The sequence below is a fragment of the Cibotium barometz genome, chromosome 29, assembly GCF_041138505.1.
Source record: "Cibotium barometz isolate CiBa-2024 chromosome 29, ASM4113850v1, whole genome shotgun sequence".
Classification (NCBI taxonomy): domain Eukaryota; kingdom Viridiplantae; phylum Streptophyta; class Polypodiopsida; order Cyatheales; family Cibotiaceae; genus Cibotium; species Cibotium barometz.
In genome coordinates this window covers 48,874,289-48,946,377 of record NC_141074.1, presented here as the reverse complement: position 1 = coordinate 48,946,377, position 72,089 = coordinate 48,874,289, and the positions used below count along the sequence as shown (strand labels likewise).

The 72,089-nt window shown below is 42.9% G+C and overlaps 2 protein-coding genes across 2 annotated transcripts; one reads left to right on the top strand and one right to left on the bottom strand.

The window, feature by feature from the left end:
* The first annotated feature begins 15,419 nt into the window (after nucleotides 1-15,419).
* Nucleotides 15,420-58,171, top strand: LOC147622294 (cell division protein FtsZ homolog 2-2, chloroplastic-like). The gene is made up of 7 exons (XM_086823394.1): nucleotides 15,420-16,148; nucleotides 17,114-17,413; nucleotides 17,505-17,595; nucleotides 56,220-56,344; nucleotides 56,458-56,550; nucleotides 57,462-57,515; nucleotides 57,620-58,171. Exons 1-7 carry the CDS (start codon nucleotides 15,492-15,494, stop codon nucleotides 57,719-57,721), a joined length of 1,422 nt encoding a protein of 473 aa, XP_086679520.1. The 5' UTR covers nucleotides 15,420-15,491; the 3' UTR covers nucleotides 57,722-58,171.
* Nucleotides 21,428-37,397, bottom strand: LOC147622295 (uncharacterized). Its single transcript, XM_086822734.1, has 3 exons — nucleotides 37,016-37,397; nucleotides 36,513-36,893; nucleotides 21,428-21,562 (listed from the first exon to the last, which is right to left on the bottom strand). Exons 1-3 carry the CDS (start codon nucleotides 37,151-37,153, stop codon nucleotides 21,428-21,430), a joined length of 654 nt encoding a protein of 217 aa, XP_086678860.1. The 5' UTR covers nucleotides 37,154-37,397.
* Nucleotides 58,172-72,089: the final 13,918 nt, after the last annotated feature.

Genomic DNA, 72,089 nt, shown 5'->3' with positions numbered 1-72,089 from the left:
ATTGATTTACTCAAGAAATATTTATTGCTAGTCAAACTTTTCTTTGTAGCCCTTACTCTATCTTTTGGATTTTGAAATTGCAATTCTGTAATAGAATAAGTGCTTTATCTTGTGACTACCTTGTATGATCTCAATGTGCTTTCCCCTAAAAAAAATTTCACTTTGCATAAGAGAGCTAACTTACTTCATAAGTTACCCATTATTTCATAATAGCTAACTCACTCCTTCTCCCCTCTACCAAGTGCTATTCTTCAATTTCTCGATGACCCTATTGTTAAATTATATCTACCCAAGTCTCTTCTAGATCGTGTGTCTATTCTTGAGGTTTTTGTTGTGCAGTAGAATTTCTTTCTTTTATTAGCAAGTGAATTGATATGTATGAGAAGTTTAACCTTTTAAAATACTTCTTCCTGTCACCATCTACAATAGGGTCTCTAGGCCTATCTTTGAGAAGTTCAACCTTTCAAAATACTTCTTCTTGTCACCATCCACATCAAGGTCTCCATGCCTATCTTTGAGAATTTCTTCATCCTTTCCTCTAATATCACAATATCATCATCCTCCACAATTACATAGTTAATATGATTATAAGAGAAAGTACTTGAGCATATGCCTTATAGAACTTCTAGATAAGAATGAATTATGTGAAGAGATTCCAAATACTAATGGGCTGATAGATCTCACTTTGGCTAGCCTTAAGATAAATAAGACAATCGCTAGCATCATATCTCCCATATATGGTCATCCATTCTAAGCTATTGATAAGATATTCTAGTGTACATGGATATCCATATTCATCCCTAGCCTTATACCTCCCATATATGGTCATCCATTCTAAGATATTCTAAGCTATTGCTAAGATATTCTAGTGTACATAGATAATCCATATTCAAATTCTATGATAGGTTCAAAATGAAAGGCTCCTCATCCTCTAGAAAGACTTGAGATTGCATGAGTACTCTCACCCAGCCCTAAATTTTAACACTATGGGATGTAAAAAAAATAGAAAAATGTCATTAATATTTTGGAGTTCAAAATCCTCATGGAAGATGGTCATGGTAAGGGTAGAAGTGGCAAGCTTTCTTACCATCCATTCCATATCCTTATGGCTTATTATTATTTCAAAGTTTATATCCCTATGACTCATGACAAGAGCAATGTGAAAGTGCATAAAGATTAAGTTTGTTCAGGTTACCTTAGAGTAGATGCAAGAGTGGCAAGATAAGAGGCATGTGATTGCCCAGTGTTTCTATAAGTGAACCTCTTTTTATGAATCATTTTGCTCCAAGCCTACCTGTAAAGTTGCATACCCCTGCCTAAGCTAGTGGGTGAATGAAAAAGAAAGGTACAAAGAAGCAGCTTAAGCTTGGTCAGAACTTGACTGAAAGTTTCCAAAAAAAAATACACAACAATGCATTGGTAATAGTTGTGACTTGAAGTCTAATAGTTGAAAAAACAAAATGGATAATATAAAAATCAGGTTGAAGTGGTTTTAAGTCCATAGTGTAGATCCTAGCTAAAGTGATTGGAATAGGATGTCCTTCCATTTAAGCATAGAGAATAAGTGGAAACATAAACCACGCTTCAGATTTTATGCAATTTTCAAGCTATAAAAAATTTTAGCCTTCTTATAGAAAAACATAAAATGTTAAGGGGGTAAATCATGGCAAAATATTGGTGATGGTGTCAACCTTAGAGAAATTGCCCCTTGCAAATTTTGGTCTAAAATTAGGAAGTTGTGGTCAAAAAAAACCTGAAAAAATGCTTTTTGACAATGTGTAGGAAAGCTCTCCCTGCAGGGTTACAATCTTTATGAATTTTGTTCTAAATGATAAAGAGAGTTGTCAAAACCATGAGACTAGATTATGCATGAAAATTTTGATTAATGATGTTAATGATAATTATCTACGTAATGATAGGAGCTAATTTTGTAAATAAAATAATCAAAACATGCAAATTTTGGAAATAGTGTAAGCAATTTTAGCATCAAGATGTTTAATTGACGATAAGGAAGGCATGCAATTTTAGATACTGAATTTGCAATTTTGATGATAAGGAAGGCATGAAATTTTAGATACATCCATGAATTACGTTGCTAATTCATTTTTTATTTATGTTTTCATTGAAAAAAGCATGAAAAAGAAACAAAAATCATGGAATCGATTTTTGTTATTATACCGCACAATAGATGATTGAAACAAGTATAGGATTAGACCCAAAACAAATGGATTGAGTTTTTCAATTCATTATTTAAAAAACACTAATAAATCCCAAATATTTTAAAAATAACTTAAAAATCATAGAAATAGTAAAAAATAACCCATAAATTCTAAAAACCCAAGTAAAGTTGATAGATGCATGGGGGATCATAAATCACACATAAAATTGATAAGGTGGCTTTATGTGAAAAATAGTTCTTGAGGGCTACTTTGACATCCTAAAAAACATAATAAATGAATATAGAATGCCCATGGTAGGTTTATATGCTTGTTGTGCACCCAGCAGAGTATCTATAGCTTGGAAAGGATAAAACTTAGGCTACTCTAGACCCCCTTTTTTACGAGGTGTTTAAAACCAAGAGCATGTGTGTGCAGAGTCATGCCAAATTTTATCTAAGTTCCCAAAAATATATGATTTTCTATTTTAGGCTGGCTACAGTGGTCAAAATAAGTCAAAGTTGCGTATACTTGTTTTTTAGAGTTTGTTGGTGTGATGCTTGACTAGGGGTGTGCCATTCTACTAATTTTAGGGCATGTCAGGATATATAGTAGAAGTGAATGATCTCCACTACTCCCTAACAAAAATAGCAATGCTTCATCTTAATAAGAGCACTAGAAGGAGCAAGAAAGGAGAGATAAATAGAAGCACACCACTCAAAGTATATTAATGATTTTTACAAGTGAAGTAACATGATAAGGCCATTTACACACACTCATAAGAGTGCGTACATATGCTTGGGGGAAAAAAACTCCTAAAGGTACCCCGGCCCATTATTAGCATACGTTTGCACATCATATAAATGGCTACAAATCGCCCCTATAGTGATGGTGTGAACATGTATAGGGATCATGTGGCTTATCAATCCCCAAATGACAATAAGCCCAAAGCTTTGCGAAAACCTTCAAACTTCTCTCTGATGAGAGAGCCTTTGTGAACATATCTGCCATGGATTTCAACACACTTTGGATTGGAGACAAAATTTTGGATTAAAGGATTTTTTATTTCATTGATTGGACTTTTGATACATCATTGGTATAATTCTAAAGAAATCATTCATAACTTTGATTCAACACTAGATTGGACTTGTACCTTTTTGTAGCTCTATTACTATTGGATAGTGTAAATATTGTGCATCATTAGTTCAAGTATTTCACGTATCAAGTGTGAGAAAAATATGAATATATCGATGGCAAGGTTGTAGGGAGTTTGAAATATAGTGTAAATTATAGTGAGGGTTATGGACTATAGTGAGCTTGAGTTTGTGAGGGGAATAGGGAGTTTGTGAATGGAGTAGAATGCATTTGGCTAATGATTGTGACTATGGTGATGACTATAGTGATATAATAGTGTGGAATAGTTTCTAGTACTGAGAATATTTTGATTATGTTGGAATATAGAAAGTACTGAGAATATTTTGATTATGTTGGAATATAGAAAGTACTGAGAATATTTTGATTATGTTGGAACATAGAAAGTATGTCATTATAGACATGTTTTAAAGGAAATTATGTTTTTAATGGTTTTTTTTAAGAAAAAGGGTCTAAAATTATGTGTATTTATGCCATTAACATGCTCTGAACCCAACCCTACAGAGCAGCACCCACCATCCTCTAACATTATCCCATGGGTGATGAAGCCACCTAATTTCCCAGACACCACTAGCCATTTCCTCAAGAACACTCCTCTAATGGATCCATAAGGGCATGGTAGGGTGAGTGCATGGTAGTAAGGGTGATGACATTTCCTCTCTTATTAGGAACAATTTTACAACTTCCCTTTGGAGCTCACAAGGATCCATTTTCTATTCCCATATATGATTCATTGCCCTCGTGCAAGAATGATAGGAAACCTTAGCCATTCTTAGGCTCCAAGCCACACCCAAGTCCTAATCATCTCGCAAGCCAATTGTATGTAACTAAAAATTAGAAGGCCCACCACCATTTCCCTAAACAAACAATCGACTCTACTATTGGTCACCTAGAGCATAAGAAGGACGTGCTCTAGATAAGTTTGAGGGAGAAGAGACTATAAGACAAAAGTAGACAAAAGCACAAGACTAGTAGAAGCTGGTCTAATTAGAGCCTTGCCCAAGCCTAGGACATGGATTCCCTCCACAACCAATTGTCTCAATTATCTCAAGAGAGAGGAAAATCTTCTCACACTCTTTCTAGTAAAGACAACAACATCGTTGAGTCAGAAGGGCAACTTGTCACACAATAAGAGCCTACCACCTAGAGGAGGAGCATGTCACACCAAAACCATGGCACATAAGGGGTGGACATCCTCATGGACACCACCCCACCAACCCTTTAAGCCTCTCCACACCCTTAGATTGTTGGATCCACACCATTTCTCCCTCTACCTCAACCTCCTTAACTTCATTGAGGAGGAGGTGAGCGTCTCCACTTTTTAGATATATCTCACCAAGGTATCCCACCTCTTCTTGGGCTCCCTTACCATGCTTTTCTTTTAGGGTGTAGATTTATTCACCAAACCAACCACTACCTTCAAGATCGTAAAGCTCCCCTACCACATCATCACCCTCACCTTAAAATCTTGGCAGCCCTTACCACCACGAGGAGGTATCCCACCAAGAAGAGGTGTCCTAGCTCTTCTTGGCTTCCCTTACCATGCTTTTCTTTTACGGTGTAGATTCCTTCACCAAACCAACCACTATCTTCAAGCTCCTAAATCCCCCCCTACCATTCCTTCACCCTCACCTTAAAATCTTTGTGGTGGGGGTACTGAGATGTACTCTAATAGACTGGGACAAGGGAGAGCCCATTGAGCTCACAATTTAGAGGATCTCTATCCCTTCCCAGCCCCTTCCCCCTGATCACCCATGATGCCCAATACAACTAGCTAAGGACCCATCTACTAGCACTCCATAGACAAATATGCCCGTCTCATTATTGTTGAGGCTGCTCTAGTCCCCCATTGGCATCCTCACCCACTCATGCTTGGAAGTAGCTCTATTTGATGCTAGATCACCATCAGTATCTCTTTGGCATGGACCATGTGGCCTATCCTCAGATGAGGAGTATAGAAAGGCACATCCCTTTTATTCATCCATGAAGGATAATAATGCATATGATAACAGTGATGACAAGGGGATGATGATGACAAGGGCTAATGCTAATGAAACCATTAGTGAAAAGGGGATAATGACAAGGGGATGATGATGATGATGTTGATGATAACAATGATGACAAGGGGATAATGATGATGTTGATGATAAGGAGACCCACACTAGTTTAGATTTGGGGGTAGTAGAGCTATGCACCCCTAATGGGGAGAATATTCCTCATTAGAAGGACCCTCAATGGGGAGGATATTCTTCTCATTAGAAGAACTTTCAATAGGATCGACATTCCCAAGTGTAGAAACCACCTTATATTATGTAACATCTCAAGTCCATCCCCTATCTAAATATATTGATCAAGATACGCCACCCGTACTTTGGTTGCATGTATCGATGCCCTATTTACCTTGAGAGTGAACGAAAATGATGACCCTTACCATTCATCCACCCATTAAAAGGAGACAAAATAGACATTAAGGGTCTCAGGGTCACGTCCTCTACCTCACTAACTTTGCCTTCACCTCCCTCTCCACCCAAACCCTTCACCTCCTTCTCCACCTAAGCCCTCACCACTCCCTAACACACTGGGAGGAACATGTGCTAAGAAAAAATCTAATCCCTACTCTCAACTCTCTCTCTATCTCCACACACACACACAACAAGCAGCAAAGAGTAAGTAGAAAACTAGAGAATTTATTTCGCTCAAAGGGGATTGAGTCCATTCATTATGAGATAATGTATTATATGTAACTGGCCCTTATTCATAGTTGGGCACCCAAAACTCTTAATTTAACTAAGTGAGTTTGGGTGGGGCTAGATTTCTCATAATTGCTACAACTTCTATAGTGCCTTTGCATGAAACTTACTCTCTTCACTCTGATATTTGGCAGAGAGCATGTAGTTAACCCAAAAATGGGCTTTACATCCCACCATCATTTCAAAAAATAGCAAGAACACAAAGTGAAATGTGAGAAATGAGAAGTAAAGACAAGAATGACACACTAATTCCAAAGTAAAATGTGAGCAATGAGAAGTAAAGAATGACACACTAATTCCATTGATTAATGAGAACTAAAGTCAAGAATGACACACTAATTCCATTGATTAATGAGAACTAAAGTCAAGAATGACACACTAATTCCATTGATTAATGAGAACTAAAGTCAAGAATGACACACTAATTCCATTGATTAATGAGAACTAAAGTCAAGAATGACACACTAATTCCATTAATTAATGAGAAGTAAAGTCAAGAATGACACACTGATTCCAATGATTAATGAGAAGTAAACTCAAGAAGGATAACACACAAAGTAAAATGTGAGAAACAAAGTAAACTCAAGAAGAACACGATAATTCTATTGATTAATAAACTCAAGAAGGACACACTAATTTCATTGATTAATAAGGTGATTAAATTGGTGCTTCTTGGACTTATCCTCCACCTTAACCTCATTTACTCTAGTCCTTATCCATCTTAGTCATCTGCAAGTCACCAACCCATGTGGCCCATGAACTCATCAACTACCCCTTACCCATGACCTCATTTACTCTAGTCCTTATCCATCTTAGTTATCTCAAGTGACCAACCCAGGTGGCCCATGAACTCATCAACTATACCTTACCCATGACATATTTGGAATCTACCCATTTACAATCACCACACAAATCTAACCTTTGAATAAGATAACCTTCAATTTAAGGTCTTTTTACCCTTCACACTTTGGCATTGCCATTGTAACCTTAGTTTCAATACTCCCCTTCAATGAAAAATTGGAGGAGTTTCTAAATATAAAAACGATAACACGTGCTACATGCCTACAGCCCCAATGGTGCTTGTACATCCGAGGTTTTTCTACATCCACCTATAAGTATCCACCCTACATTTACTCCCATGAAATCAAGAGTCAAGGGACTCATTTGTTACATCCATTGATAAGTATCCACCTTGCTAGTACCATGGAATCAAGAGTCAAGGGACTCTTTTTTGCCTATGTTGAGGGGCATATGGGTAGTAGGTGTCTCGTGGCCTAGCCAACATAGTTAGCTTTGATAAAAGCAAAGAGATAAACACTCACTCACTCAATATTCACATATCAAAGAGAACACAAGGGAGAGAGAGAGTGTGTGTGTAGAAGAAGGATAGTTCACTAGGAGCAAGACTCAAGTTACAACAATGAAGTTCAAAATAAACAGTAACCCTAAATTAAGAATGAGGTTGCTTATATACTAGCTAACCCTAAGGTGTCCATTCACAACTGGATGGCAAAAAAAACATAGTGGGACAAAAGTGCCTATAGCATAAGTGTATGACCTTATAGGTAGTATTACCAAATATCTAACAAACCCCCTTGTAATATAAATGTAGGCTTTATAGAGATTGTAGATCAGTCTCTAAATGGGAAGAGGCCCAAAGCTTTGTAAAAGCCCTCAAACTTTTCACATGGTAAGTCTTTAATGAAAAGATCTGCCAAATTATCATATGTACTATAATAGATCATATTGATCTCTCCAACAGGGAGGAGTCTCTCTATGATAATGCACTATCAATGTGCTTGGTCCTTGCATGAAAGAAAGGATTCTTTGCAACTGCCATTGCATTATGATTATCAGTGAAAATAGGAGTAGGGGTGTCTGAAGAGGCACACAGATCCTCGAGTTTCTTGCTTAGTCAGGATATGCATGAATTTTCAAAAAGAAAAAATTTCCAGATGTGGATTCTCATGTATCATAAATCACCTACCTAATCAAAATTAATGAAGGCTTGCATTTGTAAATCACCCCCTTGGCATAGAACCATCTAATATCTTGAGTGCCTTACAAGTATCTAAAGATACATTTAGCTACCAATGATTAGTGCCTAGGCAATGCATGAACTTTTAAAGTTGTGCCACACCATACTAGATGTCTGGCCATGAGGTACAAAGATCTCGAGTGCCTTGCAAAAGTAAATGAAGATGCATTTGGGTGCCGACCAATGTTTAGTGCCTAGGCAATGCATGAATTTTGAAAGTTATGACACACCATCCTAGGTTGTGATGTTCTGACTTTGAAATAGCTTATTCCCACCTCTCTTAAGGCCAGGCCGTTCATAAGTTAACTGCAAACTCTCTTTTGTTTTTTGACTTAACATAGGGTACGACTATTAGAATTCTGTGTTATCTTCATTCCTATTCCTAGCTTCTTCTTCTTCTGCATTCCTTGCTTTCTCGGCCTATGCTATTTCACTTTATAGTCTCTCTTATCATGCCCTTTGTTCTACCTCTCAGTCTACTGAGTCACCTAATTTACATGTTTGCATGCTCTATTTTTTGCTTCTCTTCTCTCTTGTTCTTGGGAGCATTTGGCTTCATTTCTTTGATTTTCCTCTGCTTCTTGGATTATTTGTTGCTCCAAAATTTTAACTTCTATTTGGGCTTGTCCTACTGAAGCTTTTGTGGAGATTTCTTCAATTCTGTTTTCCTTCTCTCTTAACACGCTTCAACCTTTGTAAAGCCTTTTATAGATTTTTTCTCTTGCTTGCTTTAAGCTGTGTAAAGCCTTTTATATATTTTCCTTTGCTTTGTCAAGCTTTTCCTATAGTGATATCTGAGTGGCTTCTTCCTCTCACTTTTTATCTGCTTTAGCTTTCTAAGAGTAAGTAATAATTATTTCCCCTATTTTATTGATATATACAAAGCACTGTATCTGGTATTAATAACAATTTTAATGGCAAGACAACAAATGCAAGTTTATTTGGAGATTAGCTAAGGGGGAGTATTTCAAGTAGCTAGTGCAATGTGACTCATCACAACCTTACTTAAATCAGTGTTCATAGGTGTGGATCACGTGAAACATGATCTATAACAACCTATCAACTAGCTATTCATTGGTGTGGAGCTCTTGAAACATGATCTATTATAACCTATCAGCTAGCTATTCACAAGTGTGGAGCACTTGAAACATGATCTATCATAACCTATCAATTAGGTTCTCTAAATTCCAACTAACATCTTGCCATTATCGAAGGAGTCACTAGCTTAATTTCACATCCAAGACTTCTTTGTAGTCATGTATCCATTGTAACAACAATGATAGATCTTGCATCCTTAGCAAAAGAACTTGACTTCTTCTTGGGTCAACCCTGAAAACCATCAAGTTAAGAGCAAAAGTGTGTGTAACCTACACAAAGCATTGTAGGAGGAAGTGTGGGCCAAGCAAAAGGTATAAGAATTTGCGGAATCAATAAGAAATTGCTCAGTAAAAGAATTATGGAAGTATACTATTGAAATAATAAAAGGCCTTATAAACTACACAAAAATGGTAGAGGAAGTCTTAGAAAGTCTTGAGCATAAACCTTGAATAAAAAATCCAAGATCTTGTAATCAGAGATCCACCAGAGAATGAATAAAAAGAACATAAATAACTATCATAAGCTTAGGAAGCCTACATAACCAACCACTTAATGTGTCACATGTCAAGTTGTTCGCTAGCTATATCCACAACGTCTTCCATGATATCATCTCTGTGCGTGTGGTAACAAACATCTATCCATGTTCATCCCAATAAAATCTTATATAAACCCTTAAAAGAGGTCCTAAAAATTGATGTTAAGTCAGTCAATAATTTACCTTTTTGTTGTGTAGTAGTAGGTAAACTAGGATTCCTAAACTTGTTGATAAGTCTTGCATTAGGATTCTTTTCCCTTCACACTATAAATCTAGACACTCCTTCTTAGCAAATCCTTCTTCCATGATAGGTTTATATTTTCTATATAAGCTTTCAAGAAAAACCCAAAAGCCATTTATCAATAAGAAGATACTTGAACATCACTAGGTACATTCTAACATCAAAAAGCCATTTATTAGTAAGAAGATACTTGAACATCACTGGATACATTCTAACATCAAAAAGCCCTTACCTTTTTGTATCAACTTACTTACACACATATATATCCTTCTTTATAGGATGTCCCCTCCCAATAGGGTAGTATAACCCCACCATATACATACCTTTGCTACCATAAGGAAAGGTTCCTATCTATGAATGAAAGAGTAAATTCTCTCCCCACCTTCCAAAACTCTCCATTTCTATGTCTCATTGGTGTTAACCACTCCAATTGACATTGCCCATCACTTTTGTAACGTACTAATGCCACCTTTTCTGTATCACACTCTTGTCTTTTGTATCATGACACTATTACTGTGAAAGTAGCTTATCATCAATTTTAATGCCAATGGACTTTCTTTATATCATAGTAAAGGAGATACTAGAGCTAGTCAAGTAAAATTGGGGACTATTTCAAGTAGCTAGTAAAGCTAAAGTAAAATTAGGGATAGCTAGTAGAGCTACTTAAGTAAAATTAGGGACTATTTAGTAAGTGAAATTAGGGAGTATTTCAAGTCTTAGCATGTTAAAGTGTGAAAGAAACTCCTTGTATATGAGTCACTTTTGTTGATCTTTTGCTATCTTAAATCAAGAATACACTCCTCGTTTGTGAACTACACTTCCTATTAACAATATTCTAAGCTTTGTGGTCTATCTCCCTTTTTCTCTAATCCTCTCTTTCTTGGTTGAGTTCAATGCTTGCATCAATAATTACATGTCTAGGATGGTAGCTTGTGAGTTGGTAAGTTTAGTCAGTTTCCTTAAGCTTAGGAGTTTTCATTTCCCTCTTGAGTGTTTAGGAAGCAGTAGGATGGATGGCATTTGCTTGCCTTTATCAAAGATAGGATTAGCTGTCTCCATCGACCCTAATCTTGAGGTATTTTGTGGTATGTAGAGATGACCTTGATGTTTGAGCTAGTGCACCCACACATGGAAGCTGCATTTGTAGCTCTTTAATAAGTTCCTTTAAAAATACATTGTTAAGGTACAATTGTAATTTAAGCAACCATCTTTGCAGCTCTTTTTTTAAATGCAACAAATGTATTATTGTCAAGGTAAGATGTAGATTAACTAAGTATCTTTCGCACACTGCCAAGCTTAGTTTTAGAGCTTATCTCTTTGTGTTTATCTAATCCTCTTTATTGGGCATATCCAAATCTTGCCCAGTGTTGATTAGAGGGTCACATCTCAAAAAGTCATACAATTTTTGTATTCCCTTAGTGTGATTATGTGTGTTGTTTTATGGTTCGTTAAGTTTTTGATCATTATAGTTTTTCTATTTTCAAGAGAAAATCTCTCTTTTTCTTGCATTTGATGATGTTAAATGATGCATTAGGTTAAGGAATGGTTCATTGGTATGACTTACATGCACTCACACCACTTGGAAAGCATCACATGAAAGCTAACTTTTTTTGGAAGGTTTATTTTGTGTTTTTACACAAGGTGTCTTTTTCACCTTCCACGAGACATACCCTAAAATCAATAGCATTAAGCATATTTGTTTTGATTGAATCTAAAAATTAGATGTATGATAGCTTAGAGGATTCCTCTTAGACTAAAACTCCCAAGAAGGTCCAACCTTAAAACTAGATATATGATAGCTTAGAGGATTCATTTTAGTCTAAAACTCCCAAGAAAACTCAAAAAACTAGGCAAAACCCCTAATTTTTGCTCTCTCAGCAAGCATACATAAAGACCTTGCATATTTTACATTATGAATTATAATAACTCATGTGTACTTTACTTACTAAGAATTGCAAAACTAAAAACTTAATCACTCGTCTAATGATAGCACAATCTAAATTAATGAGATTAGAACCACCAAAATTAATAAATTTAAGCTTGACACATGTTTTATCATCTCATGCCACGAATTAGCATCTTTCACATACATAAATTTTCATCACTCACATCATCATGACCTATGTATCTTTCGTGTGCGTGAAATATAAAAACAATGTTCAAGCAACTCTTTATATCATTAGTAACCCCTAGAGGCAATGGGTCCTTTAAACCCATTAAGGTGTGCTTACCCATTGGTGGTAGTTGTTTGTATCTTGTTCTTGTTTTATACATTTCATTATTTTTCAAGGTTACATGAATGAATCTCAAAAAGCTAGTTATGAAATAAGTCATTCACTTATTGCATACTTTGAAGGGTACTTATTATCAAAATATTTAAAGTTTAATTACTAACCCAATCTAATGGTGCATATATTATATTCCTTTTTACATACTTCCCTATGACCATTGCTATACAAATGGTTTTAAAAGCAATAAATATAACATTTTTAAATTCAAAGGTAGACATTGTGCCTTTTATATTTGCTCTAATTATGTATTGATCCTTTTCACAAATTATTTAATGTTAGAAGCCCCTATGTGAATTTAAGTGATTTAAGTTAGGGTTAGTTGAGAGGAACGGCATCTCATTCAACAATGATTCCAAAGCATCACCAAATGTACCAAAACATAACCAAAGATATGAACATGCTTGGATAATGCTAGAAAAAACTAGGACCCAACAACTTATCGGATACAATTTTTTGGGCTTCAACTCCTTAACTTTGTGGCAGATTTTAAAAATGTCTTCTATTTATTAATGTTAAAAGTACATATTTGGCAAACCTTCACTTTCAACATAGTTCTTGTTTTTATAGAGAAACATCAATGCTATATTTGAGTGGTATACTCTGGCATCAATGCTATAGTTCTTGTTTTTATAGAGAAACATCAATGCTATATTTGAGTGGTATACTCTATACATGAGTCCAAACAAATTTCATGTCATAGTACTAACTTTATTGTGGCATGTTTAGTATTTGCAAAAGAAAGGTTTAGAATTGAGAAGTATATTATGAATGATCGAAGTTTAAGGATTGACACAACTTGAATTGAATGGTCCCCACTCCCCATTAAAGATGAGTGGAGAGATTGAGTATCCTATATCTTTTCTTCAAGTGTTAAATCAAGGTAAAGAAACCCATACAATTGTTTAGCTTGTGGAAATGTTTTTAAAATGTTAATAAAAATAGACATAAGGCATACACATGAGAGAGAGAGAGAGAGAGAGAGAGAGAGAGAGAGAGAGAGAGAGAGAGAGAGAGAGAGAGAGAGAGAGAGAGAGATCACAAGAATTGAAAGGGACATGGGGGTGTTCATGTTAAAAGAAAGAAGGGCCTTCCTTTAACTCAATGCAAGCATACTAAACTCTTGTATTTAGTTTGATGGGCAAGTTAATCATGGGATATAATTTTAAGAAGGTATGGAGCCATTCATAACACTTTCTAGTTTCCATCATGCCAATAAAGGGTAGAATCATTAAGTAGTGCTCTATGGAAAGGGACACTTTACTTGCTAGACCCTTTTTTTCCCAATTTAATACATTACTTATGCATGCCTTTTATTTTATAGGCTTTATAAAAAACCCTTTTAAACAATAATGCACGGGGAACGACCACACATTTGGAAATCTCCCCTTATCAATAATAATAATATGGATTTACCTTGAAAATTGTGATAACCATACACGTGGAGAGAATGGGAAACTTTAATTTATGCATGTAATGAGTGCATTCTAAGAGTTGTGGTGGGCTTACAACCTATCTCCCACTATTGCCATTGCCCTCAACATCCACTATATTTAGAACTCATGATATGTACAGTTTCTATTCATCCCAATTCTTACATGATGCCATACTAGACTTTTGTGCCACATGCCACAAGCCTAGAGTCTCTATCATGGATGGAATGGATTGGTACCAATGGCTTTTCATATGGACTAGGTTGGTACCAATGGCTTTCCAAACATTGGACTTCACCCTTGAAGTTCAGGAGACAACATTTTGTTTCTCTCTAGTATGTTCTCTTAATTCTTTGATAAAAATCAAGGGAATAAACATCATTATTTGAAGTTTTGTTCTTACTTATGGTTCTACTACCCGCTTGAAGATTTTGTTTCTCATTCCAAGAAACCAAGAGGTTTGAGATGTGGTGAAAGGCACACAATTATAAATGTGATAATATACCTAGTTTACAAAATGTACTTACTTAAAAGGCTCTTTACACACATGCTGCCTCATCGTGAAAATGGGGGAGATTTCACTTGTCCCTCCTTGAAAAGATAAGATATCTTCCAAGTCCAAAAACTTATGCATGGCCGGGTCTTTAGAAACACTACCCTTGTGAGACCTCACTATAAATCCCTTAAGGGTAGATGATCTCCCCTACGAAACTCTAGATAGATTGGCGGATGGACAGAGGAGATGTGTGTAAGAGCTCCGTCCCCTCAAGGCTATTGGGGGGAGGAGGGGCAATGAGGAGGAGGCGGTGGTCTCACAATAGGGTTTGAAGTAGTAGTAGGTGTTTAGGAAGATTTCTTTTATTTTCATTTGAGGTTGCCAACAATAACGAAGGAGAAGGGCTACCATGAAAAAATAGCATCACCCCCTCGATTTTTATAGCTTTAAAAGGGGTCCGAATGGTATGACAAAAAATAAGAAACATTCTATAAATGTAGCGAACTTATCTTGCACTACAAAAAAACAAAGAACACCCTAAATGCAGTGAACTTAACCCGCCAATGTCCTAGGCGGGATGCAGCTCTAAACAACCCCCCATAGGCCCTAGGCGGGACGCAGCTCTAAACACCCCCCCACAGGCCCTAGGCAGGATGCAGCTCTCATCAACACCATCTGGGATGCACGCAAGGTGGGTAACTGTTCACATGCCCCTTCAAGGATAAAGACGTGGATGTCGTGAAAATTTTGCTAAGATTCTGAATATCACAGACTTTGTCTATGCAAATGTAAATTTTTTCAGACTAATAATCAACTCCTCGCAAGAAGAAAAGAAAAGCATTTCATATTATTCCAAAATTTTTATTCTGCACGTTGAGGGGTGAGGGGGGAGTCATAACTGGCGTAGGGCCTAGAGCGAAATGTTTCTAGATTTAGGACTGTCCTAGCGAGGGAACACAGACGCAGAAGGCGACGAGGAAGACGGCGACAAGTGAGGGCATCCGCCATAGCCAGAGAGCTCAGAAAGCTTGCAGAGCTCCGTCACAGCCAGAGGCTGGGGGTTTCTCCCCTCCAAAAGAAAAGCAGAAACAACACTATCAACCAATGCCTTTTCTTCAGGTTGCGCTCCCTCTATGATAACTCCATCGCCCCTACTTTGCCTGCCTCTCCGCGTGTCCATCGTCCCTGCGTAAAGAGGATTGGCTTCTTCCTTACGTTCTTCATGACCTACGCGCTCTGAAACGCTAATCTTGCAGACGAGGTTTTGCTCATTCTTCTTGCGCCGCAGAACCTCTGCCTTCGAAATGTGCAGCCGCATGCTTTTCTCCGATTCTTCTCCAAAGCTTTGCAATAGCAGGATAGCCTCATCGGAGCTCGAATGCCGCCATGGCCATGGTCTAAGAACCTCCTCGCACATGAAGTGCGCAAGCTACTCTACCACATTTAGGGTTTACAGCGGCAATGAACGCTTTTCATCGCCTAAATTTGCAACCTCTCGCTTGCACACATACCCTAAGAAGGCACTCTCCAGCATTTCTTCTTACTCTGTTGGATCCGAGACCTATGCCCGCAGATGCGAGGACCTCACCACCAAACAGAGGCAAACGTTTGGCGATAGTTTTGATATGGATGGAGAGCTTTCCTCTTCTGATGAGTGGCTTGATTCAGACATGTATAATGAGGCTAAGATAAAGGTTATAGGGGTTGGCGGAGGAGGATCTAATGCTGTGAACAGAATGCTTGAGAGCGAGATGAAAGGTGTAGAGTTTTGGATCATCAACACGGACCTGCAAGCGTTGAAAATGTCTCCCTTACCTATGGACAATCGGTTGCAAATAGGATCTCAGCTGACAAGAGGACTTGGAGCAGGAGGGATCCCTGAAATTGGCATGAATGCTGCAGAAGAAAGCAGAGCTCTTATCGAGGAAGCCGTAGGAGGTGCTGACATGGTCTTCGTGACGGTATGGACATCCTCTCTCTATATCTGCATGTTAGGTTGCTTGCAAGGTTTGGGGTGCTACTTGGTGTCAGTTTGCAATGCCATTTTACCTAGTATTCTAGTCATTTGCAATCCAGTAGATTGTACCACTTTCTTTTACTTCAACTGTTCAAAGAAGCTGTCTTGATTTATGCAATGTTCCAAAGAAGTTGCCTCAGCTTATGTAATGCATGGTAACTTGATCAGGCTGAGTCTGCTTGTCTATGATGCCTATGCTAGTTGCCTCAGTTTATGCAATGCACGGTAACTTGATTAGGCCGAGTCTGCTTGTCTACGATGTCTATGCTAGAGCACGGTGGTTTTTGCTTAATGCAACGCAGTGATAGCCTTTGTTGAGCTGCATTGATGTTTATTCCAACGTAGTGATAGAGCCATAATGGCTGTCAACTTTGCTAGAAGTTCAGCTTGGTGGATTATGATGTGGATATTAAGGTGAGCACCTCTTGACAGTTAAATCTGCACCTTCTACGGTGAGCTAATGACGTGAGTAGGGGATGCCACAGTACACAGCCATGCTATGCTTGATGCAGTTGAGGGTCTGAAGCCCTTTATGTGTCCATGCTATGCTTGATAAAGGTGAGGTTTGATTGTTTTGCGAAGTTTAGGTTTGGCTCCCCCTCGTTAGTATTTGGAATTAACTTGACCTTTTCATCTTTACATGCCAGTTTTATGCATTGCATTTGATCCCAACATAGGCTCTTGTGATTCAAGGATTGCATCCTCTTCTCTTGAAAATGTCTCAACTTCAAGTGAAGTTTGCTTACTCTAGATGTTAAGTGAGAAGCTCACTATCATGTTGCTAGTTGGATAGTCTTTGGGCAAGGTGAGCAAGGTTGTTGACCTCTGATGCTGTGCAAGGAATTGTTGTTTTAGTTGCTCCTAATTGAGAAAAACATGATGTTTTTAACAAATCTTCATTATTGGCAGGCTGGCATGGGTGGTGGAACTGGCAATGGAGCTGCTCCTGTCATTGCTGAGGTTGCAAAATCGCTTGGGATTTTGACTGTGGGGATTGTAACCACCCCCTTCTCTTTTGAAGGGCGTAGGAGAGCACGCCAAGCACAAGAAGGGATTGCAGCCTTGAGGCACAGTGTTGACACGCTCATCACGATTCCAAACGATAAGCTGTTGACAGCTGTGTCGCAGTCTACACCAGTTACAGAAGCGTTTAACTTGGCAGATGATATTCTTCGTCAAGGTGTGAAAGGCATTTCAGACATCATTACGGTACACTTTTTCACCCAACCTTTCTTTGTGGAAAGGTTTGTTTTTTTGGCTATATGCAAGGATGCAAATTTGAGGTGCCTATTCCATGCAGGTGCCTGGCCTTGTTAATGTAGACTTTGCTGATGTTCGGGCAATCATGACTGATGCAGGCTCATCTTTGATGGGAATTGGCACTGCTAGTGGTTATTTCCCCTCTCTCTCTCTCTCTCTCTCTCTCTCTCTCATCTAACACGGCTATTTTGGCATCACCTTGTTTGGCATTGAAGCTGCATCACGTTTTAATTAGAATCTAGAGAGCTAGGGAGGATCAAAGAATACGAACAAGTCCATAGCCCCCATGTCTAGATCCAAACGGAGCAGTTGTTACTAGGAGAAGCTCTCAAGCTCAAAAGATAGCAATTTTAGCTTCATCTTATCATGCCTCTACTCTGGTTGGTACTCAATCGATTGCCCCTCCACACTCTGAAGCTCGAAGCCAGGAGAGTGATTAGAGGGTGCATTATCTTCACGACAAGGGAAAACGTAAGATAGAAGACAAGTCTCATTACCGAAAAAGGATCAAAAGACTTCAAGGCTGGGGATAAAATGGTAAAATTTGACAATTTTCGTGGTGAATTCAATTTTGACAAAGCTTTACCTTTATCACACGATTTGAAGTTGCTTTTATTGATGAAGTTTTGACAGAAGTTCTAAGTTGCATCATCAAGAGGCCATGCATCTCAAGGGAAGTAACTTGTGGATGGCTCTCCAGGGAATGGCAAGTCACTTAGTCACTTGTGGATGGCTTTCAAGGTTGCAAGTTTTGCCCCTAAATTTTGGACTGAGTTTTAGGAAAAATTCTATAGTCAATCTTCCCCCCTAGTTTCGAAAAGAATATTTGAAAGAGTGGGAGTGGCTTACTCTAAAGGAAGAAGAATCCATGGATGCTTATGTGCCCAAATTCTGGAAAGTCAACCTGAAGGTAGTTCCTTTTATGGTCATCACAGAAGAAGACCAGAAACAAAGTTTGAATCTGAACTTTTACTCATCATTCAAGAAGGGTTGGAGCTGTATCCCAACCAGTCTACTCAAGAACTCACTAGTTGCATATCTACCTGTGCTTATAGCCCTATCACCCTCACGAACCCAGCGTGTGCGTGCCGTCTTTTTCACCCTCAAGCACCCCTACTTCTCAATCTGCAGGCTGCATGTCTGCTGGCTGCGCTCATCAGGACCTCCTCCTCGTCTTATCTCTTGCGCAAACACCCAAGGCTTGGCTGTCCTACACAGCCAGGTGTGTGTGCTTTGCTTTGCATACCCGCGGGACAGCTTCACTGCCCTATGCGCAGGCTGCAAAAACAGCCCTCTAAAAGCTTTACTTACTCACTCTCTTCCACCCCCTATGTTTACATGCCAACATACATGTAACAGGGCAGGTACATGAGCATAAAACTCAGCTAGACGAGAGAAAAAATCATTGAGAAATTAGGGTTTTTCTGATGGGGCATTCTTCTGCATATTCTCTTCCCCCATCCTCAAAATCCATGTAACCTAATGTGATGTGCAGCGGAAGTATTTGTATTGGAAGATCCTGTCACACAAATGCTCACACCGTCTTTTGTATCCTGAGTTTCGTGAGTTTAGCAATCCACTTTAATACTTCAAACTTTAAAGAGATGAGAGAGAGATATATGAGAACAGTACTCCAGATTGGCTCCCAAATTACCCACTGAAGGGTACCCTATCCCGATAACAAGATAGTATTTGCTTTATTACTTTAGAGAGTATGACTGTGGATTGTAGATAAGCCAAACGCAAGATCTCGGAGGATCGGAAGCCTGGCTGAACTGTACACGGCTGGAGAAACACCTCAATGAACTGATCTTGAGCCTATGCACTCTTCCCAAGGGCATGAGGAAGGACTTCACACCGGAGGCTGAGAAAGGACTGCGGTGGACTGTTCTAAGCTATGTAACTATGCTGTAAATGCTTATGAATGATATGTTACCTTCACCAGATGACTGTAGCATGTATGCGCCTAGGATCTGCAAGGACCGTAGAGCTGTTGGGCAGTGTTCTTGGATTGTTGCGTTGAACTGTAAGTGCTGTTAGACTACTGCGTTGAACTGTAGGGGCTGATTGGAAGCAAAACGCAAGATCTCCAGGGTGGAGAAGCAAACGCAGAAGCTCCAATAGGGTTGGATTAGTCTAGGGCTGAAGGCGTGGATGCTCTTAAGGCTGAGGATGAAGGGCACCTAGCTTCTGCAGACTGAATGAATGTCTAAGCCCTATGCAAGCCTATTTATACTAACTAGGGGTTGGTCAAGTTGGCTGGTCATTTATTTAATAAAGTTTATATTTATAAATGACATTAAATGCTAAATAAATACCATAAAATATGGAAAAAATACCAGATAAATCCTAGTAAATTCCCTAAGAAGAAGATCCAACTTCCAATGTGTCCCATGCAAGCTTCGATGTCTTGCATGAACGAATGTGCGGAATAATAGTCCTTTTCACTGAAAGGGCTATCAATGACATGGCTTGTGCATCTCTAGAGTCCCATCTCTTCTGCTCTTGTGTGGGAGCAGGATCTACATCAGGAGCTCTTTGAGCACCTTCCCTTTGAGGCGTGGCTGGCTGTATGGTAAGTGGGCATGTGTCATCACCGCACACGATGCCCCAAAGCCCTTTGGCTACTAGCAAATTACGGATCATGAAACTCCAAAGGGAGTAGTTAGATCCATCCAGCTTGTCCTCCTGGGTGAGCACACCAAATACATCTGTAGCATTCTGTGCCATGTCAACAAAATATATCTGCGAGCAAACCAAGCACCAATGTGCACTGCCAGGCAACCAAATGTCCTTTGCAAATGTATGCCTGCAAACCAAAGCAAGTGTAAACCTGCACCAAATTGTCCAATTACACACAATGTGTATACATACGCGACAAATCGCAGCTGTAATGCCCAATTACATGCTCCAATCAGAAAATCCCCAATTTTTATGCACTCCAATCGCTTCAATGTGCATCAAATTGGCCAATTTTCACAAAAGCCCCAAATTTCTGCAAATGAAAGAGGCTCAATTTGCCGATTTTGACCTCAATTTTGAAAACCCCCAAATTGCAGGCAAAGCAAAATGCCCAATTTTTTTCAATTTGTCCTGAAATTGGTAAATTCCCCAAATTGGACCTGCAATTTTCCTGTGAATATGATTTGCACAGAAGTGTCTGCTAAATCTGCATATGACCTGCACTGGAATGGCTGCAAAATATATTTGTATTTGACCCAAAATGTGTACAGAGAAATACCTTCCTGCAAGAGCAGCAGGCTTGGAGCAGACAGTCGAATAGAGGGAGCCAGTAGGCTAGCCAAGTCGTTGCAGTTGGAGAATGAACGTTGTTGGCCAAGTCGTTGTAGGTGGAGAAGGCGGGTGCGTGTACCGGGCAGCAAGATGGAGGCGTGAGAGTGTCGAGGAGCTGCAGGTTGGTGGAACCGGGTAGCAGGCAGCCAGGTGCGTGTAGCTGGCAGCCAGGTGCGCGTAGGCGAGCTGGAGTCGGCTAGGCGAGCAGGCGTGCTGGAGTCGCTAGCGACGAGTCAGGCGGAGGCGGCAGCCGTGGGCCAGCACGAATGGCCTGTAACGGGCGAGCCAGGGGCGCTGGAGCCGGAGTCGCTGGTGTCGGAACGGGCGGCCGGAGTGGAACGTCGAAGGTGGGTGCCAGACGTGGTCGGTCGGAACGGCGAACGAGCAAGTTGGGCGACGGCGACGGTGGCTGGACGGAGCAGGGGCGCGCCGGACGGCAGGTGCGAGGGGACCTGGTCGGAGGCGACGCTGCGTGCGGAGGTCGCAGCAGCGGACGGATGGACGGCGCGTGGACGGAACGGCAGGACGGACGGCCACCTGCAGGTTGCTGGCGGTCGACGGCTCTGGGTAGCCGGAGGGGGAGGGGGGCGCTGTCGGAAAAACGCCGGCTGTATACGGTGGTGCCGCCCGCGAGCTGGGCGGCGGTGGTGGGCTCCCCACTAGTGCCACCTATTTCCGGCGGCCGGACGGTGGAGCAGCGACGGAAACCACGGACGGCGACGGAAAAAACACAACGTCGACGGAAAAACGCAGGCGACGGGCGGAACGCCTGTTTTCGACGGAATTTCGGAGGGTTTCTTCCGGCTGCAGTTTTCCAAGGCCAACTCCCAGCTCCCAGCTCTGATACCAAATGTTGGGTGTTGGACTCACACACTCACACACACAAACCTGCACATTAGGGTTAGGTGCAGGGTAGAGAAGCTCACACACAGAAATGAGAGAGAGAGAGAGAGAGAGAGAGAGAGAGAGAGAGAGAGAGAGAGAGAGCCAAAAGTGTGGTATCCACAAAATGCAAGTCAACCCTTGCATGTGTGCCACATCCATATAATATAAAAGTACAAAATATTATATGTGTCCTTTCACACTTGATGTCCAAGGGAAAAAACCACATGGGAAAAAGTGCCCTTGGTTAAGCCCTGTTCACACATAGCACTACCATAAGTGAGCATATGCCTACAGTCTTGCCTATGGGACTGTCACTCCATAGGAAGGCTCGTGCCTGGAACTGTGTTTTACCTATGGGACTGTCACTCCATAGGAAGACCAGGATTTATGTTTTATGTCATGCCATTTTTGTGCCCGACAGATATTTTTTTACTTGTTCCATGAACGGGAGATATGTCCATGATACTATTTACACATGCACTCATGTTTTTGCATGTTTGAAACTGTTTTCGCATGACTTGTATTTTTGTGTTTGCTTGTTTGACATGTCACTTACCAATGTGACATGTGAGGTCTTTGACCGTCGTAAACACAACCTTAGTCTAACTAAACTGCACTTAATGATGCTTAAGAACGACAGATAGTGTCAATGCAATGCAATGCAGCTATATTAGATGAATGGGTTACAAGGAGATCTGAATAGATCTATGATGCTGTCCTAGATGACTATCCTTCTCGGGATGAGAGGAATAGGCTGAATGCTGATTCTGAGGACTGTTCCTTGCTCCAATGCTGAGGTCCGCCCTTCGATGCCGGCTTCCCTCTATGTAGGAGATAGGAATGATGAACTATATGCTGAACATGCTGCCTATATGCTGAATATGCTGAATGGACTGCTGTCCCACTGTCTTTCCCTTGTCTCCTGGGAAGGAAATGCTGAAGGGATGGCTTTGGGAACTGATGCTGAACTGCTGAACTGAAACGTAGATGCTCTCCGGCTGGAGATGATGCTCTATGCGTTTGCTGATCAGATGGACTGATGCGCTGGGAGGCGATGATGGACTCAATGCTGAAAACGCTGATGATTTGAGATGTGATGATGAGCTTCTATTTATATGCGGGTACTGATGCAGGTCGGCCAGTTTGCTGCAGTCGGCCGGATGCAGATGCCCACGACTGCCATAAAATACCATAAAATGCCAGTCGGCTGGTTTATACATGCTGTCGGCTGATGCCATAAAATGCTCATGATGATTAGGATGCTGATGTTGGTAATGAAACATCTGATGCTCATACTGATATATGCATGAATGAATATCCTGATTATATGCCTGATGATGCCATGCCACTTGTACACGTGATGGGTGTGCACGTGACAGAAGGAGAGAGAAAGAAAGAGAGAAAGAAGGGAGGATTATGTGTGTGTGTGGACCCAAGAAAGGGGGAGAGAGACAGAAAGAAAGAAAGATATATTAAGCATCTACTAATAAAGACCCAATGGGCCTATGAGACCAAAGTGACACAATAATGTCCATGGCATATTTCATCATGGAATGGAAAATAAAACAGAAAGAAAACATAAACATAGCTATCTCACTTATTAGGTGATACAAAACTGTCCATAGAAACTCATCATCGAAATACTAAGAACATAGAAACATGAGAGTAGCATCAGCTTCGAGTAGATGGTATACCACTCTCCAAAATATCAAGCATGGGGCTAATGAGTATAGCCGAGAGGTCTCCCTCAGCTATGTCACGTGGAAAGGTAGCTCGATGGCGGTGAAGTATGTCCTGGATCTGGAGCTGATGAGGTGATCGTGGTCGACGGGGGGGCCGAGGGCGCCAGGCATGCTGGAGTGCGGAGGCTCGGTCCGAGGTAACTCCTCTCGCGCAAGGTAGGTCTAGAGCAGCTCGTGGAGTGTCCACAAGATCCACTGTATCACTGTCCTCCACCTGCTGGGTCCGAAAGAAACTGGTGATGGTTGGCTGGCGAGGGAGGGGGTGGGTGGCTGGGGCTGAAGCTCTCTCAAGAAGCTTGTGTCTGCGGAGCTCAAGGCCTAGGCAACGCTGGTCCTGGAAGTCAATGATCCTGGAGAGTGGACCACATCCCTCACAAAAAAGACAATGAAACCTCCCACGATCTCATAGTATACTGGGCAACGGCATATGTAATGCTCCTCCGTCTCAACCTCTGTGTGGCATAATCGACAGATCCTCTCCTCTCTGGGTCTCCGTATGAGCTTCTCGGCTCTGAAGATGCACTCAGCTCTACCTGTCTCCACTCTGAGCCGATGGGATGAAACCCGTATCTGGCCAATCACAATCCGCATGGCATGGGACATGTGAACAATCAAATAGCCCGGCTGCTGGATGAATCCATCCTCAGTGAGTGTGAGGAAGTGATCTCTGTAGAAGTGCATCTTCGTGGGGAGCTCCGAAGGTGTGATCCATGTGCAATGGGTGTAGAGGCTGAGAAGATCTAACTGGATAACCCAGTTGGTATCCTCGTGAGAGAGGAAAAGGGGAGTCCAAACTGTATTGAAGGGGGGGAAGGCGGTCCATGCGGAGCCCATATATTGAGAACCAAGTGGAAACTAGTGCATACCATACTGCAGAGTGGCCCTCAAGTGCTAGCTGTCTTGAGGACTCCAGGGCAAGCCTCGGGTACTTGTGGGGATCCATATGACTGATGTGATGGAGGTATGTGACTGTCTGGAAGAGTGCATCCACTACCATCAGGGCTGCAGCAAACTCTGCCTAGAATTTGGTGTGGGACTGATGGTTTGCTACGGATCATGCGGGAGAACATCATGACCTGGGGCCTCTCAACTCGTTGCCAATCCTCATCGGATAAATCTGGCCCCCAGAAGGCTACTCCATACATCAAGGCTGGTGTGACGGGGTGTCAAAAAGCCAGCCCTACGTCCTGGGCTCCTGGAAATGTGCCTGGAAGCACTATTGCTCAAGTAAGCTCAAGGCTGCATAACCCCATGTCACTCTGGCATGTGCTGCGGGAAGCATGGTGAAGCGTGGGCCACTGAAAGTGACACCAAGGTAGACATAGGATGACACAATCTCCACAAGATCCCCTCTATATGTGAACCTCAAACTGGATGTGAAGGGGTGAGAGGTATTGAAGACCATTACCTTGGTTTTACCAAGGTTAATAGAGAGGTCCCGCTGAATGCAAAAGTCCTGTAAGGCATCCAACTGTCTCTAAAGCCCCTCGACGGAGTCTGAGAGGAGGACGATGTCATCTGCATAAAGTAGTATGGGGATCAATATGCCTGCCCGTGTGGGACCAGCCCCGCCTAATCCATCAATGAAGCTCGAGATCTCATCAATGTAGAGGCCGAAAAGAGTGGGTGACAGAGGGCAGCCCTGTTTCTCCCCAATAGTGCTGGAAATCTCCTGTGATGTACCACCTGGGGCTCTCACTCGTCCGGTGATGGACTCATAGAGGGCGATGATGCTCCAAACCATGTCAGATGGGACTCCTATCTCTTGTAGATGGTGTAGAAGGCGGGCTCGGGGTACAGTATCAAAAGCTTTGCGAAAATCCACAAAGCAGCAGTAAATCCTCTGATGTCGTGCTCTACCCTCCTCGATGATGGCACGGAGGGTGAAGATGTGGTCAAGGGTAGAGTAGCTCCTCCGAAAGCTAGCCTGTCCTGAGCCTCTACATCCCTGGCTCTCTGCAAATGAACCGAGCTCCGCCTCTAGCACCGATCCATAGAGTTTGGCCAATGTGTGGCCAATCATGGTCGTCCTGTAATTATTAGGATCGAGTGGATCTCCGGCTTTGAGGATGGGGGTGATGGTGCTGGTGGACCAAGAGGGTGGAAATCCTTCACAAAGGGCTCTATTGAACATGTAGGCTAATAGGGGCGCCAGGGTATCATCGGCATGCGAGATGTACTCGGCAGTGAGTCCCTCATGATCTTGGGCTCCCCCATTGCGTAGTCTATGAATGGCCTTGAGGACCATGCCCTTTGTGAAGAAGGTGGAGGTGGTGGAACGGGGATCTGATGGTGGGGGTAGGGGTGGTTGATGGGGGATATGATAGAGGGAGCCTGCATAGGAGCGCCATGTGTCCGGGCAAGTGATAGGTGTGGGAGGGCGATGTTCTCGGAGTTTCCTCCAGGCCTCTTTGCAGTTCGGCCCTAAAAAAAAGTCGGTATAACTCATCCTCTTTTCGAGCGTAGAACTCTCGTTTCTTGCGTTGGGTGAGCCATTGAGAAATCCGTTGCGCTTGGCGCTTTGTGATTTGCCCAATCCGTACCTCATGCTTAAGAGGGGAGTGTATGGCCCGACATTCGTCATCATACCAACAGTTCTGGGGCATGGAACCGCAAGGTGGCTTGGCAATAGACCGCCATGTGCAAATGAAAGAAGTGGTGGGGCAGATGTGTGGAGTATGGTGGTGAGCTGTGATGTGAGGGTGGATAGGGGGACAGTAGGTTCTACATCTTGGAGTTGGCGGTAGAGTAAACAAGGTCAAGCTCATGATCAAAAAGGACCTGAGTGTAATGTAAGATGGGGAGTGGTGGTGGAGGGGCGGGTGGTGTGTAGGTAAGAGTGAAAGAGAGGTAGGCATGGTCAGCCTCAAAGAGGGGTGGCGGGATAGAAAAGTCGGGGAGAAGGTGTGCCAAAGCCGGAGATCCCATAAGGTAGTCCACTGTGCTAGTACATCTTGAGTGAGGGAAGGAGGTGAGTGTCAAATCCCCAAGGATCTCCTCGTGATCGTTCCTGGTACGCGACTCAAATCCTGCAAACAAACAAACAAACAACAAGGGGGTGCAAGCCTGACTCACCTCCCAACCATGACAGCCGTGGGCGAGCCCACAGTCTTGGCTGTCCCCACCGAGCTACGAGCTGAGCTAACTAGGTTGACGTACCAACCAATCTCCTCCTCGCGACGTCCCATACCGCCACGAAGCTACCCTCGCGGGCCTCGAGATTGCTGCCGGCCTCGGCTGCATAAAGCAGGTGCACGTCTGCACTAGATCCAGGCTGCAAGACCATAGAGCTCTCACAAACTTGCGAGACTCTCTATATCTCAATAACTAACCTTGGCCACCCTTTTATAGGCTCTTGGCCAGTCATCGAGCGTCCACACTTGGACACCCACCCGTCCATACTTGGGTGCCCGCCCATTAGTCTATCCCTAACTCAGCTCGCCAATCAGCCTACCAAGCTCCAAGCTTCCCCAAACCTCGAAGCTAGTCTTGCGTGCGTGTAGCACACGGTAGATACACACTGTGCACATGACATACTCCCCTTCCTCTATGAGCTCACTCCTGAGCTCACTAAAAAGCCAGGGTAATCTCTCTGAAGAGTAGTCAATGTCTCCCATGTAGCGTCCTCCTCAACACGATCCTTCCACTTGATCTTGTACTCCGTGATAAGCGTATTACGCAATCTTCTTTCACGAAATCCAAGAATCTTTTCAGGTTCGTGCGAAACAAATGTCATGTCCTCGACATCTATAATTTCTTGAGGAGTAAGGTGGACGATGTCTATTAGAATAAAATCTGACTCGGTCTTGAGCACTTCTAATAGATTCCTTAGCAACTTGTAACATTTCTTGCATATCTTGCAAAAAATTACGTGCTGCATCATGCTGAAGTACTGAGAATCCTATTGTAACAAGTGATCTAGGTTGAAAACCATACATAAGCATGAAAGGACTAAAACCTGTACTCGTATGCTTAGTACTGTTATATGCAAATTCTAACATAGGAAGATAATCCTCCCATGAACTCTGTCTTTTGGATACATATGCTCGAAGCATATCCTCCAAGATCTGATTCACTCTTTCAGTCTGGCCATCAGATTAAGGATGATCAGAGGAACTCAAATTCAAAGTTGTTTTCAACTTCTGAAAAACAAGTTTCCAAAAATCACTCGTAAACTTAAGAGTCCCTATCACTGACTATGTCCTGCGGTAATTCGTACAGTCTAAACAATTGCTCGATAAATTGCCGTGCTAATTGCGTAGCTGTAATAGTCTTCCGGGTCGGTAAAAATCTAGCCATTTTTGGCAAGGGATCTACCACAACCCAAATAGAATCGTGGCCTCGATGTGTTCTTGGCAATCCGGTAATAAAATCCATGGAAATACTTTCCCATTTATTACCTGGGATTTGCAAAGGATGCAACAACCCAACCTGTCTAAAGCATTCAGCTTTATTTGCCTGACAAATTTGACACTTGAGAACATAATCTTCTACATACCCTTTCATCTTTGGCCAATAAAAAATGTGTTTCACTAATGATAGCGTCCTGTGTACCCCAAGGTGTCCAGCAGAAGGGGCGTCGTGACACTCCTTAAGAATCTTGGACCTAATGTCCGGGATCTGTGATACATAAATTTTGTCATTACGGAATAGTAAACCATTCCGAATCATCCACTGGCCTCCTGCAGCCTGAATGGTAGACTGCTCATTCATTGAGTGTTGGTCAATCAATGAGCTCCCGTCCTGGATCTTCTGCCAAAATGGACCAAAATAACTATCAGTCCTACAAAGCTCTCTCAATGACTGAAATAAGTCGGTAGAAATCTCGGTGAACGACAAAGAATTCACCTCTCTAATTCGACTAAGCGCATCTGCAACACTATTCATGGACCCTTTCCGATAACGGATCTCAAAATCAAAATCTTGCATTAACTCAGCCCAACGAGCTTTCCTTCCTCTCAAATCATCCACATCACACACATACTTGATTGACTGATGATCAGTCAATACCACAAACTTGGAGCCATATAAATAATGTCTCCAAACCTTGAGAGTATGAATCACAACATAAAGCTCCTTCTCAAGAGTTGGCCAACGAGATTGAGTGTCGTCTAGCTTTTTACTTTCAAAAGCAACCGGTCTACCATCTTGAAATAGAGCAGTCCCGATGGCATAGTCACTGGCATCAGTTTCAAGAACATAAGGCCAACTAGGATCGGGTAATGCTCAGATAGGTGCTTCCTTGACTTTATCTTTCAAAAGTCTGAAGACCATATCCAAATCGTTATTCCAAGTGATAGGCTGATTTGACTTACGTCCACGACCAATAAGTCAGTCATCGGTACTGTGAGCTGAGAGTACTTCCGCACAGATTTCCGAAGAAAAACTACAAAATCGAGAAAAGAACGAAGTTGTTTCACTGTTCGCGGTATAGGCCAGTCCAAAACCTTCTGAACTCGGTCATAGTCAGTGCTCAATCCATCTCGAGTGATCTTGTGTCCCAAGTAAATGATGTCGGTCATAAAGAACTCACATTTACTTAACTTAGCATATAATCGATTATGTCTTAAAATAGATAAGACAATCGTGAGGTGTCTAACATGATCCTCAAGAGTACGACTATATATCAAAATATCATTTCGGAACACCACCACAAATTTTTCCAAATGTTCACGAAAAAGATCGTTCATCATTTGCTGGAAAGTGGCTGGAGCATTGGTTAATCCAAAAGGTAATACGAGAAACTCGTAATGGCCATACCTAGTCCGAAAGGTGGTTCTTTCGACATGCCTTTCATGAATACGTATCTAGTGATAGCCAGTACGTAAATCTATCGTCGTGAAATATTTCGCTCCTACTAATCGGTCAATCAGGTCATCTGAGGAAAACGGTTCTTAATGGTCAGCTTGTTCAATCTCTTGTAATCTATACACATTTTCTCCAAGTACTTTTTGGGGATTATACTAACTCTTGCACCATCATCAAGGACTCCCAGGTGTTGTCCTTCTTTCTCCTAAGCAACACAGGTGCACTCCAAGGTGATTTACTTGGACGGATCTGGCCCATCCTCAAATAATCTTCGAGTTGTTTAGCCAACTCATCTTCCTCAGCTTGGCTCATCCTGTAAGGTGGAATACTGACAGGATGAGCACCAAGGATCAAGTCAATACGATGATCTACTTCCCGTTCAGGTGGTAAACCCGATGGCAGTTCCTTAGGAAATACGTCTGGAAACGAATCAAGTATCTTCTGTAATTCTTTGCTTTCAAACACACTTAATTCATTGACATCCATGGAAGGTATGAGAAATGAAGAAAGTGGAATCAATACACAATGGAAAGCGGTATACAAAGAAGAATCCATTATATTTCTAAAATTAATTGTATTTACAAGAGGTCCCTGAGAGGGATAAATACAATCACCTAAAATACCATACTGGGTGTCCCTATGCTGAAAAGAAAAATTATGACTAGACCAATCTATTTGGACTTGAAGAGTCTTAAACCACTCAATCCCTAATAACAAGTCTACATTTTCTAGGTGCATAACATAGCGTTCCAGAGTATCTTTGTAGTCCTGAATCTGGATTGGAAGCATCTCCACCTTTCGATCCCATACTTGCCTTCCCACAGGTAGGCGTACCTCATAGGTATGATCGCTGGGTGTCGTATCAAGACTCAATTTCTGCACAAGTTTATAGTTAACAAAGTTGTGTGAGCTGCCAGGGTCTAGAAGAATGTGAATCTTATGGCCATTCACTTCTCCATAAACGCAGAGAAGATCATGCAAGCCAAATACTTTAGAGTTGAACAGACATCTGATTCTTGGGTAGATTGCGTGAAGAGAACAAGTAGAGAGAAAATTCGATCTTTGCACAATAAAAGTGCAAGGAAACTTGAGAGCTTGAGAGCTTGAAAACTTGAGAGATGTGTGGCAAGAAGCCCACTTAAGGGGTTTATATAGCCTACCCCAAAAGCTACTTGAGCTTTTGCTTTTGTGTTTTTATATATATATATATATTCTACTTCCTTTAAAAAAAATAAACACCTTTAAACCTTGGAGGGGACTTTTAAACTTTTTAAAAAAAATTAAACTAAAAAAAATCAAAAGCATCGAATGCTTTTGTGTTTTTTTTTTCTCCTTTCCTCCCGGATTAGCACCGCCGGCTTGCTGCTGTCGTCACCTGCGCTACTGCCGGTGCTTGCTTTCCTGCCGGCGCCTTAGTTCGCAGAGTTGGCCGCACTGGCCTAGGCGCCTACGTAGGCCTGGCTTGGGCACCTGCCCGCCTGGCCTAGGCGCCTGCATAGGCCTGGCTGCCTGGCTGCGTAGGCCTAGGCGCCTGCCAGCTTACTGGCCGCCTACTCACTTGCGCCTACAACCAGTACAACAGTACAACGACACACAGCAACAACCGAATACTTCTCTCGCTCTCTCTCTCTTTCGCGTTCAACCCAAAGCAAACGAACATGTTCCCTTTTTCTGTTTTCTCTCTGCTGAAACTGTTTATACAGTTCAAAACCATCTTTCCTCTTCTTTGAAAAGCAAACAACCCTTCTTAGACTACCATCTCCATCATCATGGGTTTCTTTGATGAAAAAAAACACATACTGAATCTGAAAACAGCAGTATGCACAGAAAAAACAGCAAGCTTTTTTGAACACATACCTTTCTTCGACCTCATCTTCTCTACCTACCGACTTGCTCGTTCACGAGGCATGCTCTGATACCATTGTCAAATCCCCAAAGATCTCCTTGTGATCGTTCCTGGTACGCGACTCAAATCCTGCAAACAAACAAACAAACAACAAGGGGGTGCAGGCCTGACTCACCTCCCAACCATGACAGCCGTGGGCGAGCCCACAGTCTTGGCTGTCCCCACCGAGCCACGAGCTGAGCTAACTAGGTTGACGTACCGACCAATCTCCTCCTCACGACGTCCCATACCGCCACGAAGCTACCCTCGCGGGCCTCGAGATTGCTGCCGGCCTCGGCTGCATAAAGCAGGTGCACGTTTGCACTAGATCCAGGCTCCAAGACCATAGAGCTCTCACAAACTTGCGAGACTCTCTATATCTCAATAACTAACCTTGGCCACCCTTTTATAGGCTCTTGGTCGGTCATCGGGCGTCCACACTTGGGCGCCCGCCCGTCCATACTTGGGTGCCCGCCCGTTAGTCTATCCCTAACTCAGCTCGCCAATTAGCCTGCCTAGCTCCAAGCTTCCCCAAACCTCGAAGCTAGTCTTGCGTGCGTGTAGCACACAGTAGATACACACTGTGCACATGACAGTGAGGGCGTCGGAAGAGGGCCATCGAGACATCCCGTTATAGATAGCGAGACCATGTGCAGCTCCCAGCTCTAAGAAATATCTCCCATACACCATGACCTCCTCACGGTCCTGTGATGATCTCTGTAGCCCTGTGTCAGTGACGTCCAGCTCCTATAGTCTGATAGAGTCGTCCAGATCGAGTAGTGGGACTTGCTGACTTCCCGTCCTGGCGTTGAAATCCCCGAGCAGGAGGACTTCCCCCAGCTGTGAGAACTCCAAAATATCCCCATATAATGGTAAGTATGGTGACTGGCCATGCTGTGCAGCATAAGGGGAGTGGCGTGGTGCAAAATATGTTAGAAGTCATCTCCTGTCTATATTTATACACCAGGGCCTTTGTTGTGGGTGTGCCCGCCCTTATGAGGTGTTTTCCCATTTTTCCCCACTCTCCGTATTTTTCCCCTATTTTTTCCCATTTTTCTGTGGCTTGGGAGGCAACCCATGTGCTGGCCGACTGCTGGAACTGGTCCACGACTCCATGTATGTGATGGCCGACTCTGCTGACAAGCTGGCCGACTGGATATGTATGCTGGTCGTGGAGTTTCAGGGCCAGTCGGCTGCCCTACAGCAGACCGACTGCTGTTGGGGGGCCATATAAATAGGCCCCCAGTCCCCTTGCCAGTTTTGTATCATACTCCGGGATCTTCTTGTGTATATAGAGCAGAGTTACACGCCTATATCTCTCTCTCTTGTGCTGTATTTTTTCTGCATCCGTTTTTGCTCGTGTTCCCAGATCTGGTCGTCATCTCCGCTGCGTATTCTGACATGGTATCAGAGCCTAGGCTCTAGATAGTTCTTGGGATTTGTGTGAGCAAGAGGGGGGCTGTTGTGTTGCTGATTGGTGGACTGTTTTGGACTGTTCGGGAAGAGGAGAAGCAAGAGGACCGCGGGCTGATTTGCTGGACAGCCACTTGCAGATATTAGTTCTTCTTTGTTCCCACCCACCACCCTTTTCAAGGTACATCCCCGCAATGACCAGGAGGCTCAGACACAGATGTGGGATCGTGTCAACGCCAAGGTTCGTTCGTTTATCTTTCTCAACTGCACACCACAGGTAATCAATCATGTAAAGCATATGACGCTGGCCAGAGGTATATGGCAGCATTTGGCCTCTCTTTACAACAGGGTATCGCCCATGAAGAGGATTTCCTTGGAAGTACAGATGCGGGTTATGAACCCTGCAAAGTCGTCGACGATGCGGGAACATATTACCAAGCTGCAGGCTCTTCAGCAGGAAGTTCTTCAAGCTAAGAAGGAGATATCGTCAAAGGACATGGCCATAATGTTGTTGTCACACTTACCCTCTCAGTACTCAGCATTTTACTCGTCCTTGATTACCAGTGGCAGGCTCAGCACCATCACTTGGGAGGAGCTTGTGCCCATGGTCCTGGACCAGGAGGAACGATTCACGAACCCTCCTCAGGGTGGAGGTTCGGAGGCCTTAACTGGCCAACGGTCGAAAGGCCGTAACACGAGCAAAGGGAAGGCTTCGTCGGAGAAGTCTTCTGAGAAGACGTCCGTTACTGACCGCGAGAAACTAAAGGCAGAGAGGACTTGTAATGATTGTGGCAAGAAAGGCCACTATTGGAGGCAGTGTCCCAAGCGGAAGACCGAGAAGGGTGAAGATTCCTCAGTAGCAATCATGAAGACTCCGGCTTTTGTGCACCTGGAGGTGGTGGACACTGATGTTTCATTTTCTTCAGGCAGGGAGGAGATTGGAGGACTCTCCGCAATGGATACTCGAGAGTGGATTCTAGATAGTGGTGCTTCCAGGCACATGACTCCTTCCCGTTCCAGTTTACAGGATCTCTGCAGGCTTTCTGGTCACATTCTTACTGGGGATACATCCACTATCCCAGTTCACAGTGAGGGCAGGATGGAGATAGTTCCCAATGACAGAGGGGGGAAGCATTCCTCCCAGGTGTTATATGTTCCGTCACTTGGTTTTCATCTGTTGCCAGTGCATCAGGTTTGCAAGACTGGCATACGAGTGGAGTTTGATGAGCATTTTCTTGCTCTCCGGGACAAAGCAACAAGCCAAGTGGTTTGGGAAGGCAGAGTGGAGAATGGAGTTTACAAGCCCCAGGTCCTCAGGTTTGTGATGAGTGGCAGTCTGGTAATGGCCACTTAAGTGTGGATATGCTGCAAGCCTACAGGTGCACGCTTTCCGGGACCAGATGGTGGATAGCTTGCCAGTAGATGGCAGCAGTTGGCAGGAACTTTCCAGTACTGATGTTGGTAGTTCTTGTGTTCGTCAGTCAGAGGAAACTGAACATGTAACTTATGCTCTGATGTCTCGTAGTGTTCGGGACAAAGAACCTCCTGTAGATGAGGATGTTCTTTCCACGGGGACCTCTCGGAAAGCCAGGCAGGTGGCACTTGATTACTTGCAGAAGGAGGTGGTTTCTCCACGCTTTGTGGTTCCAGATTCAGAGGGGGTGGTTGACAGGTTTCAGAAGGCCTTGCGTGGTCTTCAGCAGGTTTCCAGGACTTGTTTTTGCACCGTGACAGGTGTTGATCCTTGTGAGCAATGTGATGCCTCTTTGACTCAGAAGCAGAATGGTTCATTGATCTGGTTGATGGACACCAGATTGGACGGGAGCTTCCTGATGAGGCAATTGAGCTCATGGTTGCGGATGACTCTTTGGGAGGTAGGATTGCGTTTCCTGTGGTTTCTACGGCATGCGAAGGATCATGGACTCTTGTACACAGGAGGGGGATTGTTGGATGGAGTCCGACTCCACGGTTGGAGTGACTCGGTTTGGGGAGGAGATCTGGACACGAGGCGATCTACTTCAGGCCCAGAAGCAGTTTTACGAGGCAGTAAGAGGCAGTCATCTTTTGCCTTGTCGAGGACAAAGGCAGAGTACCGGGCTGTTTGTGATGCTGCTTGTGAGGTGGTGAGGATGCAGAGGTTGCATTGCAAGTTTGGACTTCCACTGGAGGAACCCATGGTCATCCAGAGGCACTTTGTTCGTGAACAGATCGTTGCTGATGACATCTTGCTAGAGTTCTGTTCGACGGAGGACAATACGGTGGACCTCTTCACGAAGTCGCTATCTCAGGATTTGCTCAGGCAGCACCCCAGCTCCCTGTGGTTGGTTTCACAGCCAGGAGCTGAGAGGGGGTGTTAGAAGTCATCTCCTGTCTATATTTATACACCAGGGCCTTTGTTGTGGGTGTGCCCGCCCTTATGAGGTGTTTTCCCATTTTTCCCCACTCTCCATATTTTTCCCCTATTTTTTCCCATTTTTCTGTGGCTTGGGAGGCAGCCCATGTGCTGGCCGACTGCTGGAACTAGTCCACGACTCCATGTATGTGATGGCCGACTGCTGACAAGCTGGCCGACTGGATATGTATGCTGGTCGTGGAGTTTCAGGGCCAGTCGGCTGCCCTACAGCAGACCGACTGCTGTTGGGGGGCCATATAAATAGGCCCCCAACCCCCTTGCCAGTTTTGTATCATACTCCGGGATCTTCTTGTGTATATAGAGCAGAGTTACACGCCTATATCTCTCTCTCTCTCTCTTGTGCTGTATTTTTTCTGCATGCGTTTTTGCTCTTGTGTTCCCATATCTGGTCGTCATCTCCGCTGCGTACTCTGACAAAATAACACACAACAATGTCACTGCTAAGCTGTAGCCGCACCCAAAGATACCATGCATCCTCGTCCTTCCGAACGATGCTGAGAATCTGTCGAAGATGGGATCTAAAAAGGACAGCTACCCCTCCAGAGCCACGTACTCCTCCTGATGTGCGGGTCTCGCCTCAGAAAGCTAACTCCCACTCATACCCGGCTATGTATGGTAAGCCCCTCTCAGGGCTTTGATGAGTATCGGTATAAAAAATGACATCCCTGCCTGTGAGAATCTCGCTCAAGCCTCCTGGATTCGACCACAGCATGCCATTGCAGTTCCATACTGCAATGGACGCGGGGTCTATGAGACCAAACACCTGAGGTTGGCAGTTCCATATTGTCAACCTCAGGTGTTTGGTCTCATAGACCCCGCGTCCCTATTTGGGACAGCGCTCAGTGATAATGACCCTACCATCTCTGTAGATAGCCCACTTGCCTACTCTACGGGCCTCATGAACTGTCACCATCGCCTCACGCCAGTGTGCCACCTGTGCTGGGGTGAGATCATCTCCCATGTACACCTGTGTGCCCTTGAGGGCAGCCCGCCTGTCTAAGAAGGCCTGTCTACTGGTGGCATCAGGGAATCTAATGATGAGGGGCCGCTCTCGTGTCATATCCTTGCCTGCCCTCCATGTATTTGCAAAGGGGGGGCGATCCCATCCACTCCTAGCATCTGGCAAAGCGTCATGGCATCCTCCTTGGGGGAAGCAGTGTTGCCAGGCGTTTCTGAAACGGCAGGTTTCATACGTTTTGAAACGTTTCATAAAAGGTAAGAAACAGGTACAAAAAGGTTTCATACAAAATAGAAAAAAAATGTATATTTTTAACTTGAAATATACAAAAGAAAAAACTGTTGACATAACTTATAAGAGACCACATTGAATTCATTTCAATAAAAACAAAATACATGTAAGATATGATGATATCACAAATCACGTGGGTGATCACTGATCAGTGATGACTAAACAGAAATCAAAAGGATCACCACGTGGGTGATGAGTCATGACTCAAAATCCAAGATCAAAATAAATAACATGTCCAAAGTTCAAACTAAATAACATGTCCAAATAAAATGATACTGGCAGCTGCTAGCTACTATCTGCATCCTCATGCTCATCCTCATCTCCATCTTCTGCCTCTGCAGCCTCACTCTCAAGGTCACTGCCGAGTCCTCAAATGCCTCATCCTCTAGAGGTGCAGGTGCACCACTCGTACTAGCCTCTCGAGAAGATCGTGTAGTGCGAGCCGGAGCCATGATCTCCTCATAGAGCATAGAATAGATGTCTCTCTCCTCTTGAGGAATGCCGGGAATCTCCTTGCACTTCATGATATCAATCTTATCTGGATTCACTTGGCGAGGCTCAATGGGATGACCCTTTTGTTCTAGCAATCGGAGATTGCAATGACAAAAGACAAGCCTCTCCAATTGTGCTGAGGAGAGTCTATTTCTCTTTTTCGTGTGAAAAAGAGCCCATGTACTCCAGTTTCTCTCACAAGGCCCTGAACTGCAATGCTGGGAGAGAACTCTCAATGCAATCCGTCTCTACATTGTACAAAAAAGAATGTTAAGTTAGAGTCAAAAAGAGAGTGGCATTTGAATGTAGATTTTGAAAGAATAGGACTCAGGAGACAAAGATACAAGATTCAAGAATCAAGAAACCTTACCAAGTTGGGTGTCCCAATACCGTATTTCTCCCACCAAGACACTGGCTCCAACTGTGTCTCCCTGAGCAATGCAGTAGCTCGCCCAAACATATGGCTACCGTTGCGGTAAATGAGAAGCTCATCCTCGAGCTTTCTCATAAGCTGTATATCACCTCCCACTCCCACCAACTTGGTAATGTACTCGATTCATCCCGACTCTGGCTCCTCATTGAGGTATTGCTCCTCATTTCTCCAAAGGGGATGCAAAATGTGAGCAACAGCATGGATTGGCCTATGAAACCAATCCCAACGCCGATTCCAGATCTCCTTAATATCTTGAACTCTACATGTAACATGTGACATACATAAGAGATCAAGATTTATAAAATAACTTATAGGAAGACTCAAGAGAAAGACTCGTATGTGTATAGACCCAAGCCCGTAAAGGGAGACCGGAGAAAGATTAGAAAAGCAATGTTCAAACGTGATAGTTCTTCAAAGCAATTGATCGATTGTCTAGAAACACCAACGGCCTACATGATGCCTGGACTAGGAAAAGAGAGATTGGATGTTAGAGCCAAGGGACCATGCCGAATGTTACTACCTTCACGAAGGGCATCAATGGAGATTAAAAGCAATCCATGACCGAAAACTGAAAACCTTGACCGAGACCTAGTACATACTAGGATACGGAAGATCAAATTGATGATGGGAATGGGATTCAAACTGGAAAAACCATACAAAAATCCTAGACCAGAATTATACCGTGATGGTAGTATAGTTTGAGGATAAATTTTTCTTTTTTGGAAAGAGTTGTTAATGTTTTGATGCATCATTGGTTTGTATGTGCATTAAAACGAGATGATCCATGTATGGACATGGTGATCAATTTTATTGTTGATATATATCTGTTTGTTATCATTTGGTATCGACAAGTGTCATGGGGACTAGTTTGGTCATGCCTTGGCGAGCCAACAAGTGTCGTGGGCACTTGTTTGGTCACGCCTTGTCGAGCCAACGAGTGTCGTGGTGGGGGACCAGTTTGGTCATGCCTCGTTGAGCCAATGAGTGTTGTAGGGACCATTTTGGTCATGCCTCATTGATGAGGGTGGGAAGGGTCTGCGGACCACGGCCTCACTAAGTACTCACAAGTTTTGTCGGTGAAGAGGGCCCATATTTTGGGTAAATGCTTTTCCATGGTTGGCTTTTTAGCAGGGTGTTGATCCTACCAGTGGCTGATTGGTTTTGGATCCTTTCTAGTTTGGGTATATGGAGGTAGCAAAGCGGCCATTAGTGCGGGACGGAGACCCCGACTATTTGTTGGAATAATCAACCAAATATCCATCCGCTTAGCCTTAGGGATTAAAGGGGCATATGGTCTAGAGTTGATCAAAGGTTATTTGTATTCACCGAAGTGTAATTGGGTTAGTAGAATGTTATTCATTGAGGAATGTCTACTTTTGTAAGTGGTCAACAAAGATGCCAATCAGCCCACCTTATATCTAGGGAAGCTAGAACCATGGGGAGAGAATGGTGGAGTGTGGAGATATTAAAGGAGGAATCAATGGGAGAGAATTATGGATCTGATTAGAGTGCTAGTCTTGATTAGTTCATTGTAATCACTCTTTGTACTTGCCTATTTAAAGAGGCACACTAATGGAAGAGATATACTCTCATTTTCCATCATTATGTTGTGATTATGCTAATTGTACTTCATTAGTCTTAATCCCATTTTCATGTGTATGATTACACTTAATCCATCATGCTAATCTTCATCTATGATCCACCATGAAATCTAGCATGGTATCAGAGCTAGGTTACTTCACTCTTGTCTCATAAGCAAAGATTATCACCTATATTATCACTAATTAAGCTTATTTAGTGTGAATGGTATCACTTCTTCTCTCTCTGACAAACCAGTCTGCAGTGGGGACTTGATATCTCCCATCACAGACCATCATTACCCAATCTTAGCAAGGAGGCTCTTCACAACTCATTGGCGCAGCTGTAGCTCGAAGGAATCGATAGGAATTACGTCCTGTCTCGTCGGCAGAGATGGGAGCAGCAGAACCAGTCGCTTCCTGTTTTACAGCCATCGAGAAGTTCGACGGCACCAACTTCACAACTTGGCAAACCAAAATTCGCCTCATTTTTATGCAGTACAATGTCTGGAGATTGGCCAAAGGCTCTGAACCCTTCTCTCAACATAAAGAGAAGGCTATGTACACCAGAGGCAAAGGCACTAATGACCACTACAACAAAGCTGCCAAATGCACTTACTGCACGAAACTGGGCCACACTTTCAAAAGGTGCTTCAAGTGATCAAACAAACTTCAAGAATCAAAGGCAGCAAACTGTTTGTCCCATGCTTGGAGCTCTTCAATGTGCCCTGTCAGTGTGTGACTCATGAGAAGAATCTGCATATGTAAAACCCAACTACATGCACAGGCCTTAACGCTAGACCTATGACCTGAGATGTCTGCAAAAAACCCTACGGATTCTCTAACGCTTTACTTGGCTACCTGCAAAACCTAAACGCACAAACCTCTACTAATCTTGGCTGTGAGAAACCCAAACAAGGCATGCATAAACTGGTTGCAGATGCAAAAATGCAAACCTTGCTGTGAACGCCCTCTAAGAAATATTTATCATGTCTTCAGAAGAGAGTACTCATCAGCTAGAAGACGTCTTCCCCCAAGGAGACCATGTTCTTCCACCTGCAGCAGACACCATAGCCCTTCTGAGAGCTCAGAACCAGCTGCTCATGGAGCATCTCCAACTCTTGGAGGCAGTAGCAGCACGTCCTTCTCCGCCTCCAGCAACACCCGACTACATCTCCCTCTTCTTTCAAATGGAACAACAAAGGAGAGAGGATGAGGCCCGAAGGAAAGAAGAAAAAGCAGAAAGACGGGACTATGAGGAAGCCCAACGCAAAATCGACGAAGACCGGCGTTAGGCTGAACTCGTCGCTCGGGAACACCAACGTGAGCTTGATCGAGAACGTATGTTACTCCAGCACCAACGAGAAAAGGAGGCCATACACTTGAGGTATCAGCAGCTCTCCTCAGTCTCCCCAGTCATAGGTGTCACCAGCTTACAGTCCGCAGCAGCATCCACCACCGTCATTCGCAGTTAACCAAACTTCAGTAAGTATAATGGTAAGTGTGATCATTCATCAGTTAATCAATTTATTCATCAGTTTAATGCTCATTTTCCATTAGCTAGGATCACAGACCCACAAGATAAAGTCCACTTAGCGGCTCCCCATCTCACTGGTGAGGCAGTCACTTGGTGGCAACATTGGTCTAGTATTCATACAGACCAGGCCACAGGTGTCACAGCCTTTGACTGGGACATCTTTGTCCATGACCTGAAGACCAGATTTCTCCCGCCCCAGTACATGACCAGTCTGAAAGATGAGTTCTATGGACTCAGACAGAACGGATCCCCAGTGCTTCAGTTTTCCGGTAAGGTTAGGATTATCTGCGCAGGCTAAGATGGAGCAATTTATTCGTGGATTCGGTTCACAGTTCGTAACTTTGAGCCAAGTACATATGACCGGGCTTTGACTCTTGCTCAAAATGAAGAAATGAAGATGAACGGAGGCAAGCCCAGGCAGTCATCACAGTCCAGTACCAAACCCCAACAGGGGAAGGGTAATTCATCTTCTAAAGACACTAAGACAGACAACAGTCCTAGCTCTAGTTGAGGGGGTAAGGAATCCAAGCCTAAGAAAACCCCTGAGGAAAAGGCTCAAGCAAGCATTACTGGAGGTTATCTTCCTCCAGAGGAGCAAAGACAGTATCAGTTAGAAAATCGATGTTTTTTCTGTCATACCATTGGGCATGGTAAGGAGGATTGTCCAAAAAGGCAAGCGGAGCAAGCCTCCAAAGAGCCTTTTGCCACAGTTGCCGCAGTATCCCCCGCTCCTGCAGACCCGCCTACTACCACCAATGCAGTTCAGATCTTACCTTCTATGCATTCCATGCCATCAGTGATACTTGATGCTAAGCAAGAGGGTGAGGCAACAACCACACAGAAAAGCCTGATCCGAGCTTATGGCTCTGCCAAGGGCCGACAGTTCATAATCCTTTTTGATATGGGCAGTCTTGAGGACGCCATCTCTCCCCAGTTGGCTACCAACATGAGTTGTACCTTAGTGCCCTATCATTTGGAGGTAGACGGGTTCACACCTGGTCTCCGCACCCACATTTCCCAGAAGGCACAGCAATTTGCCTTTGCAGTTCAAAAGGCCTCATTTCATCGAGATTTCATTGTCGCTCCTCTTTTGGGATGTGACATGATCTTAGGAATCCAATGGTTTCGTCAGTACGAACCTATTCCCAATTGGGGGCAGGACACCTTTATTATCTCTAAAGGTTTTCCTGAGCCTGTCATGATTCGGGGCGATAGGAGCATTCTTGGCATCCCTATGATTTCTCATCTTCAAGCCAATCAAGCTATCCACAAGGGAGCAGAATTCAGACATTTTTAAAGATGATCTACTACCTAGTTTCCCACAGTTAGCAGAACCTCCTAGCAAGTTTCCCTCTTGTCTTTCCAAGACTTTCAAGGGCAAGCTAGGATAGCAGTCGGTTCTCAAACATTTGAAACATGTTCCTTATGGACACATTTTCACAGTCACCACCACAGACCACCAAGCACTTAAGTGGCTCCCGACGATGCCAAGTGCCCAGTGGAGTGATCAGCACACTAGACAAGGTCAGCTCTTCCACCAGGTTGGAAGAATGATTAAGTACATCCCTCGTCAGCATAACCCAGTAGCAGATGTTCTTAGTAGAAAGACAAGCATCCAGACCAGTCAGGAGTCTACCATTCTCAACATCTCTGGAAAAGACTTAGAAGATCAGTATGTCGATTCCGCAAAGTTTGGTACTCAAACCAGTTTGGCCCTCAATTTTGAGCCTGGCCTTTATTCAGTTCACACACAGGTAAATAAGTTTAGACAAGATATCCACTTCAAGAAAGGGGATTGGGTCTATCTGCGTATCATGAACCAAAGATTGAAACAAGTGGGCAAACATTGTCCCAAGCTTTCATTCCGTAGTTTTGGCCCTTTTCCAATAGTTAAGAAGTTAAGTGATGTCTCCATGAAGTTAAAGTTGCCTACCAGTTGGACAATGCATGATGTTTTCCATGTTTCTTGGCTAAAACCACATGCGGGTCCAGAAGTGTTTGATGTTTCACATGAACAGCAGCCAGACGTGGTAGACGAAGCAGAAGTCATTGAGCCCGAGCAAATCCTTCTTCATCGTTGGAAGCATGGTTCCGGTCGACGGATACGTCAGTTCTATACAAAATTCCGAGATCGAGGTGCCCACGAAGCCGTTTGGCTAGACGAGGAGTTCTTCCAGGAGTACCCCCAGTTGTTGGCGAACTACTTGGAAGCCATGAACCTGCCGCCAAGCTAAGCAAGAGGGAATGTCACATGCACTCTGCACTCAGTGCATGGTGACAAACTGGCTCATCATCAGCAGTGCAACATTTCTACATTATTAGAACCCAGTAGGATGATATTTGTCGTACGCCGTGACCCCATTGTACATCCTCAGTCCAGGATAAGTCATGCAGGAGCTACGTAGGTCATTCCTCAGCCTTAGCGGGTCAATCAGTCAGTCAAGTCCCTTAACCCACTTGGAGAGAATCATTCATGCATGTAGAGTCAGTAGAAGCCTTAGGGTTTGCATCAGAAAGCACTCTGCATTTTGCATAATGTGCATTCATATGCCTATGCATCATTTAGAACAGCGATCATCTCACCAAAGTGAAAGAATTGCAGGAACAATTGCTCAACATTGATGAGGTTATCCCAGACAGACAGATGGTCACCAACACTCTTCATTCTTTACCGCCTTCCTACTTGGGTTTTCACACCTCTCTCAACCTCTCAATGAGAGGAGGTGGTGATCCCGTCACTTTTGAAGAGCTCGTGGGTTTACTCTTGCAGGAAGAACAAACAAGAGCAAACATATCGAGCAACCGTGGTGGAGAAAAGGCATTTACAGCCAAGGATAAGGGTAAAGCAAAGAGCTTTAGGCATGGGGGACAACAGTCTAGCAAGGCTGGTCATGGACAGCCCTCTTCTAGTGGTGAAAAATCTGACAAAGGGGATGCAAACAAGCCCAAACAGTAAAGGGAATTGGTAATGTCATACTTATTGCAGCCAGTGGTGCCAATATATGTATGAAAAATGTATTGTATGTTCCAGGGATAAAGAAAAATCTGCTCTCCGTCTCAGCCATAAACGACCAAGGTTTAAAGGTTGAATTTGAAGATGGGAAGTGTTTGGTAAAAGACCCATCAAAGGGTTATGAAATAGTCACTTCTGGAACACGATACAAAGGCTTGTATAAGCTGGACAGCTATGACAAGCGCACTTATGATGCAAATACAGTGGCTGCCCACACTCCTGCTATGCATGATGCAGAGCTATGGCATGCTCGTTTTTGGCATGTAAATTTTCAGAGTTTGATGCTTTTGCAGAAGCATCATATGGTTGATAATATGCCGCCTCTTGAGTCTCCACCAAGACATGTATGTGGGGGGTGTATTTTGGGAAAGATGCAACGGAAACCATTCCCCAAAGATGGAGCTGTTAGAGCTGAAAGTAAATTACAGCTCATACATAGTGATGTATGTGGTCCAATGCGGACACCATCCATAGGGGGGCATCTTTACTTTGTCACATTCATTGATGACTACTCCAGGTTTGCTTGGGCTTACCCTTTGAAAGCGAAAGCAGATGTGTTTATATGCTTTCGACACTTTGTAGCAATGGCTGAAAATATGTGTGGATGTAAAGTCAAAACACTCCGCGGATAGAGGTGGAGAATACATGTCAAATGCATTCAATGATTATATGCTTCAAAAGGGCATCAAACACCAATGTACTGTGCCTTATACACCGCAGCAGAATGGTGTAGCTGAAAGGAAAAATAGATCTCTCATGGAGATAGCAAGATGCATGGTGAAAGCACAAAAGTTGCCTCACAAATTTTGGATGGAAGCTATAATGTGTGCAGCTCATGTGTTGAACAGGTGTCCAACAAAAGCTTTGAAAACCATAACACCATTTGAGGCTTGGTATAGCCGAAAGCCAACAGTGGATTATATGTGTACATTTGGGTGTTTGGCATATGCACATGTGCCAGAACAACTCCGAACAAAGCTAGATGACAAAGCAATTAAATGCATTTTTGTGGGCTACAGCAATGAAAGCAAAGGATACCGTCTTTATAATCCAACTACACGAAGGATTTTTGTCAGTAGAGATGTGGTATTTGCTGAAAATTCAGAACAGCCCATGTACAGCTTGTTTAAAAGCAATGATACAGGCTTACAGGACATGTTTGATGGACTTTTACCCATTGCAATTAGGGGGGATTCAGATTAGCCAGCCCCTACACAAGAAAATCCACATGTAGAACATGTGGACCAGCCAGCCATTCAGGCCCCTTCTATGGAAGAAGTGGAAGATCTTGTCAGGGAAGAGCAAACATCCATAGACACAGCCAAGTCAGTGCCAAGATGGTCGCTGAAAACTTTGCAAGAAAGCAAACTTGCAGCTCCACTCACAGGTAGAACAAGAGCTAGTTCCAGCCATGCTTTGAATGTACATCGTGGGGAGTCTGCATTCGCAATGGGTGGTCTCTTTGATTCAGAAGAGCCTTCTTCTTATGAAGAAGCACATGAGAATGAGCATTGGTTGCAAGCTATGCAAGCTGAAATTTCTTCTATCATGAAGAATAATACATGGGATCTTGTGGAATTGCCTAAAGGCAAGCATGTAATTGGAACAAAGTGGGTGTACAAAGTCAAAAGAAAGTCTGATGGTACTATTGACAGGTACAAAGCAAGACTTGTGGCTAAAGGCTACTCCTAGAAAAAGGGAATAGATTATGAAGAGACTTTTGCTCCTACTTCGAGAATGACCACAATAAGATCTGTGATTGCATTGGCTGCCCATAAAGGATGGAAAGTGCATCAATTGGATATCAAAACTATATTCTTAAATGGGGATTTACAGGAGGAAGTATATGTAAATCAGCCCATTGGTTTTGTAGTTCCTGGTGAGGAACATAAAGTATGCAGGTTGCACAAAGCATTGTATGGGTTAAAGCAAGCTCCAAGAGCTTGGTATGATAAGATACATGCTCATCTAACCAGCCAAGGTTATGAGAATAGTCCAGCTGAAAGCACATTGTATGTGAAGAAAACCGATGCCGATATTCTCATAGTCATCTTGTATGTAGATGACATGCTCATTACAGGTACAAGCAAAGCACAAATTTCAGATTTGAAAGCTGATTTGAAAGCTGAATTTGATGTGTCAGATTTGGGGCCTTTACACTACTATCTCGGCATACAGTTTATGCATACAGATGATGGCATTGTTATGCAGCAAACTAAGTACATAAAAAGTTTGCTAAAAAGGTTTCACATGGATGAATGTGAGCCCATTTCTACTCCGGTAGAACTAGGTGTACGGCTTACTATGCATGATATTGGAGAGCCTTTTGAGGCCGGCATTTACAGCCAGGTAGTGGGATGCCTCATTTACTTGTGTAACACGAGGCCAGACATATCTTTTGGGGTGTCTTTGTTGAGCAAATTCATGCACAGCCTAAGCACAAAGCATTGGCAAGCAGTCAAACGCATTTTTCGATATCTTAAGGGTACCCTGGAGCTTGGTTTGTTCTATCCCAGGGGGGCAGCTTGTAGCTTTATGCATACAGTGATTCAGATTGGGCTGGTGATTATGATACCAGGCAATCCACCAGTGGGAATTGTTTTTTTCTTGGCAGTTTATGCATATCTTGGTTGAGTAAAAAGCAACCCACTGTTGCTACATCTACTTGTGAGGCTGAGTACAAGGCAGTCTTTACAGCTACAGTAGATTGTGTATGGCTGAGGAGACTATTGGCTGATCTTCGTGAGTGTCAGTAGACACCCACCATCATTCTCACTGATAGCCAGAGTGCTATGGCCGTGGCACGAAATCCAGTATTTCATGCACGCACCAAGCACATAGAGATTCATTATCACTATGTCAGAGAGAGGCTACATGCAGGGGAGATCAATTTATCTTATTGCCCTACACAGGATAATGTTGCAGATCTATTCACAAAGGCTTTACCTCGAGAAAAGTTTGAAGCTTTCCGCAAAGCTTTGGGCTTACTCTCATACAGAGAGTGATCTGCTGCCTTGTACAGGTTCACACTTCCACTACAGGGGAGATTTGTAGGCATATGCTCACTTATGGTAGTGCTATGTGTGAACAGGGCTTAACCAAGGGCACTTTTTCCCATGTGGTTTTTTCCCTTGGACATCAAGTGTGAAAGGACACATAATATATTTTGTACTTCTATATTATATGGATGTGGCACACATGCAAGGGTTGACTTGCATTTTGTGGATACCACACTTTTGGCTCTCTCTCTCTCTCTCTCTCTCATTTCTGTGTGTGAGCTTCTCTACCCTGCACCTAATCCTAATGTGCAGGTTTGTGTGTGTGAGTGTGTGAGTCCAACACCCAACATATGCTCACTTATGGTAGTGCTATGTGTGAACAGGGCTTAACCAAGGGCACTTTTTCCCATGTGGTTTTTCCCCTTGGACATCAAGTGTGAAAGGACACATATAATATTTTGTACTTCTATATTATATGGATGTGGCACACATGCAAGGGTTGACTTGCGTTTTGTAGATACCACACTTTTGGCTCTCTCTCTCTCTCTCTCTCATTTCTCTGTGTGAGCTTCTCTACCCTGCACCTAACCCTAATGTGCAGGTTTGTGTGTGTGAGTGTGTGAGTCCAACACCCAACAAAGACACGGCACGAATACTGGCTCTTCCATGGCGTGACAATCCCATGGATAGAACACAGTCCAGGTCATACACGGGTGGCACCAGTCTGGCTCCCGTCCATACGACACCATCCTGCTAACACACGGGTGGCACCAATCTGGCTCCCGTCCATGTCAAGCAAACATACATCGGCCTGGCCTCAAGTGAACGAGACACAAATCTGGAGATGGACCAACTGGTCGGCCAATTGGTGACATCCCCCCGAGCTTCTAAAGAGTTGTCCTCAACTGAAAAGCCTCAAGATATGCTTGCAACAGTTGTGGGTAATCAACAAAATAATCCTCGTTTATCCACTTGGCATCAATGGGCAAATAATTCCTCTATGACTAACATAAGGTGGAGCGTGACATTCGTCCATAACCTTTGGACGCATATCCTTCACCACACATAAGGAGTTATTCTTCATAAGATAACCCTCTTTAATTACATAAGAGGCATGTGAGTGACCAACCATCAAATCAATCCATATATGGCAAAAATCAGCATTAAATCTTGCATAGCAGATAAATTTCCTATGAGAGGTCACTGTAACTGCAGCCACATATGGCCTCTTGGACAATGCATCTGCTACCAAATTTTCCTTTATTGCTTTATTAATATGGATGTGTGATACAATAGGGATGGAATATCCCTTTTTGCCAGCATGATCAACACTACCCTGCATATCGGGAAGTGCATGCACATCAGGCTTAGACTGCTTGTCCTCTTGCATCTTGCTTGCGTTTGGGGCATTGCCGAAATATATGCTCTTTGCTTCCACATGCAAAACATTTCCTGTCTTTCGCATATTGCTCCCTTTGCTTAAGATTCAAGCCAAACCTGTTCTTCTTGAACTTTCTGGCATGAGGCTCATGGTCCTCTCTTTTTCCTTTCCCCTTATCCAACAGGGCAGCCCTATCTGCATGGGCTCCATGGGCCATCATGGAAGTTTCATGAAGCACGGTGGCATGTGCTCCACGAACTTGAGAATCAGATGCATGTGACTTTCCTGCATAAGACAATGTCTCTCCATGAGACAACTCAGTAGGCAAAGCTCTTCTAGTGGCAGACCTGTCACCCCCTCCATGGGATACATGTCTTGAATGCATGTTACCATCATGCCCTCCATGAGCACTAGCATACATATACCTGTCAGCCTTTGTGCCTTGTGGAGAGGATGCATGACGAGAGGTGACTGTCACCTCTTCCTTTTGCATAAAAGACCTCAACCTTTGAGATACGGGATCTCCGTGCTTCAAGCGAGGTGGATTTCTGAATTTAAGCTCTCCATCTTCCCTCTTTTTGATGTCACCTTTGCGGAGGAGGTAGGAAAGTGCCAACTCCCTTGGCTTCTTGCCCACTTCTCATGCCATGGATTCAAAAGTCATGTCTACCATTGCATCAGGCTCTTCTTCTTGCATGACTGTCTTTCCTCGAGGCAATGGTCCCTTTGATTCACTATCATTTACCCTTTCAAGGGGCTTGTGCCTTCCTCGAAGACCATCAGAACCACGCGAGGCACTTGATGGGCCCCTCGAATTAAGCACTTCCAAAGGGTTGCCTTGGCTGTCCATTGTGTTAAGTGTGCTAGAAGCGGGGTGTCCAATACATAGGTTTGTTTCCCTACTAGGAAGAGGGAAACAACCGTGCTCTGATACCAATGAAACCGATCCCGTCAAGTGGGAATAGACTCCGTTGGACACCCACATGCGTAATAGCACAACTTAATATCACAATTTGAAATGGACAACTTAATAACAACTGAAATTTGAAATGAAATAGATGGACACCAGCACTGGGGCCGGAACGGGCCGACCCCCCCCTCAATATATGATATATTATTGGGAGTATTTAACAAATACAATGCTCCATGGGTTCAATGAACCAGATGATGTCCATGTACAAATGAATACAATACCAAACAAAAGGCGTGAAGTAGATATTCGAAGGAGAGCGTCCACTTGAGTGGTCCAGTCTCTACGGCCCTGTGCCTTCACTGGACTCCGCGGAGAGCGCCCCACTGGTGTTGCAGGACCACGCACAAACAGGCACTCCTGTACTAACGCCTGGCTCTCCTGATCTCAGCACTTTTGGACCGTGGTTCTCCAAAAGCTTGGACTACCCGGCACCGAACGGGTGTTAGCCGTAGAGAGAATCCCTTATCAGATTTACAACAAAGTTCTTTACTTAAATCTGAATTCACTTACTTGTAGCTCACGGATGGAAGACAAATACCCGAGGTGTTTGTGTGCAGCTACTAGAAGTGGACACCAAGACACAGCAGCGTGTCGAGGAGAAAGAGGAGTAGCTGCCTGTGTAGAAGGTGTAGCCACCTGAAGAAAGGAGATGCCGCCTATGTAAAGGAGGCGCAACCGCCTGCAAAGGAGAACAACCACCTGCTGTGCAGGACACAGCCGCCTTCTTGTGGAGGAGGAGGAGTAGTAGTAGCCTATCTGAAGAGGAGCTGCCTGGCTGCAGAGCACAGCCTGCTGGAGAGGACACACAACCGTATGGTTGCCAGGCAACAGTGGAGACGGGAGGGCAGCCTGTAGTGCAGCCGCCGGCCTGTAGTGTACAGCTTGCTGGAGAGAACACACAGAAGGGGCAGCGCAGCCTGTATGGAGATGGCCGCCAGCAGCCTACAGAGTAGGAGAAGCAACGTCTTCAGCTTGTGGTGTAGCCGCCTGATGGATAGGAGGTGCCTGGCTGCAACCTGCGCCGCCTGTAGAGCAGAGAGAACAGCCCGCTGAAGTTGGTCACATAGCCGCTAGGGATGAAGCGCACAGCCGCCTTGCTGCAGTGGAGAAGGGGCAGTCTGTATGGTCGCCTGATTGAAGATGCACACACAGCCGCCTGCAGAGTAGGCAACGCAGCTTGTGTGGTAATGGAGCGCAGCCTGAAATGGATAATCACCGCGTGTATGTAGGACACAGCCGCCGCCTGTATGCAGAAGCGCAGCAGCCTGCTGGAGGTGGCATGCGCAGCCTGAGAGGAGCAGAAGTGCAGCCTGAAGTGGAGGCACACATAAGCAGTTATTCTTCATAAGATAACCCTCTTTAATCACATAAGAGGCATGTGAGTGACCAGCCATCAAATCAATCCATTTATGGCAAAAATCAGCATTAAATCTTGCATAGCAGATAAATTTCCTATGAGAGGTCACTGTAACTGCAGCCACATATGGTCTCCTGGACAATGCATCTGCTACTAAATTTTCCTTTATTGCTTTATTAATATGGATGTGTGATACAATAGGGATGGAATATCCCTCTTTGCCAGCATGATCAACACTACCCTGCATATCGGGAAGTGCATGCACCTCAGGCTTAGACTGCTTGTCCTCTTGCATCTTGCTTGCGTTTGGGGCATTGCCGAAATATATGCTCTTTGCTTCCACATGCAAAACATTTCCTGTCTTTCGCATATTGCTCCCTTTGCTCAGGAGTCAAGCCAAACCTGTTCTTCTTTAACTTTCTGTCATGAGGCTCATGGTCCTCTCTTTTTCTTTTCCCCTTATCCAACGGGGCAGCCCTATCTGCATGGGCTCCATGGGCCATCATGGAAGTTTCATGAAGCACGGTGGCATGTGCTCCACGAACTTGAGAATCAGATGCATGTGACTTTCCTGCATAAGACAATGTCTCTCCATGAGACAACTCAGTAGGCAAAGCTCTTCTAGTGGCAGACCTGTCACCCCCTCCAGGGGATACATGTCTTGAATGCATGTTACCATCATGCCCTCCATGAGCACTAGCATACATATACCTGTCAGCCTTTGTGCCTTGTGGAGAAGATGCATGACGAGAGGTGACTGTCACCTCTTCCTTTTGCATAAAAGACCTCAACCTTTGAGAATGGGCTGAAATCTGAAAATTCTGATTTTTAATTTTTGCATAGTTTGGGCAACAAGCTATCTTCTCTGCCCATACCTTGGATTCGCCAAATATGGTGCAATCTGGCCAGAACAGCCGTTGTAGACCGTTGTTGAGAGTGTGCAGAAACTGTTTCTCTAGTGTGCAACATGAAGTTGATGAGAAGTGCTTTAAAAATGAAGAGGGAGTGCTCCAATTTATAGATACAAGGCTTCTATGCTCTAGAATGGAAAGAGAAAGCTCCAATGACAAGTGTAAGGTGAAATGACAAGTGTAGAGGCACTTTTCCCATTCTAGATACACGTCCTATTCTAGATGCCACATGTCCTCATTTGAGAGGTGTTGCTTCCATGCCCTTCTACTCTAGAAATATCCCAATTGGTAAAGAATTTGACAAAGGTGCTTTAGTAAGTCTTGATCATTGCCAAAATCCGGAGCTTTTGACACGAACGAACTTTCCATCTGAGTATGCCTAAAAATAGCAACTTTTCTAAAATTTAGGAGCTTCATGCTTTTGGGTCCAAGAAGGCTTTCTTGTATGGTTTGTTCATTTGATTTGAGCATCTGGTTTCGCCTTTGAAACGACTCATCAAGCATATGGGCATTTTGGTCAATTCGACCACCCAAAGTGTTAAATCCACTCATCTGGGCGTTCTGGTCAATTTGACCACCCGATGAGAAATTTAGTCATGTAGGCGTTCTGGTCAATTTGACCACCCGACTAGAAATCCAATCATCCGGGCATCTAGTCCGTGACCACCTAACTGTAAATTTTGTGTGTTCTAGACGATGGCCACCTATAACTATAAAAAAGCATTCTTGCTATATTAGCAACTCACAATATATAAAAATTACCAATTCATGCTCCATGAGCTATTTGGCAACTACCAACTCATATATGGAACAGTTTCAAGTAATCACTAATTTTAGACAATCTTTGAGGTAAAGTTCTCATGTCTTGTATTTTGTCTTTGCTTGTTTTGCTGTAGTTAAATATTCATTTGAAGTTTATAGCTTGTCATGTAAATTTCCTTTGTATTCATTCGTTCTGTCGTAGGTAATTAGTCTTTCAAAAAAAAAAAGCTTGTTTGATGGTCCAATAAAAAAATTTAGCTTATTACTCTAGTAGCAAAATTCTGAACTTTGAGTTCCCCTTCAATGCCATGTTGTTGTGCACTTTACCTTGGTAGTGACTCCACTCAAAGGCAGAAAGGAAGGACTTTCCCAATATGCCTCTTAAGGTCTTTGTCTATGTCGAACTGAAGCTTTGATTCTTGGTTGGTACTTCTGCTCATGCATGCCAAGGGTAATCATTCAGTATGAGGTGCCTCACAAGCGGAAAAATGCGATCTTTTGTGTCTTGGGCTCAAGGTAGAAGCAGCTCGCCATAATGATGGGTAAAGTGCAATGTTTTCATACGGTTCCAGGCTAATTGCTGATTAGAGTTGATACCTTATCTGATTGGCCAGCTGTGTGGTCTGGGATGTACAAGTTGTGAGGGCAATAATTCAGTATGTGTGTCAAAGCAAGCAAATGTGATCTTTTGTATTCTTAGCTCAAGGTAGAAGCAACACGGCATAATCCTTGGTCAAGTGCAATGGTTTCATAGGATCCCAGGTGAAAACTGGTTCACTTCAGAGTAGAATTGATACCATATTTGATTGGCTTGTGCAGTGTGGGATGTACAGGTTGTGAGAAATTATTTGGGTTCAGAGTACCGTTGGTGTGTTCTTAGACAATTTGTCAGACCTTTACAAGGCCAGAATCTGGGTTACTAGTTGCATGAAGTGCAGAAATGTTACCAGCATTTGACAATAGGCACATTTGAAAGTTCATTGGCTAGTTCCACGTGCGTGTAGCTCTACATAAAAGACTAAAAAAGCTAGAATGTTGCATTGCGTAGATTTGGAAAGGCCTGGCCTCACTTCACTTGAGTTTGATCAATTCAACAAACATGGAGGGTGCTGGTTATGGGGAGTTGCTAATGAAATGGCTCTTTGCAGAAAGAAACTGTGTTAGAACATGCGGTCAATTAATACACTGTGTATTAGAGGGTGAAATCCATATCGGTGAGTATGTGTCCATGAAGCCGCACCGGTGAATACGTGGCAGTGAAGCCATTGAAGGTGTTAAGCAGGCACATGTGACCTTAGGTGCTGTTTATCGCTAAGGCACACAATGGGAATGGGAACGGGAACGGGAACGGCCGATGCCGTCCGGAACGAGAACTCCACGTCAACACGCGCGCGCGCACATATTTAAAGCTATTGATTGACAAACACGATACATCATGAGACTTGAAGATTGAAGGAGAAGAAGATGAAAGTGATGAGGAGGAACACAGTGCTCACTGCTGTGTACGGCCTGTGAGAAGGAGTCAAGGACGGCCTGTAGGAGTTGGAGTCTCTCTTGAATCCCAGGGAGGGGTGGCCAGAGCACATAAAGTAGCAGCCCGTTTTTTTTCATTCAGCCCTTATCAACAAGGCAAGTACTTGTTTGAAGGTACTTTAGTACCCTAGGTACTATATTAGGTACCTTTGGTACCTTAAATCGCAGCATGACGGCCGTTGCATGCAAGGCTATCGCATGAAACGGCCGTTCCAGAAATGGGAACACTGTTCCCGAAACGGCACAAACTGTTCCCAAATGCATGCCACGTCTGCAGCCGTTCCAAGCCGTTCCGGCGTTCCATGAAAGGGAAACACTGTTTTTCCTTTCCAGACTACCAAGAAACGCTGTTCCCTGTGACTATGGCGTGTGGGCTGGCACACAACAGTGGTCAGCAGGAGCAGAGCAGAATCTGTGTGCAGGAGGGAGGCTACAGAGGTGAGCACGTGGGCGAGCTCTTCAGGTCACCCGCGGGCGCGGTCTTCAGGTGGTGTGCATCCTTGGGGCCTTTGACACGAGGCGACGAGGCTCTGATACCACTGTTGGATTAGACAACCACTGCTTAGTGGGCTATGGTGGTTGCAGCAGTATGGCACCCACGGTGAGAGTGTGCGAGTGAGAGATGAGAGAGAGATGTAGAGAGAGAGTCACGTAATGATTAGAATAGAAATGATTGATTAGATTGCTTGATTGAAAGGGAGAGATACATGGGTTTTATATGGAAGAGGTGAGAGGATGTGATGTGGTGGAGAGTCAATGGAGAGATGTGGATGTAAGGTGGCCACATAGCCACAAGAAATACATGGCTCGGAATAAGAGGGGTAGAGAGGGTTCGCACGGAGCTTTTTGAAGGATTCTCTGCATAGATAGTGGTGACCTAACAAAGGTGTAGTTACCTGAGATATGGTTGACACAGCCAGGATCACTACAGACGATAGAGATGGAGAGTCTCTCTCAGTCCAGGAAGGAGAGGATGAGTTTCTTACTAGTATAGCAATTCCATCACAGTTCCAAGTTGCTGTATGTAGAGTTGGTATAGTCTCATAGACCCCATACCCCTATTTAGGGGGATGATTGGCAATGATGACTCTTCCGGCTCGTTAAACAGCCCACTTTCCTACCTTGCGTGCCGTAAGCACATGCACCATCCTAGTCTTCCTTTTCTATACCTGTAATGGTGTGAGGTTGTCTCCAATAATGTAGATCTTTGTGGTGCATAGGGTCGCTTTCTTCTTTAGAAAGACGAAGCAGGATTGTGAATTCTTAAACTTGAGGAGGAGAGGCCTCTCCCTAGTCATATCCTTCCTTGCTTGCAAAGGTTCAATGAATGGGGTCTCATTAATACCTATTTGTCTGCATAGCTTCCTCTTTGAAACCGGCCTTCAGAAATCTGACGGGCGGTGGAACAAACACTCGCACACAAAACACTTCATCACCCATGGGAACCTAGAAAAGTAAAACAAACAGGGGAGCTAGAATGCTCTTGCAAATAGGACAAGGACACCGATTGGCCCCAAAACGCAGTGGCGGCCCTTGCGGTATTTCTTTACTTGAACAAAATTTGAGTACAAAGTACAACTTGTCGAATCCTTTACCAATAGGATCCCTTTCAGCTTTTCACCCAGGACTTCCAAATAAGAACTCTCGTTATCACAGCAAAGCATTCCATAGAGAAGGCACACCTGTACGACACCTCCCTGCTTGAAAAGGTCTTCTCCATCTCAACCATGGATCTCACAACCCTTTCCCAAACGTAGTAGGGCTATACCAAACCATATGTCCTTCCTATAGTCACAGCCTGCGTGTAACCTTGAGAAAACGAGAACCTGTTCACATGAATCCAGAGACATGCTTTCCTCATGAAACCAAAGACCTGTATCTGATAAACCATAGACCTGTATCCATAAACCATAGGCCTGCATCCCCGATACTAAAGTCCTGTCTCCTCACGAAAGACCAATGTCCTGTTTCCATAACAGATAAATCCTCATATGCATCATCCAATCACGATGCCAAAAACTCAGAGAGAGAAAGATAGAGGATGTGTCAAGCCATCCCTGAATACACATAATTCCAAGATGAAGAGCAACACACATCTCTTCCAAGAACATCATCCTGTGCATATGCAGCTTGATCCTCTATATCCCAATCTCGTAAACAAAACCTGCTTGTGAAGAAAAGAGAGAGAGACTCCTTGGCTGTTAGCCCCTCGGTGCCTCCTTCAGCTCATCTTCTTTCAAGAGAGATAGAGAGAGAGAGATCCACGCTGACTGCTTCCACACATGCAGCCACTTGGCGTAGAGAGCCTCCCATCTGACCCTCGGCTGACTGCCATATTGTCTGCAGAAAAACTCTTGCCTGACGCCTGCCTAGCTGCTGCCCATCTGGTTGCCTGCTTGGCTGCCCTATACTGCCCGGCTGTAATCCATACATAGCAGCGATAACAAGCAGCAGCACTCAGCGACGGCGGCAGTGCCCGTACCCGGCGGCACCCAGCGGCAGCGGCGGCGGTTCTGTACCCGGCGGCTGCGCCTGTATACCCGACGGCGCCAGCACCCTACGGCGACAGTACCCGGTGGCGGCAGCACCTATACCCAACGGCGGCAGCACCTGGCTCCTGCGCAGCAGCACCACCCGTGAAGGGTCATACGGTGATCTCCCATACGGCCTCACCACCCTTCGAATCTCCACCACCTTCCCTTATATAAAGAAAGATGCGTTTTTCATAAAAACGCCAAAAAGCAAAGGTTTAAAAACGCATGCTTTTCAAATATTATTTTTATCCTCAAAGGTTTTAAAAACCTTATGACTTGAAAAATCCTTTTTTTTTTGTCCCCTTTCACACTTGGGCTGGCCACATATTGGTTTTCCTTTTCATACCCAAACTGGATGCTTGTCCACATTGTGTGTCCCGTGCCCGTGCCCGTGCCCGTGCCCACCTGCTTGTTGTCCAGAGGGAAAAACACAGGGTCGTAACACTCTTCTTCCCCCCCCCCCCCCCCCCCCCCCAAAACCCAACACACACACACACACACACACACACAGTCCTAGCTAACTTGAATGATTGATTTAATGTTGTTGGCTTCTTCATTCACCAGGAAGGTCCAGGGCAAGAGATGCAGCAATGAATGCTATCCAATCACCTCTCCTTGATGTGGGCATAGAGCGGGCTACTGGAATAGTTTGGAATATTACAGGGGGCGCAGATTTGACATTATTTGAGGTAATTTTTGAGGACATGAGCATGCATCTTTTGGCCTCTTGATACAAACTCTTTTGTGTTGACTCACTTGTTTTCACACGTTTACCTCGTCTTGAAAATATTTTGATGTGCAGGTAAATGCTGCAGCAGAAATTATTTATGATCTTGTGGATCCTAATGCCAATCTAATATTTGGTGCTGTTGTGGATGAATCTTATAGTGGACAGGTATGAAGAGAGCCTTTCTTGGTAGAAATTTGATGTTTAAACTAACGTGTCTGGGGAGATGGAATTGAGAGAGGATAAAAGTAAAAGCTAGGGAACATTGGTCATCTTAGACATAGATATAAACATACTCAGGTTTATCAATCGCTCATGTAAATTTGGTGAGAGTCTGTAGGGGACTGCCCTTGGCCAACTGTGATTATCTCGCACCTGTTTGGTTCTGTAGGGGCATCTATTGTATGCCAACCATGATGGTCTTGCAACGATGGTTTCCAGCCTTTGAAAAGGGGTTTGGGTGGTTGTGCAATACATACTGGAGGAGGAAGGATATATTTAAATGCGGTAGGGTTGGGGACACTGACAAGGGGGGTCAGCTGTCTGACTCCATATAGCAGCTGGTCCACCCACATCTATGGCTGACTATTGGTCTCGTGGGCTCTTGGCACGTGGAATTTAATATCACCTTTGGAGAAGAGAGGAGCCGTGTTAGCACATTGATCTACTAATTGGTTGTAGTGGTTAGACATGGGAGGGATAGATCCTCTTCAGAGGTTGTATATTACTCTGGCTTACACCTAGTGCCATATGGCCTGCTATGTGCCATGTGGCTGTTGTGTCAGATGGACTAACCTGGTTTACACCTTGTCTCATATGGGGGAAAAGCTACTAGAATGCATTCATGCATACATGATCATGGAACTCGGTATGATTTTGCTACCCGAGTCCAGACTACGGTGTGTTTAAAAGATCCTGGAGGCAATGCCTTCGTTGGAGGGAAGAAAGATCACGAAGAAAAATATGCGCTTTTTTTAAAAAGTCAGCATGTTTGTTACAATTTTTCAGGTGGGCCATCTATGTAATCTAACTACAAAAAAATGTGTCTAAAAAATTGTGTTGCTTGTTGGACTGCACAGGTTAGCATTACACTGATTGCAACGGGATTTAAAGGGCACGTCGAAGGAGAAAGGGTAATCTCTCTTAGGCAAGAGTGGTTGCTTGCTTGCATTTTGCAAACAAGAGCACCTTGATTTGTGTGTTTGTCTAATCTTAGGTGATCCATTGGCCTATGCAGCATGTATCGCTTCCGTCTGCCCACCCACCACCAGCATTGGGGAATGGAGCTCCCACTGATGTGCCTGATTTTCTCAAAAGGCGCGGTCGTGCTAGAAAATAATGACCTGCCAAGAGTGTAGTGCAGCGTGGTCTTGCTCTGTGTAGAGTAGCAGGGTGAAAATATTGGCAAGCTGCTGAATATTTGGTGAGCCTGTGGCTTCTAAGCAAACCTCTTTGTTTTTTATAAGTGTTTTGTAGTCGGCATCACAAGTCACAAGGTAGGATGCCTGTAAGTTTTAGTTTATGGCTAAATTTCATGCAAGTCTCGTAAGCATGGTTATGTACATAACTTCATGCCATAGCTCTTATATCTATCTGTGTCTTTAGTTGAGTCCTCTCCTTGTGATAGGCAGAGTTTTACCATAGAAAGAAGTGTCCCAGTAGGGCCTGTAAGGTTCATGGTATTTGTGCAGTTTTTACAGCACTCGGAAGGGAGTTTGATGTCTTTGCTTTGCAGAATGGTTATGCAGAAGTGATAAGAAAAGTTCCTTAAATCCTCTGGTTGAAAAGAGAATGTTTGTTGGAAAAAACATCTTTACTTCAGGTAGTGAAGTTGATTGCTTCTCCACATAATGCAATGCTGTGTGTGCATGGATGTTGGTGTGTTGTATATAGTTTCTTGACTTTATGTGAATCCTAATAGACTCCAAATGAACCATGATACCCAAACTTAGCCTGTATGCTGTACATGGTTTGCAGACGTTCTGTGATTTCTAATAGCCCATGAACAAATTCCAACACATGAACCTGAAGTTTGCATGGGATTCAAAAGGTTACATTAACAATCCCGACTACAATGCGTGGATCATGAGACCTTAATGTTGTTTATAAGGGTAACTTCTTGCGCGCGCGCGCGTGTGTGTGTGTGTGGAGAAAGAAAGAGATTCCACATAAGGCTTTGACACTACACTTCAGGCTTTGTAGTGCTACACTTCAGGCTTTGACACTACACTTCAAGGCAGAGATGTGAAAAATGCTGCGTTGGAATTGAATCTGATACTTTATAAGGAACGCTGTTCACTAGAAACATACACCCCTTCTGATTTAACGAGTTCTTTGCATTCGAGTGAAAAAATTAACTTAAATGCTCTCGGTTTGAAGGATCTAGTAATTGATATCTGAAAGTTTACAGATGATTACCCGAAATTTGGAGGTGATATTTGGCCTGAATAGCCGTTGATCTCTCTCTATCGCACGCACGGACACTCTCTCTGTGGTTATGGAATGCTATTTAACGTACAATCCTTAATAATAATAATCGAGTATATATGTATATACATATATATTGCTAGTGGTCTCTCTCTCTCTCCACGCCCTTAATTTTTATTATAACATGAATCCTTCCCCCCCCCCCCCCCCCTCTCTCTCTCTCTCTCTCTCGCCACCCCCAAATTTTGAGCTTGCAAGAAAAAATCGCGAAACCGTGTAGAAGAAACGCAAAGTCAGAGAATTAACCACAACGTAACGACATTTAGATATTTACTTCAAGGATTAAGCATGGTTTACTTACCGGGTATGCATGGCCGCAGGTTTGTTCTAAACGCAGGAATGATGACGGGTTCCAACGTTTTGCGTGCCCTGTGGGCTTCCCAATTTGGAAGGCTCGGTGGGCTCCCAATGGCCAATCGAGCTCACAGTGCAGAAATCTCTCTAATTAAGGGGCTAAGCAGGTGCCCAATTAGAGCACAAACCTGTGCGCTCTGCTTAAGCAAACGCCTGATCCTGTTAAGCAAGTGCCCAAATGCACAAATCTCTTCTTGCTGTGCTAAGCAAGCGCAGAAATGTCTGTTAAGCTTTAATTACGATAATAATCATATACATGACCTTTTCGAATATCAACGTTTATATATATCTTAGAAATTCTATTTTTTCAAAAAGCTGACGAGCCATATCTATATATCGTAATCTCTCTCTTCAACAACACTCAATTTACTATTTATATCCTTATTATACAAACACGTGCTTAATTTCTCTCTCTCCCCCCCCCACACACACACACACCACACTCAAAACCTTTCACGCCCAATGCAACTTAATTTCACGATATGGAAATTTATTTGTCATATATACTTAATTTCACTGTATAGGAAACTATTTGATATATAGACTATTTGTAAGAGATCATTTACTATATTGTCAACTTACCTCATAGGAAATTATTTGCTACTTTAAAATTTTGAGAGAGCTGAGTTCAAAGATAAAATTTTGAGAGAGAAATTTAAAGATAAAAGGAACACCGAATCAATGTAAGCTTTCGTTCTTTCTAATGTGGAAGGTGGAACTGTAGCTGAATTCAACGATAAAATTTAGAGAGATGAATTCAAAGATAAAAGGAATCATGATGATGCATAACTTTTAAAGTAAGCTTGTCTACGCTATGATCTATGTTTTTTGCATGGAGCTTTAGGTGGCTTTAAGCGAGGCATACATCTCATCTATATTTTTAGCTCCTAGAAACTTCATCAATATTGTTTCTTTATCTTTCACCTAAACAAACGTCAAAAGTGAAGTAAAAAAGTTATTGAAAAAACATAAAAATATTATTATGAATACAACAATTAATAAAAAATACTAACAAAGTTATAAATGCTTCAAAGAGATTTTTTTCTTTGTTAGCTTGGTTCAAAAAATGAGATTTTTTTTTTGCAACACAAGAATGATTCTAAAATTAAAATACTATATGTTTAGAGATCTTAATTAAAAATCCAATTTGATCTAAACAATACGGAAAGTAATTTAATTCATTTAACATGTTGTACTCTTTGTTTGGTTTTTTTTTTTGTTTAAATAAGTAACTTTGCGCAAGAAGTGAAGTAAAAGTATAACTTACCTTTATCTTTTTATTTTTTTATAACTCCATTCAAGCTTTGTTTTTTCTTCATAAATTCTTGCAATTTGGAACTCATCTATAAAATTAAGAGAAGATTCAAAGATACTCTTATATGACATAATAAATTCATGACAAAACTAAGAACCTTTCTTAAATCATTGCACTTTGATTTTCCTTACAAAACTAAGTTGTACAAACCTTTTGCTATTTCTTGAAATAATGCACTTTAAAGACAAAAGTATTTTTCTCCTAGAAATATAATGACAACATTCATAACCATGAGAGCTTGAAATTAAAACATGAAGTATGATATAATCATTAATAACCACATTAATTGTATTCTAGAAGTATAGTGATCACATTAGTAACCATAATAAAATGAAACTAAAAGATAATAAACTTTATTAAATCTCAAAATATATTTTAAAAACATACCTCCTCATGATATGTGGAATTTTGTAGAGCATAAGTGAATACAGATGTTATCTCCTCTTCTAATTGCTATGGCCACATATGGCATGTTGCTTTTGTAAGTTCATTTTCTTGCTACAAACTATTTCATTAGATTTAGAGTATTTACACAATGTAGAAATTTTAAATCTTCAAAAATTCCCACAAACATCATTAAATTGATTAGAATCAATGTGTGCCATTTTTTGGGATGTACACTTTTGCATTGTGATCCTATAAAATTAAGTACTTTAAAAGAACTGAATGGTACATGATCATAATGTTGCACGTTATGAAGTAAGATTGTAAACAAATACAAAGACATAATAAGTTGAGAACGTATTCAAAATATCTTACAAATCTTCTAAAACATAGTGTCTCTAACATAGTGTTTACATGTAGAACACAATGTAAACATAGTGTTCTACGTGTAAACAAATACAAGGACATGATAAGTTGAGAATGTATTTAAAATATCTTACAAACCTTCTTAAACATAGTGTCTCTACATAGTGTTTATATATAGAACAGATCGCAAACTTGATATGAGTGGGTAGGCTCTATACATGGTGCCTCTAATACATATATACTTGCATTTTTTTCCTACATTCAAAGGAAATGAATTAAACGAGACATATTAAATATACCCAAGAAGATCATTAAGTTCATCTCAAAACTCAAACATTGGAAGAATTGGTCCAAAAATAGTTCATTTGTGAACTCAGTGTACTCTCGTCATTTTGCTCAAAGGAGTGTCTTCTTCTTGAAAGGTTAAAGATCCTTCATTGTAGATCACCATGTCAAACTTTTAGCTATATTAATAAAAAGTAATAACAAAAGGAAGTAGTTTACGTACCACATTTATTATGTTATCTCCTTTGGAATATAATTTCTTTGTCACATCAGTATCTATTGTATTGACTCCACTACATTCTTTCTCCTTTTAAGCTTCATCATTCTAAAAGGATATACTAAAAGGGTACACAATAAAGAAGCATAGTTTCATTAATAAATACACTCTTATTTACCATACTCTTATTGGAAATCAATGCTCCACCCTCATCATTATCACTGTGCGGGTGATGGGTTGCTCTATTTTGTAAGGGCTTCTTTATGAGGAGTAACCATTGTGTTGTGAGCACTCCGTGCCCGCCGCCAATCCCCATCTTTGGGATGAGCTAGATGCTTTTGGAAAGTTTAACTTTTGGTATAAATTGGTCAAGAATGAGACAAGAAAGAAGCTGATTAAGTTTTATAGACAAGGGTGGAGAGTTTACATCAAGTGAATTTAATGCCTACTCCAAGGAGCATGGGATCAAGAGACACTTGACATACTTCCGAACAAAATGGTGTGGCAAAAGTAAAAAATCGCATAGTCATGCGGGAGATGGCAAGGAGAATGCTAAAGGGGAAAAGATTAATGAATACCAAGGTAGCTAACATATCGGTGCATATACTCAATAGGAGTTACACTAAGGCGATGAAGGGGATGACTCCTCAATAGGCCTACTCTTGTAAGAAGCCTTCAATATCATATTCCAAAATCTTTGGGTGTGATTTTTTAAACGTGTTTCAATATCATATTCCAAAATCTTTGGGTGTGATTTTTTAAACGTGTTTCAGACACATCAATGGACCAAGTGGGACGCGTATCTTCCTCCATAGGCCTACTTTGGTAGGAAGCCTTCAATATCATATTTCAAACATTTGGGGGTGATTATTTTTTATGCATGTTCCAGACTCATCAAAGAACCAAGGCAGTGAGGGGTAGTTAACACATCAATGCATATACTCAATAGGAGTTATAGTAAGGCGATGAAGGGGATAAGTCCTCAATAGGCCTACTGTGGTAAGAAGCTTTTATATCATATTTCAAAACCTTTGGGTGTGATTAAATTTTTATGTATGTTCCAGACTCATCAAGAGACCAAGTGGGATGCCAAAAGAAAAAAGTGTATCTTCTTAGGGTACAATATGGAGTCAATGGGTTTCAAAAATATACGACCCTAAGGCAAGGATGACATGGATCCAATTCTAAAAAAATAGAGAAAATAGGAACTTGCAAGAAGATTATTCAACCCACTTAACTAATCAAAAGACCACAAATTCAACATATTTAAGATTTGAATGAATAACAAATAAAAATACTTAGCTCAAGATAGAGATTCAAACATTGGGTGTGCAATCATTTCTCCTCATGTATGTGGCCTCTCCCCACACATGAGTATTTACGTAATTCATCATTCCAAAATAGGCCATAGCCTCCAAAAATATAAAAAGGTACTTTTGCTTGCACAACACTCTCTTATGCTCAAAATAGAGTGTTCATGAATTAAGGTCAGGGTTACAACATATCACACTTTACAAAAATATTAAAGTTCCAATTTAAGCTTGATAAACTAAGGTTTTCCAAAATAAATCAAAATGTGCACAAGCTAGCACATGTATATACAAAGCTTGTTTACAAAAATGTGTGCCAACAAATAATAATGTGCGAATTCTCCTCAATCTTTTGAATCCTCTTCACTTTTAAAATAATTGACAATAAATTGGTAAACAAATATTTCATAAGTATACAAACCATAACCACACACATGTTTGCCAGGTGTAAGTAACCCAAGAATCACCCTTCCATACAAACCAATTGTATGTTAGTATACACTCAATGCTCGCCTCTCAGCATGTATCCCTCTTTGATGTATAATGCACATTTTTTAGGCTCCCATTATGAGGATTAGCCATTGTGCATAATAGCAGGGGACCGGGGAATGAGGAATATTCTCTCGGATACTAGGTCCATCATTAGTGGGTGGGTCAATGGGCCGCGTTCTTGATACATGGGCGGTGTCCATGTCTATGCAGTGTAAGCGCCCTCGTTGTATACGCGTCTACCACATCGCCTACTGCAGTATTATATATGGACATGGTTGCCATGAGCTAAGGCATCTAATACTTGTGAGTATCCACCCACTTCTACACTTCGTACATCCTCCATACAGAGTATGTCTAGATCGCCATCTAAGCTCTACTTGAGAGTGCATGGGTGGATAGCACCATCACTTGTACCTCTTTGGTATAATCATAATTTTTAAATTCTCTCCATTGTGTATCTATTGCATTGTCTATTGTGCTTTTTGTTTTGCTCTCTCTCTTTCCGATGTGCCATATTCTTATATGGTATCAGAGCAGCCTAGGTGCTCTTAGCAAGAATAGTGCATAAAGTTTAGTCTTTCTTTGCATAGAATCCTAGGGGTTATGGCTTCTATCTTTGCTACTGTGTTGCTGCTGCATCAGTCTTGCGCATTCGTCCACCGACCTTTACAGAAGGCAAGCTTGATGGGGCAAACTACACTCTATGGAAATTCAAAATCAATGCTATTCTAGACTCTTATGAGCTCCTAGAAACTGTTATGGGAATGGATGCAGAACCAGTTGGAAGTCCCGACCTCAACAACCCTGCAAACATGCTTTCGCCACAAATGTTACACTTCTTTGGGCATGGAGAAGGCGCAATGCTGATGCACTTTGTGCCATAGTCACCAGCATAAGTGATTTTGTTCTCACTTTGATTCAACATACTACCAAGGTTGTAGAGGGTTGGATGATACTGAGAAATCAGTATGAAACTCGAAATCAGACCAGGATTCAGAACTTGGAGAATCAGCTTGTTGCTAAAAATTTTGCTAAAGGAGAAGTTGCTGAAGCATTTATCTCACGGATCAAAAATTTGCGAAATCAAATGGCTGCTGTAGGGATTACACACACAAGTGAGGAGTTGGCTCAGATGTGCATCCGAATTCTTCCACAGAAGTATGATGACTTGGCTACATCACTAAACACTTAGGTTAGAGTACCACCTTTATCATTTGAAGAATTTAGTGCTATGTTACTTGAGGAGGAGATGCGGCTGAAGACCCACAATGGTGGTGATGTTACATTTTCGACCAATGCTAAAGGTAAAGGTATGGCATCTTCTGATGAGAAGAAGAAGAAGAAAAATAAGAAGAAGTTTCAAGGGAGTTGCTATTACTGTGATGACAAGAAGGGTCACGCTATCAAAGACTGTAGAGAAGCAGGCCCACGAGAAGAACATCACCTTGAAGTGTTCATGGAAGGGAAATGAGTCAAGTTAACCATGTCGAGACCAAGCTTGAACTTTGGGTCGCCATTGAAGAGCTATGTTCATTTGCTTAGTCTCCAGTTATTGATGATGCATGGATTCTGGATAGTGGAGCATCCCGACACATGACCAGTAAGCAGGACTGGTATAGTTCTTGGAAGCCTCTACAGGAACCCATCAGTGTTGTTGTTGAGAATAATGCTAAATTTCTAGCCGAAGGGTTTGGAAAAAGAATATGGTAGCTAATTTGCCTGTATTTTTAGAATTGTAGGATCCGTGTGAAGGTTGCATGATGGGCAAGCAACAAGGCAAGGCATTTCCATAGGAAAGCAGTAATTGGGCAAAGACTCCTCTAGAGCTGGTACATGCTGATCTTTGTGGTAAAATGTCTACTACTACACTAGGGGGATCTTCTTACTTTATGATGTTAGTCAACGATTATAGTAGGAAGATATGGGTTTATTTCCTTCGGGATAAGGTTGAAGCTTTTGGCAAGTTCAAACAGTGGCATAAGCTTGTGGAAAATGAGACAAGAAAGAAGGTGAAGAAGTTTCGTTTATTACAGATCGAGAAAGAGAATTCCTTTTGTGCGCTTTTGCCGCACGAGTCATAGCTGGGGACTTGCCGAGCACCGTACGCGAGCCACGAATGGCTGCAAGCATACAACCAGGAAAGCAAGCTCAAACAGAATGCAAAGGTGTGTCACTCACCGCTCAAACCGTCGCCGTGAAGGATTCCCGCGTCACAATGGTGAAGGAGGAGCCGCCATCGCCGCCCTACCGCCTCGCCGCCGCCGCCGTGCCGCTACACTGTGCTCGATCGCTCTCACTCTCTCTCTCTCGCACACACGCAGGAGAAGGAAACCAAGAGAATAAGGCAAGAGCACTCTTGTATTCAACACATGAGAATGAGAGTTTTAGGGTTACATTTGACTCGTATAGGTGACTTGGCTGTTCACACATGGGCGTCCATACATGGTCGGCCGATCCTAACCCTTACCCTGCTGATCCTAACCCTTACCCTGCTGATATTCAAGGTGCGCCTCTCATCGGCGATCACCCAATCCCTTTATCCTTAACATATGGTACCGACAAGCCCGGCCCATGACTCAGAATATTTAAATTAATGACGTAAAACATAGTACGTCTCAATGTCCGTCATAGGTTAGCATGCCCCCCTTCCTGATGTAGATTCCATCCTCGGAAGCTATGGTATGGTAAGCTCGATCGGGTTGTTGTGGTAGACCGTCTGTAAAACAGGAAAGTAGAGTGAAAGTATGCTAGAATTTAAAAGATATAAAGTGTATAAATTCAAGCATGTTAGACCACAATGGATGTTGCTATGAGACTTAGTTTAAGGGGTCACATGAATGAGCTAGTGTAGCAAATTAACAGGAGTTTAAAATTATTGAAAGTAAATCAAGAGTTAGCAAGGTGTCAAAGGTTAATCAAGGTTTATAACTGACCTATGTCAAGGAAAATAACCAAGCTTAATAAATAAACAGATGACCACACTGTGTCTACTCTAAGAACAAGTTAATACCGCGACCTAGGGACACAAGAAACATCAGAGTTACAGGAGCCTTTTGCCTTTATTTTTTTATGCACGTGATAATTTTTACACACAATGGCGACCTTCCTAAGGCAAAACTATCGATCCTGGTACCATGTTTAACACAAGGCATTATCCAGGAATCTATTAGTTCACCTTAGACAAGGCTACCCCCTACCAACCAAGGCATCGGTCTGGAGTAGAATACTCCTCGCCTACCAAGTATCAATAAGGCGATAGGCCAACATTAGAGCACATAATAGACTTGTATTGCCATTTATTGTAGGCTTTTTTTTAAAATTTATTTCTTTTGATCTTCGCTCCTGAACTATAATTTGTCTTGCATCCTTTTGACAAAGGGGTAAAAGCTATGTCCTAGAGGTCAACACACACATGGCCAGGTGTCAAACATTAAGATGGTTTGACCCTAGACCTAAGATAATCGTATTCCAAGGTTAACTAAAGACGTCATGCTGCTCAGGAATATATCCAATAAGGTTAAGCTCATTAATGATTTACACTAGCACGTCAAGCAACTTCAAGAACTAAGTAGTACATTGACAATTTCCATGTGGTCATGCATTATAGTTCATGCAATTAATTGAACAGTAAAAACGAAAGAGAGTGGGTATGGAAGAATTACACCTGTATTTTGGAGATCTCCTTGATTCGATGAGAAAAATGCCTGCAATTTGATGAGATATATATTTATGTATGAGCGTTGCAGCTATCTTAGGACTTGAAAGCAAACCCACCTCAAACTTTTCCACCTGTACAACCAACTAACAAGCACTATACCTCGAGAGGCACATCAGTGTGAAAAGTTAAAGACTCGTTTAAGGAATCCAAACTAGAAAAAACTAGAAAACACTAACCTACCTACCAGCAGTCACCACACTACTACTGAGGATACGGTAAGAGGATGTTGTAGAGTCCTGGCTCTAGCCCTAAGGCTAAGTCTCTATCCGCATCATCCAAATAAATAAAGTCAACCTCAGTAGTACCATGAGTTTCATCCGTCCATTCATCATTGTCAGATATTTCCTTTTCATTTTCCCATCCACATAAACTCATCAAGAATGTAACCATGCGAGGATAGTCATCTTGTGGAAAAGGAAAGCATTGGGCTATCAGGGATATGTCCTCTATGGAGTAGGGGTCAGTCATGGTCAATAGGCGAATTAGCCATTCTAATTACTCAACATTTTTCTCTCTGGCTAGTACATCTATATGATCCCATTCAGTTTCAATTACAGGATAGCACATGTGAAATATCTGAGAAAGGTACAAATGATACCTCTCACCAAAGGTGGGAGTGGATGAAGTGTATGACGATCGTGCATCTGCCATATCTGCAACACAGATATAGCATCAGTAGGTTTATGACAGGTCAATCTAGTTCTTGATTGTATATACGGATATTTCTACTCTTAACGTGCTCTTGCTCTTTTTACTATTTTTTGCTTTTCTTTTCTTTTCTTTTCTGTGTATGAAGCTATATATATACATCCCCTTGAATTTGGCAATTACATGGTCAGGGGAGAAGGTTAGAGAGGAGGAAGCATTAGAATGTCGAGCGTGAGCACATGCTCCCCCTTTCCTTGGGTAGATTATATTTTTTGCAATGATGTTGCAGTCTCTTGGAACCAATTTGTCCAGCGGGTCATAGGTTGTGATGTGGGCAGATAGCTTTTTATGACCCTTGTGGCCACATCCAATTGCAGAGATGTTAGTGTATGCTCCCATTGACGAATGGAGGAAATGGTTTTCGGCGATACTATTACAAGGGAAGACGTAGACTCATCGGTCTCTTGTTGGGTGTTGACAAGAGTAGGTGTAGAGCATGTAGAATTCTATATCAGCGTCGTGTGCCTGGCATGAGGAGCTAGAAGCTTCATGTGGCTCCCCCCTTCCTGAGCTAGGTGGTAATGATCGATATCGTTTGAGAATCCAAACTAACTCTGGAAGAAGTGGTGCGGAGCACTCTGTTACCTTTCCCTTACCACGGTCTTGAATTGTCGTTGGGGTGGCAACAATTGGTTTGCAAGGTTTTACAGGTGATGTAGAGGGATTCAGCTTATGTTTAGGGACCCAAATCTGGTCATTCCCCTCGTAGTACCCTTGGGCTACTAATAATTTTTTAGGGATCCATCGTGATGTTACATTGCCCTTTCTCGGGTGGGTAGCTGTTTTCTTCCTACGAGGCTTCTTGTCTGAATGAGATTGAGCAGGGGAAGTAGCTGTTAACGAAGCCTTTGGGACCCAATTGTATGTATTTTTTGGCATAGTAAGCAGAGCTTTAGAGACCACCCTGCATGTTTCCACTCTTGGCGTTGAAGCGTTAGAGGGGTGGCAAACAATCAAAGATGGTTTTGCCACTGGACTTTGTGATTTTTCATTATCTAGCATTTTGTCCAGAGTTGATGGCTTAGGAGCGAGATTTTGAGCGGTCAGACTGAGTGTTGGTTCTTGCGTTGTGACTCGTCTGGTTGCCCAATCGATATTGCACTTGGTGGCCATCATCCATTTATGCCCTAAGTTTACAGTCCCTTCCATGGTACCCGCCGCCGCGCAGGCATAACCAAAAAGCTTTGGATTACGGTCCCCTTGTCATAAGCAATCGGAGTGTGCAAAATTCCTGAGACAGGGGTTTTCTTCTTGTTGATTCCTTGAACTTGGATAGCACTCTTGGATAAAGGTGGTTTTCCAAGTTGACACCACACGCCATATGATAGCAAATTGTGTTGAGCTCCTGTATCCAATAATGCATTATACAGCACCTCCCCGTAAGGACTCTGTAACTCAATTGGGTATCTTAGAGGCGGGTCAGATTCCAGTGAATCCTCATCTGCCTCCTCGAAAAATGCTTGTGTAATCCCCAAGTTGGCTTCTCGTTGGTGCCTAGCACGCTGTTGACGTTCTTTGGCTTCAATTCTTGCTTGTATCTTTTTAAGCTCAGCTTGTTCTTTAGCTGCCTTCTTTTGATGGATTGCATGTAACTCCTCTTGGCTCAGGGGGTCATAGTACCTTTTGAATTTACTCCCATTAAGGAATCCAATGGTTTCAACTCTGTCGAGAGTCTCCACTCGGATGGTACCTTGCGGGGTAATTTCACATACTCTATATGGTCCCTTACCAGCATATTTGAGCTTCTTCTTTTCGTTACGCACTCCATACATCAGGACTTTACCCCCCCAACCTTGATGTCCTTGTCTTTCAGGTGGTGATCAAACCATTTTTTCCTTCTATCCTTCTCCACAAGGGCATTGTATACAACCAATTGTCTTTCTTCGTTTAGCCGCTCAAGGATATATAGATGCTCTATTAAGGGATTACCATCCCAACCCTCTTGAGTAGCAACACGAAGACTAGGAATGACAAATTCCCACGGCATGATCGCTTCTTGGCCATATACCATTTTGAATGGTGTGCAATTAATAGCCACTTTGTACGCAGTAGGATAGGCCCATAAAGTGTAAGCTTTAGATCCCAATCCGTGTGATGAGCTTCAACTGTCTTTGTCAAAACAAAGATTAAGGTCTTGTTGGTACTCTCGGCTTGGCCATTCGCTTGCGGATAGTAAGGAGTAGATTTATGATGGGATATCATGAAATTTGTTGTGAGCTCCTTAATCACTTCATTTATAAAATGCGTACCATTGTCGCTCACAAGTTCAAAAGGACAACCGAAGCGTGTGATTATATTTTCAAAGAGGACCTTGGCTGTTGTCCTCGCATCTGCTTTACGTGTCGCTTTCGCTTCAGCCCATTTGGTCATATAGTCAGTGGTGGCCACAATAATATAGCGAGATTGTGTGTTGCGGGCCGCTGGGCTAATTGGACCTACAAAGTCTAAACCCCACTTTTCAAATGGTTGGTTTACTTTGATTGGATGTAGGGGCATCTGATCTTTTCGCTGGGGTTTCTTGTATCGTTGGCATTCATCGCAACCCTTTACAAAAAGTGATGCATCTTGGAACATAGTGGGCCACCAATACCCCGATTGTAAAATCTTTCGTGCAATTAAGTCTCCTGAGAAGTGACCACCGGCTACACCCATATGTGCCTCTTGCAAAATGTATAGATACTCATCCTCTCGGGCACGTCTAAGAACATCATCTCCTTTCCTCTTTTATAAAGAGTCCCGGCTATCAGGCAATAGGGTTCACATTCTTTGATCAGCCTTCGAGCTAGATCCTTACGAAGCTCCTTGGGTGGGAAGCCATTAACCAAAAAGTTAACAATCTTCTCACTCCATTCAGGCATTGTCTCCACCACCATGAACAGGGAAGTGTCAGGTAAGTCATCATCAACCCCCGTAGGAGTCTCACCATTAGGTATGCGAGACAAATGATCAGCCATAACATGTTTTTTGCCAGGTCTCACAACAACAGTGAAATCAAACTCAAGAAGAATCAATAGCCATCGTGTGATTCTTCCTGTGGAGCATGGTTTGTTTACCAGATATACAACAATGCTTGATGATCCACATAGAAAACAAACTTGGTGGCAAGGAGGTAATAACGAAATTTCGTTACTGCATATATCATTCCCAACCCTTCTCGCTCCGCAGTGGTGTAGTTCATCTCAGCATCGTTCAACTGGCGACTGGCAAAGCTAATGGGGTAGTCTAATTTGTGTTCTCCAAGTTGAGTTAACACACACCCAATAGCAAAGTTTGATGCATCAATATGCACATGGAAGATTAAATCCCAGTTAGGCATTCGCAAGATTGGAGCACTTGCTAAGGCCTTCTTTAATAGCTCATAGGCACGGTCACATTCTTCGGTCCAAATAAACTCGATGAGAAACTTATACAATGGTCGAGCTATCTCGGCGAAGAATAGAATAAACCTTCGATAATAACCAACGTGGCCCATAAAGCGTTGGACTCCCTTATAATTGGTAGGTGTGGGGGCAATTCCAGAATGACCTTGATTTTACTCTCGTCAGTGGGAAATCCCATTTTTGGACACTATATGCCCTAAGATAACTCCGTGTTTAATCCAGAATTGGCATTTGAAAGGATTCAATGAGATGCGATATAATCTACACCTTTCAAATATTTTTCGTAAACACATCAAGTGCTCGTCCCCCAAGAGGAATGAACATAAAGATCATCTAAGAAAGCTTCACAGAAGTCCCTTAGATATTCCTTAAAGGCTGTGTTTATCAATCGTTGGAATGTTGCAGGTGCATTGGTCAAGCCAAAAGCCATGATGCGAAAGGCAAACACTCCAAACTTCGTGATAAATGCTGTTTTAGCATGGTCCTCGACTGCAATTGTGATCTGATTGTAACCCGAGTACCCATCTAAAAAGCTATATGCCTCCTTGCCTGCCACTCTTTCAAGCACATGTTCAGAATATGGCAAGGGGTAATGATCCCTTCTGGTGGCTGCATTAACCTTTTTGAGATCAACGCACACTCTCAGTTTTCCATTCTTCTTTGGTACAATGACTATCGGAGAAACCCATTT

Bases quoted from the DNA above. Each gene is read 5' to 3' on its own strand.
- LOC147622294 (XM_086823394.1), top strand. From the start codon at position 15,492: ATGTGCAGCCGCATGCTTTTCTCCGATTCTTCTCCAAAGCTTTGCAAT. The intron at 16,149-17,113 runs GTATGGACATCC...CATTATTGGCAG, and splicing joins CTGACATGGTCTTCGTGACG to GCTGGCATGGGTGGTGGAAC. The intron at 56,551-57,461 runs GTATGAAGAGAG...TGGACTGCACAG, and splicing joins ATGAATCTTATAGTGGACAG to GTTAGCATTACACTGATTGC.
- LOC147622295 (XM_086822734.1), bottom strand. From the start codon at position 37,153: ATGAGAAAGCTCGAGGATGAGCTTCTCATTTACCGCAACGGTAGCCAT. The intron at 36,894-37,015 runs GTAAGGTTTCTT...TGTACAATGTAG, and splicing joins GTATTGGGACACCCAACTTG to AGACGGATTGCATTGAGAGT. The intron at 21,563-36,512 runs GTGACCTTGAGA...GGAAAACTGCAG, and splicing joins AGGCATTTGAGGACTCGGCA to CCGGAAGAAACCCTCCGAAA.